The following is a 72,089-nucleotide window of genomic DNA, read 5'->3' on the forward strand; positions in this document are numbered from 1 at the left end:
ACAAAAACAGACTTTAAAGTTGCTGCAATAGATTCAGACCCTTGCAAACACAAAAAAATATACATGTATCTTCTCTGATCTTATGTAATAGTTCTAGCAAGTGCAAGCTCACAAAAAATCCCTCAACGTTATATTACTGGTGATCGAAATGGCTTTATTAGGCACATTTATACAACCCACCGTAATATTGTACTATGTACTAAACACTGCTGCAATAGTTTCAACACCAGAGGGTAAATTTACTTAAATATTCTAGGAAACTTCCAGGCATTGTACTTAAAGCTGTGACAAAAACTTCTAACACGTTAATTTGCTAGCAGCTAAAATGGATTACATATGTACGGTAGGCTTTTGCAATAACTTTCAAAAGCTTTATGATATCTACCCAGGAAAGCATTTCCCCTTAAAACTGCTCCTGTAAGACGTTTAACTTATTTAAATAAAATGAATTAAGTAACCCACATGAAAAATAATCTAGATCTGCAGCATATACAAAATGTACTCGCTTTCGTCCACGTGTTTAAGCTTCAAAATTGGTACTGAGAAGTAGCATTCATTTTCAGTAGATATAGTCAAGGTAGCCCTAATGTTAAGAGATACATGTTTACACAATTGTAGCTCTAAGTTAAGTTAATTAAAGCATTATTTTTAAGCACGTGAAAGTAGTTGAGAATATATCCTTAATTTTTTTTATATACAGAAAAAAATCATTCATGATTCTGTACAAATAAAAAAAACATACCTTCAAGTTCAGGGAATTTTACATGACAAGTGGCGTCAAGTTAAATAAACATCTATATCTCCAAAATTAATTTCAAACAAAATAATCAAAAACTTGTTCTAGTAACGAATGTACATTGACTTGTGCATATATGTTTTCTATGATTTATTCCAACTAATGTATGCAAGAGTCCTGTTAATGTATGCCAGTTATATACGAATTCTCGTAACAACATAATCTGAAGACTGAGTGAAAAAGTATATGAAAAAAAAAATCAGAAAAATGATGTTAAACTGAAGAGAAAAGCACGATTATAATCAAACATCCAATCCCAAGAAAAACCGTCTGATCTAATTCGAAGAAAATTAATTGTGTAATTCGTTCAACTTTTTTTAAAATATTCAACCCGATAATTCAGAATTCAAGTTAAAATATTTCATGAGTAAATTTATGAGCAATGGGCAGATAGCATATTAATTCGTCTGACATTTTAAGTGTATAGTGAACATAAATACATTTTTACAACGTAGGCCCTTGTTCGAATCTATAAGTGTCCGTCATAACTAACTCATATTGAATACATAACGGTTATTTCAACTATTAATTTTTAAATAACATCAAAATATTCTTGTAAAATACAAAAGAAACTCGTCTAAATGCCGTTTTCAGGAACGGCTTTTGCAATTAACGGTACGCTACAGAATTTAGACAGTTACCGGTACATACTACAACAACAACAAACATGTCGGAAAGATACAGTTTTTCGCTGACTACTTTCAGGTTTATGCTTTTATTTATCATATGTTCAAATCCATCATAATTGTTCGATTGTTTAATTGCAGAGACATATGTTTTATTGACTCTGAGAGTAATTTCAGTATATATATTTACGTAGTCAGTCATTTTCCCATGGCAATTAGACTGCATACTCATGCCGCTTTGTTACAGATGTGGGTGGGGTATAATTTGTTTGTATCCATCGTTTAACAGTTTCGAGACGAATGAAGGAAAATAATGTGATTATTTACTATATATTCGGCCCATTCACAATTCAAAATTGCACTTTTTTCACAAAGTGGCGGAAAAAAATTCATAAGATTTCAGAAAATATCGGGACTTCGTCTTCGAAATTCATAATTTGTTTACCTTCCGGTAAAACTTGATTTTCACCAATTGCAAACACATAAAAAAGTTTTAAATGAGTTAAATAGTATTTGCGCATTTTATCGGGTTAAAGTAGAGACTTAAAGCAGATTTTACACAGGGCAGAAATTATAATTTAGTTCAAAATGTTGTGAAATGGCAAATATTATTTTTCACAATTTTATGACATACATGTATCAAGCTTTTTTTTCACAAAAGATCAGACCCTTCACAATTTTGACAAAAATGACTAGGTGTCCACAGTGTAACTGTAAGAAATTAGGATTTGAATCGACTAGGCTAGTCGGACAACCAGATTGGAATGTTCACTAGCCCAAAAGACATAAAATTTCACTAGCACGATTCATTTGTTCAAAACAGTTGTTTATACTGCCTCTGAAAATACAGTAGCCTGGGCGGGCTTATTACTGTGAAAAGTTGGTTGCCCGAGGAGAAATTTAGTAGTCAGGGGCTATCGGACTACTGCTAATTTCGAACACTATGTCCCATATTGGCTAATAAGTTATGATAGTCTACTGTCCCACTTACTGGATACCAAATTACTAATTGACAAAGTTATTAATTGCTTGGACCTTGGATGTAACAAGTTGATTCTCTTTGTTGTTTTGAGATAGTGAAATCTGAATAAACCAGGCAAATAATTTTGTTTTTATATCATTTCAGTCCATCAGGAAAGCTTGTACAGATTGAATATGCTTTAGCAGCAGTGGCAGCAGGTGCCCCATCTGTGGGCATTAAAGGTAAAACTAAATAATAAATTCTTACTAATTCTGTAAGAATGGTTTTACATGTATATTCCTATTGCTAAGAGAAGATCGTTTTCCAAATAATTGATTTTATTTACTTTTATAGGTTAAATTATAAGTACAAATTTGTAAGAAAATGTATAGTTTAAGGTATTTTATGTTTTGTTGAATGATACATACCAGTTTTATTCCTTTTCAAAATTTGATTTGAATGTTTAATGAATAAACTAGGTATACCATATATTGAAATAAACTTATAAAAATTGTCATTCAGTCCTGAATAAAAAGTAAATATTTCTAAGAACTTACAAATAGCATTTGAAATGGTTACAATGTTTCTCTCACAAATATACATTTGTTGATTTTAAAACAAACTAGAAAAAAAACAGTTTGAATCTTCTGATCATGGTCTACATTGTTTGCTATTTGTTTAATATATATTTTGAAATTTCTCTTAAGGCCATCCTTAAAAAAATGTTTGTTTGCAGTAACGCGACCGACTCACAAAATTTGCCCATACTCAAATTTTTTTTCGTGGTCGGGATAAAAAAAATTTTTTTGAATCAGAAAATTATGCCTTGTGCTTTAAGGTTAATAGAAGAAATAAAATGTAGTTCTTATTAAATTAGAATTCAGTTATAAATTTATTAATTGTTACCAGATTATCAAAGCATATATTGTCCAGCATTTTGAAATTCCATGTTTATTTGGGAGTACAGTTCAATAAAAAAAATAAATAAATCGACCTACCTACCCACCTTGAAAATTCTGGGTCGGGTTACTGCAAACAAACATTTTTTTAAGGACGGCCTAATAAAAATGAATGGTTTTATTTATTTAAAGATTGGCAAGTCCATTTAAGAATTTACATGTAGAGGGATAAGGGTAAAATACTTCACATGATTTTGCGCATTACAAAGTACAGTATTTTCCATATAAATTGTCTGATTACCCTGACAACTTGACAATATCTGGTTTTATATTACAGCCACAAATGGTGTTGTCCTGGCAACAGAGAAGAAACAGAAATCCATCTTATATGATGACAATAGTATACATAAAATTGAACTGATCACAAAAAATATTGGTATGGTATATAGTGGAATGGGACCAGATTACAGGTTAGCTACTTCCTCTTATTATTAAGATTACCACTGAAAGCAAAATTGCTGATTTTGAGCATATTGGAGATCATTGCATTCAATTTGATTTTGCTCAAATTCAATTTGTTTATCATGTGACTTAGTGATATCATACAGCTTATCAGCTAGCTTATAGGTTGAAGGTTCTACTCAGAATCAGATGTCAATTAAAATTTGAAAATACAGTTTACCTGAAGTTCATCTTTGCCATCTGTATACATGTACAGGTGTGAAATTGTCCTTTTTGTAAAACATTAATTTTATAGCGATGATCTGACTAAATAATCAGGATAAATTTACATAATTCTGATTGATAAATTATTTTAAAACAATTGGTATAATTATGTTATGAGACATATGTTTAGTGTCAAAGAGATACAGATTGATTTTTCCTTCTTTTAATGATTTTAAGTTTAATTTTTGTCTACAGATCTTTGTCTGTAAAGATTGTTACTATTTGTAAATCTTGTTTGTTTTCCATGACTGGTACAGTATTTTTCTTTTACCTATTTGCCTTCTTGCCATTGTAAACTGAAATTTGTACATGGCACAGGTCAGATTCCATGGTAAAAGAAAATTTGAATGAAAAATAAACACTGTTTAAAATTTAAATCTTAACTTTTTCAAGATTTAAAAACATTTTAAAACCAGACTTTCCTACTCTTTGTAATAGCTTGGTTTATGTCTACATTTCTCAAGATATTTTAACCAATACTTCACACAGGCTGATTTTTATCAAGTGTAATATGACCAATATTGGCTCAAATGTGGCCCTTTAGGGTCCCCCCCCCCAAGAAAGACTTGTTTTGTGACATTTTCCTTACACTTGTTGTATGTTTGTTGAATTATGTTTTGATACCATATAAAGCGATGATTTATTTACATATAATTTCAGAGTTTTAACAAAAAGTGCAAGAAAATTAGCGCAGCAATATTTCCTACAGTACCAGGAACAGATACCAACGTCACAACTTGTACAACGAGTGGCCAATGTCATGCAGGAATTTACACAGTCTGGGTATGTTATCATACAGGATTCATTTTTAAAGCTGCACACCTCCAGATGAGCCAAAATATTTCTAGAAATTCAGTCTTTAGAAAAATGTATAAAGATCTTAAGAAAAGTAAAAAGATTCAATATTTGATTAATTATTTACATGTTATGTGGGATTAATGACTGATTTTGCAGTATCAATCACTATAATTCTACTGTTACTAAGGAAGTAAGAGATATTTATGTATATTTTGACCTTTTTGGTAATTGACGTGGATTGTTAGTGCCGTCTTCAATGTGTAAATTACTTTCTTTGTTCACTTCACAATACATGTATTTTACTTTTAAATACATTTGTGTGTCGCCTCTACGGAGTAGTGGCGACATATAAGGATCACTTCTCCGTCGTCTGTCTGTCCGTCTGTCCGTCACAAAACTTGCCCGAATTCTCATAAACTACTGGTGCAATTTCATCCAAACTTTACAGGAATGATCAGTACCAAGTCTAGTTGTGCATATTGTCAGCATTTTTCGGTTCAATGATTTTTGTCAGAGTTATGGCCCTTTAATAATTTTTATTTTTAAAGTTTGTCCGGACTACTTCTCTTATACCACTAATGCAATTTCAATGAAACTTTACAGGATTGATCTGTAGCTCAAGTCCTTGTTGAGCATATTGCACGGGTTTTCCGGTTGAATGATTTTTGGCCGAGTTATGGCCCTTTGATAAAAAGGTGTTTTTTTCTGTGTGTTGCCAGATACACAAAAGCTTGTCCGGACTACTCCTCATAAACTACTGGTGCAATTTTATCCAAACTTTACAGGAATGATCAGTACCAAGTCTAGTTGTGCACTGTCCATCTGTTTGTCCGTCTGTCACAAAACTTGTCCCAACATAAAATTGGCCATCATGAGGCGACACATGTGATTACTGATTGCTCTTGTCAAATTTTTCATGAAAATTAGAATGAATCTGAGGGTATGCTGCTTTCAGTTTAAATTGGTTTTTGTAGTTGTATGATTTTAATATTTTAGTATAGTATGCCATCTAAAAGAAAGTGTCATTATGATTAATGTGTCTATAAACTCGTCAAAAAGATCAATAGAAAGGAGGCTAAGTAATTGAGGTTTCCCACTCCAAATTACTTGCCCTTCACAGTTGTAGGTTCAAATCTTACTATAGTCATGGGATATTTCCATTCTTTCCTGGAAGCTTTCATAGATAGGTGGTTCTACTCTACTCTGAGGAATACACAAACAAGATATCCAATGTGTTCTTGCACCTATTAAGCTCAGCATTGTTGCTGTAGTGGAAGCACAAAATGTTTTGCATTCTCGGGTCACGTTCTTAATGTAGTTTTATGTTTTGTTTCGATGATTTATGGGAGAAAAAGAACAAAAACAACTAGAATTACATTGATACTGTAACTGCTGAATTTATGCAGGAAGTTTTCTTTTTCACTTGTGTTTAGAAATTAAGATAGTACTTTGAAATTTGAACTTGTAACTTCTAGAAATTTGAAATTTCATGAACTATGAGAGAATTTTAAACAAACATATCTAAACTACACAAATGTACATTTAACTTTGTTATTTTTCCTCATTAGAGATAGATTTGTATATAATTATGTTGATCACTGTAAAGCCAAAATGTTTTTTATATTTATGAATAATTCATTCAAAATTCTTTCTCTAAAACTTTATTTTAAATGGGATTAGCAGTTTTGTGATTCAAATCTCTTTGATACAACAAATGTTTAATTTAAACAATTATGAGGTTCAAACAAAGATTTTTCTTGTAGCAGCAGTAATGTATAGAAAAAATCAGAATAGAACCAGTTATTAATTTGTATTATCTGAGAATTTATTAATTACAGGATATTTTTTTTTGTTTTTAGTGAAAATGGACAATATATTATACATTTGGATTTTATTTTTCACTTGTAAATAGTTCATTATCATATATTATTTGATAATACATTGATCAAAATGCATAAACAATACATTTTCAATGAATCATAACAAACTTTAAAGACAATGTCACATTACATATATAAGTCGTTTGTAATTATTCCAGAACATTATTTCAAAAACAATAATTAGAACAAGAAACAAAACTTTATATTTCACTCCAGATAAAACAGTCTGATATGTCTTATATTTTTCACTGTTGTACATTTAGTTTCTCATCGTAAAGTACAAGATAAAGTTTTATGCAAAAATGATTGTACATTTATTTTAGTGGTGTTAGACCTTTTGGAGTCTCATTATTGATGGCAGGCTGGGATGAAGCTGAAGAAAGACCATATCTATATCAGTGTGATCCTTCTGTAAGTATACAAGTTATACTGGGGAGTGATATGTTGTGAGTTTTGAATATTGAAAAACAAATTAAAACATTCAATTATATTTCATGCAATATTCAGGGTACTTTTATATCATATTCAGAATACAGGCAGATGCTTATTATACCCCCAAAAACGAAGTTTGGGGGGGTATATAGGAGTCACCCGGTGGCCGGTCGGGCGGTCGGTCCAGACGTCCGTTGCATTTTCCTTGTCCGGAGCATTACTTGAAGACTAATGGTTGGAATTCAATATAACTACATACAATGGTCAAGTGCACAAGAACCATAACTCTATCTTGACTAATTACAGAGTTATTGCCCTTTGTTACTTTTCCTTGTCTGGGGCATAACTTGAAAACTACTGGTTGGAATTCAAAACAACTTCATACAATTGTCAAACACAATAAGGGGAAGTGAATTGCACAAGAACCATAACTCTATCTAAAGTAATTACAGAGTTATTGCCCTTTGTTACTTTTCCATTGCCTTTTTTGTCCGGACCATAACTTGAAGACTAATGGTTTGAATTCAATATAACTTCATACAATGGTCAAGCACATTGAGAGAAAGTGCAGTGCACAAAAGCCATAACTCCATCTTTACTAATTACAGAGTTATTGCCCTTTGTTACTTTTCCTTGTCCAGAGCATAACTTGAAAAGTACTGTTTAGAATTCAATGCAACTTCATACAGTTGTCAAGGACATTAAAAGGAAGTGCAGTGCACAAGAACCATAACTCCATTTGGACAAAATACAGAGTTACTGCCCTTTGATACTTTTCCTTGTCAGGAGCATAACTTAAAACGTACTGGTTGGAATTCAAAACAACTTCATACAATGGTCAAGCACAATAAGAGGAAGTGCAGTGCACAAGAACTATAACTCTATCTTCAGTATTTATAGAGTTATTGCCCTTTGTTCCCTTTCTTTGTCTTTCTGGACTTATTACAGAGTAATTCAATTAAACTTCATCAATGGCCAACCACATTGAAAGGAAATGCAACATATAAGAACCACAACTATCTTTAATTGCCCACAACCATAACTCTATAGTTCAATTCTTTTACAAGGTATTCTGTTAATAGTAACAACCTCATTTCAGAAGCAGTCTTGTGGGGGTATTAATCACATTTAGTGATAGTTTTAGTTTAAATATTAATTCTTGATGCAGTCATGTTTCGAAAGAGGAGAAAGATTTTTGAGTAAAATATACTGGAGTTAATTGAATTAATTGCCAATAATTGACACAATTGTTCGATGATACAGCTGTATGGTCACTAAAAGGTATAAAGCTATATCGAATCAAATATTTTTATCAGATTTAAAAGTGGTAAAATTATGTTGTTTCCATACCCTTATGGTCAAATCTTGAAAGAGATGTATCAAAGTCTTTGAATGACCTAACTGTGTCAGTGTGACTTAAAACCCAACCAAAAAAACAAACAAACAAACAAAAAATTAAAAGATACCTATATAATCATGTGTTCCTTTCATTTCTTGTATACTTAAGTAAAATATTTTATTTCTTTTCTAATTGAAATTTTGCACATACAGTATTTGCAAAATGTCTTATTAGCTCGACTATTCGAAGAATATGAGAGCTATTGTAGTCGCCCCGGCGTCGGCGTCAGCGTCCGCGTCTGCGTTGGTTAAAGTTTTTTGTAAAGTCAAATATCTCAATCATTACTCGAGATATTCAATTGAAACTTACAATACTTATTTATAGTAACAAGGTACATCAGATTGACAAGTTTGATAACTCTGCCTACAATATTGACAGAATTATGCCCCTTTTTAACTTAGAAATTTTGGTTAAAGTTTTTTGTCAAGTCAAATATCTCAATTATTGCTTGAGATATTCAATTGAAACTTACAATAATTATTTATAGTAACAAGGTACATCAGATTGACAAGTTGGATAACTCTGCCTACAATATTGACAGAATTATGCCCCTTTTTAACTTAGAAATTTTGGTTTAAGTTTTTTGTAAAGTCAAATATCTCAATTATTGCTTGAGATATTCAATTGAAACTTACAATACTTATTTATAGTAACAAGGTACATCAGATTGACAAGTTAGATAACTCTGCCTACAATATTGACAGAATTATGCCCCTTTGGAACTTAAAATTTTGGTTAAAGTTTTTTTTTGTAAAGTCAAATATCTCCAATTATTGCTTGAGATATTCAATTGAATTTAAAATACTTTTTTATAGTAAAAATGTACATCAGTTGCAAAAATTGCATAACTTTGCCTGCAATATTTGCAGAATTATTTGCCCCCTTTGAAAACTTAGAAATTTTGGTTAAAGGTTAAAGGTCTTCAAAGATATTTACTTGAAACTTTACACATGCACTTAGGGTCATAATTGGAGGGTCATAATTGTATGTCACTGACCAAGTTCCATAACTCTATTTTGCATTAAGGCTGATTCATATCCCCTTTTCTACTTATTCTCTTGGTTAATGTTTTACAATGCAAGTTTTACATATCTCAATAACTGTTAAAGATATTTATTGAAGCTTCACATATGCATTTAGGGGTCATAATTTGTAGGTCACTGACAAAGATCCATAATTCTATCTTGCATTTAGGCTGATTTTTCTCCCCTTTTTCAACGTAGAAATTCATGGTAAAGTTTTGCTTGTAAGCTGTTATCTCAATTACTACTGAAAGGGTTTTGTGCCTTTTTGGGAGCAATTTTATGCATTCATAATAATAAAGCAGTGATTTACTTGATAAAACATCTTAATTAGAAGCCTTAGTACCTTTTCTGTCAAATTTATGTATTCATAGGTAATTAGTATTATTATACTCAATAAAACACCCTTGTGACATTACCTTCAGAATAGTCAAGCCAATACTGTATAATTAGACTCTCTCTAAGGCCTATAACATGAATTTATAAAAAAAATTAGCCCTTTTTACTATCAAGCACTTAGAATAGTCGAGCGTGCTGTCCTACCGACAGCTCTTGTTTTTTACTAAAAATCAGATGTGCTCTTGTTTGAATAGCATTAACATAAATGAAGAGTTTCTATCTCTTATAAGAAGTATGATGTTTTATTTTTGTATTTTCAGGGAGCATATTTTGCTTGGAAAGCTACAGCTATGGGGAAAAATTTTGTAAATGGTAAAACATTCTTAGAAAAAAGGTATGTGTAAAAAATATTGTCAAACATTATAATCTACTAGCAGAAACACATGCTTTTATGAGGTATTTTTTATGCCTCCACCCAACACTTACAGACTTTCACTTTACACCTTTGCATTATTCAATACAGTGGAAGTCAGTGCTAGCACTTGTGTTTAGCCAAGTCTTGATCAATTACCTTTTATGCATTTAACGTGGTTGAAAAATTTAAGTGGTCACAAAATGGCCAACTTTTCCAGATCTTAAAATTCTTGCCATTTACATCTGTGAGTGTGAGCTGTGAAGTTAAAATTTTAAGGACAATTTTTGAATTATTATTCAAATGGGGTGTTAACCTGGAAAAAAGGTCAATGAATCCTAATAAACAATAGTGAAAACACATTAACTGTGAAAATAGTAGGCAGAGTTATGAATTCCACTTTGACAGATGTTTACTTTGGGTTTTAAAAAAATCTCCAAAAATCTTTTATGTTTACCATAACAACCATATATGAATGGCATGGAAATTACATAATCTGTATAAGGAAATTGTCTGTTTTTTAGAAGAAGAAAAAATAAAAAGAATATGTGAACAACAGTTGTTCCTTTACATATGCAAGGGAAGTAATTTGGTGAAAATTAAGACAGAAGTAGTAGCAATTGTCTATCATGACTTGGCAAGTTTGTAAGTGCTTTGGAGAGAGGGGGTGAAGGAGTACATAAAGATTTATTTTTGTCCGTCCAACATGCTGTCATGTTTTCTGTCCCTAGCCTTACAAAACATTAAAATATTTGGGCATCCGTGTCCAAGTTTGTAACTAAAAGGCTTGAATGCCTGAATATGCTTGAAATCTGGAAACCAATTTTTGAAGAAATGTTGGAAAATAATAATCTTAATGTGTTTTGTTTCCTCCATAATGAAAGATATAGGGAAATCTGTGTTTCTGTCCAGTCTGTGTTTTTTTGACAACTTGGTTATCACATCTTTACCCTGTAGACTAGAAATTTCATGATAAATATCAATATATATTACAGATACAGTGAAAGTCTCGAGTTAGAAGATGCAGTACACACTGCCATTCTCACGTTAAAGGAGAGCTTTGAAGGTCAGATGACGGAGGACAACATTGAGATCGGCATCTGTAATCAGGACGGCTTCAAAAGACTGAGTACAGCCGAAGTGAAAGATTATCTTGCATCTGTTCAATGATCGGTGTATAGACTTAATGTTATCATTAATTATCATTCATTCTTACTACTGAGATCTTAATAAATGAACACGAGATCTTTATAAATAAATAAGATCTTTATAAATAAACAAGATCTTTATAAATAAATAAGATCTTTATAAATGAGCGCTGTGTTTAGTTGGCAAATGTTAATGAGACCCGAAAAAAAAGTAGATTTTGATCAATACATTCAATTTATTTTGACAAGTGTTACATATATTTCTTATGATTTTCTTCTTTTTTTTTTTCATAGGAGATTTTTTATTTAGTTTGGAGCTTGTCACGAACTTTAAAGTATCAAAATGTATTTAATGTTTTAAGAATTGAAGAGAATTAAAATCACAGGATAACAAGTTTTTTTTTCCTAAAATTTACTGACAGAAGTGTTTTTAAATTTATAGATGAAAAATAGTGTTCAAATGAGAAACTTCTTAAATATTTGATTGAGTATTTTATACAGTAGTTTTGTTTGATTATCAATATTTCGTTTAAAACTAAATGTATTTTTATTTATCTCTAAAATTTCCTGTAACAAAAAGAGCTGTTATTTCAAAGGCAAAGAATCAAATTGATATGAAGGAAATTACAATTGATGTGCAACAAGTGCTATGTTCCATGTTTCTCAATAAAGAATGTAAAATGCAATATTATGTGTCACTGTTTTATATAGCATTTTTACAATTAAGTAGATACACCACCACTTTCCACTATCCTTGGGAATATCTCACATATGCTGAAAATATACAAGAAAAACAATTCAGTGTTTGTCAATTCCGGACCATAACCTGTACAGACCCATCACCTGTTCATTAAAACGTTGTTATGAATGCTCTCTTTCATAATGAAAATTAACTCAAATTTTGATAATAATAACATGCTTGTTTGATTACATTGTACATGTATAACCTTTAAAACTTTACATTACAGAATAAACCCTTGTAGCAGGTTTCTGTTGTATGTCTGAAGTAGTTTAAGTAGGATTTCTGAAATTGAATAGCCAATATGGTGTTTTTAGACCGCTGGCTTGTATTGATAATGAATCGTATAGCCAGGTATTTTTTTGTAGATAGCTCATATATATATATCATTGAAACAACTTTATTCTTAACACACGTGAACGCAATGCTTGATATTTTTAGAAAGCATATCATTTGATTTGAAACCATTTGTTTTTTATGTCTCATTTACCCTGTCACGTTTTGTGATAAATGGTGACTAAATATTTGTCGCATGTCTCTAAAACACACGTGACACTTTAATTTGATAAAGATCAAAAATGATAAATAAGCTATGATTTGACTCCACTGCGAACTTTTTCAGTTAAGCAGCACTGGTATTGAAATAAGTGATTAATTAGACACCGTTGACTTGATGATTGAAAAAAATGAAAGGTTCATTGAGACGTTGTCAATCACGTGCTCACTGGCATTGTCACAAAGTGAATTAAGAACTTGATAACTATACCTACATGTTTCACAGACACATTTCCTGCAGTGTGGCGTTTCATACTTTATACAAGATGGCTGACAGTCTGGCGGCAAAGGTGCGCAATCGCTCGATCCTGAAAATGAACCGAAGGTTTATAATATAGATGTGTAATGTGGTGTATAATACAAAGCTTTTGATAACAACTCTGTGTTTACTTCTACACTACGTCGTTTCATTGCCACTGATTGCGCGATTTTTGCTTTTGTCTCAAAAGGGCAGATAACAGGGTTCACACTTTAGTCGATTTAACTAGCCTACTAAGAACAGGGTCATACGAGACGATGTAGCTGACTTTTGGCAGACCTTGAAAATAGTCTTTTAATGATAAATTTTTAGTAAGCTTCAGAGCACTTTTGTGTATAGAATTGATATCATTGTGTGTTAAAGATACCGTTGCCTTGCACAAAGTCAGACGTTTCTATATTTAAAAAGACTAGTTAGAAGTATTTGTCAATGGCATGCGAAGATAAATTAGCCTCAATAGAGTAAAATCCTAGTTGAATCTCCTATTAGGTGGATAATGAAAAACGATTTAAGCTAAAACGTACCATACATGGCTATACCAGCCGTACTGGATCTATAGCCGGGGCTAATCCCTCCGACTCCTCGGTCACTTGATAAAATGTATCCCGAACTCTCCCCTCTACCGCTTGATAAAACGTAATTCGAGCCTCCCCCACCACCACCACTTGATATAACGTATCCCGTGCTGGTCATTCCACTGATACCTGTACCAGTGACGTAACTGACGCCACTTCCACTACTGATATGCGTGCTGACGTCACCGTAATATGTCTTCTCACAATTATCGCAAGATTTACTTGGCTTCATGACGTAATATAAAGGCCCTGAAGTAAATGTTTGATATAAATTATCATGTATGAATGAACTATGATTATATTCTTGATTGTGAAATAAAAATTAATTCAGGAGAAAATTTATATCACAAGAGCACTAGGTAGTCTTATTTCTAAGAATCTGAAGGGAAAACAAACAACAAACAACAACATAAAACAACCAACAACAACGATCTTAAGTTTAGATTTCTGCATGTATTTAGTTTCAGTTTTAATAGGCCGTATATAGATATAGATAACAATATTTTGTTAAAAGAAAATCCAAAAAACAAAGACTCGGAAGTATGGTGGCTAATTTGTGCAATTCGAGTTTTCGCCCGGCGACCCGCCAGGCGAAAAGTCGAGCATTAACGGGGCGCGGAGCGAAAACGCTATTTAGCGAAGTTTAATAAATAAAGCGTTGCCTCGTGTGCAAATATTCCGTGAATAGACTATTTCTAAAAATAATATTTTTTATGTAAAATGTCCCCTTTATATCTTATTTAAATAAGACATGTGCATATAACACTTATGTATTATGTATTATGTCTAAAGCTAGTGTAATATAAGCATTGCATAAAAAGTATGCACAGCTAAAGCACGTTTAAATCATGAACATTATAATTGTATCTTTTAAATGTGCATTGTTCAATTTTCAAATAACCTGGACTTTGGATATTTTTAAAGGGACTCGACTGGTGATTTTTGAATTGAGGGCACTGGAAATATTTTTTTGAGATATATGTTACATTTGTAGATCTAGACCAACATCTTGTGCAACATTTCAGATCATTCGCCAGACTTTTCGTAAATAATAACATTAATTTTATAACGTTATATGCAGTATTCAAATTTTTGCAAACTAATATAGTGCAACATTTTCAGTGATTCGCAGGTCAAAACGCATTGTAAATGTGATTATTTTTAAAGTCGATTGTAACATCTTTCGATATATCATTTGTAAATTGAGGATCTTGGAGAAATTTTATATCTATTTTTTTGTCGATTTACCCATTCTAAGAAAAGTAAACGCTTGGGCATCACGCGTAGTCCCTGTACATTAATTAAGTGGACCATTTTGGAGTTTATGAATGTACATACATGTACTGAAAAAGTGGTTGACTTGTGGAATGAAAACACATAAGATATTTCTTGAAATTTGCGTGTACGTTGCAGAAGCTGAAGATAATCGCGCAAATCCACGACGAAATCGCGAAACAAAAGGTTTCGTAAATGCAATATCAAAATGTAGCTTTCTTGCAATGCCCCATATGTTATAAAAGCCTTGAAGTAATTGAACTAAACCATAGAACGAAAGTAAATTTCCAAAGTATATGTAAATTGTGAGAATTTTCGTGATTTCATAAAAATATATGTTTCACAATCAACGAACATACATAAATATATATTTTATACAATTGCAAAGTTTTTCTAAGCAAATCTTGAAAATAAGAATAAAAAAACCACAAACAAACGTAATAACTCAAATCATTGCAATTCCTATGTCTTGCACATATACATACATATTATTTTTATAATATATTTTCATAAATCGCGGTACACTGTAAGTACACTAACTGAAATATGAATGCTTGGTTGTTTATTCCAAAATAAAGCTAAATTGAGTTTTGTATATATTATATGTAGCTAGTTTTCATTTTTCTTATGTTCAGTATACATCGCATTATTCAAACAAAAGTGATTATCGAGAGCATTTTATACATGTTAATATACAGATGTAGGCAAGTACATGAGTCATATGTTTTGTTGATCGAGACAGCCGCTAGTCGTTCATATTATAAAAACTATTTTAATTATATCTCATGTTTTCCCTCTTTTCTCAGCGCGGCCTTCAGTTTGCTTCGTGTGGTTATAAGTTTATAAGGCCATGCCAAAATTTGTTTCTTGTACACCTGCAAAATACCGTGATACATTTGTACAAAATATTCCATATACTGTATGTATTTTACATTTATTTAATACATCAAATAATTAGGCCCACTTCCTAGATTATTGATGATGTTCAATCGAGCAATAATCACTTAATTACAATAAAGTCTAAATATGTTCAATTTGTAATTTTTATACATACTTTTGCAATATAGTTCTGCCACATAACATGGGTCTTTTGCAACCCTTTATGCAACACAGTTCCACCATTTTTATTTATTCAAATAAATTTCTGATGGTTATAACTATTGTATTGGTTGGCCAGATTAACGCCACCTTAACACAAGAGATTCTCTTTTGTTTGTTTGTTTCATTTTACGCCTTTTCCCAACAGTATTTCAGTTATAAAGGCGGGTAGTTTCCTAACCATCGTTCCTGGAGAGTAACACCAGTACTAGACTACCTTCCCCCGCGCTAAACTACCAAAGCATCTCCCAGGGATCGAGCCCACGCCAGAGAGGTAACTGGATTAGAAGTCATCGACTCAAACGCCTCGACCACGGAGATATGAACAGTTGGAACACTTAGAAACCTTGTTTCGGCATGGCCATCCAAAAAGTACACATTATCGGAGATGTTATTACACATAGTCGATCAGTTTTAACAAAGGTAGATGGAAATGTGTACGCTTATTTGATTATAGTCCTTTTATAATCCAAAAAGGTTAAGTTAGCCTAAATCCCAGTTCTGAACTTTTTTTCATTTGCTATACATGAAAGATCACTGTCACGGCTTAAGGATCGTTTACACCAAAATAACAAGATGTTTCATGATAATAATTGATAAGGAATGTCTCTAAAATAAAATTCATGTTAATTTTATAAAAAATGTTTATCAATGACATCAATGTTTTAGAAACAAAACATTTTTTTTTATCAAAGTTTAATAAAATGATATGTTAAAAGTGTAATAAAGATTGTAATAAACGATACAGTTTTACAACATCTTTAAAGGTCTGATACACACTACTCCAAGAACCTGAGAATTGCAGAGTGCAGACTTCTCAGTTTTTTGTGCACTTAATGCACAATTATATAGCTTCACTACAATGCGGTTTACAACATGTGTTCCACTTTTCTTTTTGAAAAGACTATTGTTTTTCTTCTCTTTAATTATAAATAGATAAGAATGTTTTGTTTATTTTTCAAGTACAGATGCTTCTGCCTATGAGCTATGTCCTCTGCAAATCAAGCTGTCAAGAAAACAAAATGTTTGTCAGAAGAGCTGCAGCTCAGTATGGTGTGCATAGAAATACTTTATCTGACAGTTAAAAACAAAAAGTCCTGAAATGTTTTCTTCGGGTCGTTAGCCTTTGTTCTCTTTACAAGGTGAGACAAAAGAGAAAGAACTTTTCAACCATTTAACAAAATGGCTAAGCTAGGTCACGGCTACCCATGCCCAGAAGTTCTTGAAAAGGGTTCTAAATGTATACCAACTATAAAATGAAACCAACCTGATACAAAGAAATGATTTATGAGACTAAAGTCTAGTTAATTAAATTGTTAATTTAATTGTTAACGTACATTCTCAATGAAGAGCTAAATGTTCAGAAAAGGAGGCTGTGAATAAATACTTCATTAACTTCCTAAAGTTCTGAAGAACATCTGGGAAAATGAGCAAAACAGGCTGGTCGAATTCTAGTATAATCCTGGTGTATTTTCAGGAACATTTCATAAGGTATATTCATCGAGAAAGTTCTGGCCATCAGACCATCCAGCTCTTATTCTGTTTGATAGGCACAAATCTCATATAAATGTCCCTGTTATCAAGTGAGCTGAAGAAAATAATATCTTTTCATTTGTTTTTCTTGCACACACGCGCCATATTCACCATTCTCTTTATGAAGCATGCTTCGGCTCATTTTAGCGCATTTATAGCTGCAAATGTCATACATTCATCAGTGACTATCTTATTTCAAAAATTACCAGATACAATGAGAATGTGAACTTGCATGTTCTACGTGTACTGCTGGATTGACACACTGCTTTCCGAAAAACTGGTAGTTTTTCTTGCGTTTCTTTTGTCATCACTATCCAGCAAATTTCACCGTCCAAGGTCTATCATCAGATTAAATGCATAGTTAATGACAGTAATAGTAGTGTTTCCAAGTCATCTCTATTTCGTAATCAGAGAGGAAACATACTTGCATAGATGCCAATGATCAGTTCACTAACAGTATTATTGCCAAATGCTTCTGTCTCAGTCATTACAGAACCTGCTTTTAAACATGAAATCATTTCTGTTTTAACACACCGACTTGCAAAAAAGATCTAAAAGAAATGTAAAAGTCTTCAAAATCTAAGGTTTCGAAACCATCCTCATCTGCATCTATTAATAATTGTCCTGAATAATCTAGAATCAATGAATAAATCTGTGAAGGCGAGTCTGATAAATTCCAACCTGATAAATGTCATTATTGTCCTTCTTATTTTGAAATCACTAAGTTGGCTCAGCGTGATTTGTGTAATCAAAGAGTGCATTTTAAGTTTTGTGTCTAAGAAGACATAAACAGCTCCATTTCCCATGTCATGTTGAAGACCAAATAAGAATAATCAACATTCAATACTTTTTAACATGACTGTTACAGATAACTGGACTTCTGATATAGAACTTTTGAACTATGATTAGTTTTATAAACATGACACATCCAAAGACACAGTTTCAAAATGGATGCCGGAACTGTCTAGTTGTTTACATTGGTAATGCAGATTTTCTTCTTTAATTAAAACATGCCATAGTAAAACGTCAAAAAGGATCAGTATTACGGTAAATAAATTTTTCACATAAACTGAAATCATGATTTTTGTCTGTTTAAACCCATATTATGAAGGCAACTGGCCGGATCATGCTAGGTGTTTTGGCATTGAACAGGACCGCTTGCAAATTTAACATTAACAAAACTCGGATAAACATGTGTATATGAGCATCTTAGTTCATGGACTGGAGTTTCAAATATGAAGCCGTCACAATGTTGTTGTCGGCCTTTGTCTAGCAAATAATTCCTTCAATGCCGCCACCCTTTGTCTCTTCTCGATCGCTCTGTAAAGTTACTTCTGAAGGCATGGTGTCTCTCTTGAAAATTTTTATTATTGTATGGAGTGAAACAGCTTTGAATTTATTCATGTTATTAGGAAAATATACAGACAGTTTATGTAATGTCGATGATTCTACGCAGGTGCTCGATCGTGCTTGAAATGATTGGCTGTTGTGATGCACTAACTATCAAGGAGATTGCTCCTGATGGCAATGCTCAAACTTGGCCAAAATTTATATTAAAAATTTGCTCATTTAGCTCAGAGCTACTGTCCTTCCCCTCTGTGATAATAAAATCATCACTATCTTCATGGACATCCCGCTCCGGTGTGACTCAAAACTTTGTGGCCACCGATCCATCTCGTTCTTTCATTAATACAAATGACCATGTTATAGTGGTCTATTCTCTCGTTCGCCATCTGGTAATTCTGTTTTAAATAATAGCTAAAGTTACACCTACCTATAAGTTAATTGCAACAGTTGTCACATTAGCAATCATTGAAATGTTAAGCCCGTAATTATGAAAAGTAAACAATTCACATTATCATGAAAGAGTAGCGGCCACAAATTGCTTAAACGTTTGATATTTGACACTTACTTGTGAATAAAGTTATAACACGAAACTAGAATCATTATTCATGTTTATCTTTAAAAAGGATACCTTGGGAAAAAGCCCGCACCAAATTAGATTTATTTAAATTATCAACAGCGTTCCTGACTCTAATTTGTGTGAATCCCATTTCATACTCTCTGCCTAACTCCTACCGGGGTTCGCTGGGGATGATTTTTTTACTTGAGCCAATTTTTTCACATTTTTTTATTCCCAGAGGAACCAGGTCAGTGCTGTGGTTGTCTTCAGTGTTATGCTTAAAAAAACAGCCTTAATCGCCCCCTAGCTTGGTTAAAATATTTGCTGTGTTTACAATTTAGGTCTAGTCAAAACTACATTTTATTTAACGATTGCATTAATAAATGCATAATCTGGAAATAGTTAGACAATTTCAATGCAAATGATAATGAATTAACTTAAGTTTAAACAACTCTGGTTTTAATTTAAACTATATACTAATGCAATCACATCATACTGATTTGTAAAGGGAATTATATATTGTTCAAAAATGATGCTTGTTGATAGGACACACACATAACACGCATCATTTCTGATTATGTTTATTTTCAGAATAGAAACATACTAAGCCACTGAGTATACTTGTTTTCTGAAATATCTGCATTAAATTCACGGGGCTTGACACAGCCAGCATTTTCAGTGCTTGAATATAATACTTTGCAGCCACCGAGGTGTCAATTTCTCAATCAGGTATTGCGCGCGAAAATCCTAGATGGAACTTGGAGTAAGAGAGATTACAGTTGAAATGATACAGGTCACACGCTTGCTAGCATTACCTGTCCTGTTACGACATCTTGTGGATCGGTTGTTTGAATGTTTTAAGTTAACCCTATTTGGAAACGTTGATAATTATGGGAACCGAAATGCACTAACGAAATTTTATCAGCAGGCAATCACGCTTGAGTAAAGTGCAATGAATAGTGTGTTTCAAATATTATACTATTTAGTGGTGGGACACTGAACAAGTTACCTCTCATTTGTTATTACAGCATTGGTACTATTGTTGAATGTAAGAACAGAGTGAATTAGATCTGGATGCTATTGACACTATAAGGAAATCAGGTTTTGTATATGTTCAAGATTCCAGACTGTTTATTTGTTGTAATGCATAGTTTAGTTAATTAAGATAAATGAAGTAAACTTCAAACGCATAAATATTATGCATTTGTTTGTCTAAACTCTAAGACAAATTTGAACAAGCAAATTCGTTGAATCCTCCGACAAATTATTCAAATCACTTAACTGAAGCCTCTTAGTATTATGTTCTTTATGAGTTTTACCCTTAACTAATATTTAGTGTCCATGAAAATATAGAAAGGGCAATTACTCCAAAATTTTGCAAAAAAGATTAACGACTTGACTACATTTTCCTTAGCTTATATGTTATCTATCAATAGCTTATATGTTATCTATCAAATCTAAAAAATTGCATAAACAAAGTATGAAAAATCGCAATGGACTTTTATAAAAGAGAGCTACAATTCGTAAGCACATATGATGGTAAAAGTTCCAAACTAGACAGTTTATTCTGATATCTTACTTTTCCTTTTTTTTAGAAAAAAAGTTAAACATGCCAGGACCAGGCGCCTTGGAATAATTTTAGCAATATATAACCTACCAAACAATATATTTATGAACATTTTCTGATATGCATCAATTTTAATAGCATCTGGCATACTCTATTTTCAACAATTAGTTTTCACGGTAAATCCATCCTGATCAGGTGATTTTTCTACATTTTTGTTTGGGAATTATTGAAGTGTGGAAGGTTTACTGACATTATTTTCAGTCAGTAACTGTGATTTTGATGATTTTGCAGATATTGGAATGTCATTAAACCAGGAATTTCTGCAAAGGTCGCAGTTTGTCCTGGTTTTGTGGAGATAAGCATGTTACGTCTGTAAACCGAGCAGTCCTTAGTTTTTGCACTGTATGAATTTTCAGCGTGTTTTACTGTGATCATCATTAGTGTCAATATTTTATCTGTGTGTACTCTTGAGTCAACTCAATTTAATTTAGAAAGAAAATTTGACCCTTGGTTGTAATAAGACTTTTGGGTTAGTTTACTATTTCTCATTATCTAAACTTCAGTATTGGGATATTTAAATTATTGAAAACATCATAAGAATGGAAAATGCATATAGATTTTTTAAGTTTGCTTTTTGTTTTCAAAATTAATATTTCAATATAACCAATTGATTGTCCTCCGGGAGATGTTACTTGTTGGAAATTCCAGTTTATTGCAAACAGTGTTGTTATATGTTTCTGGTACTTCGGTATCATTGAGACTAGCACTTTTAAGTGCTGATAATTGAGTACCGCTCATGCTGGTGCTAGAAGGCGTGGTGGATGTTGCACTTTTCATTTTCCTTCATGTACAGACCCCCAAAAAAATCGAGTCTGCAATTTTCATGTAATTTTGCTATTTTTAATGCTTCCGATGGATCACTTCCAGATATTTGGCAAATTTGAACAATCGAGATAAATGAACTTGTATTTTTCTGTATGACTGTATACTTCGTGTCTTATAAACTGTCTGCTTAAAAGTATTTACTGTACATGTCAGCCGTTTATTGTCTTGTGTATAATATCACAAGCGATATTTTAATACGGCTGTTTTGGTACCTCATGGATACAAGAGGCTATTTTACTTAAGAATGCCTATGTGTTAATTATAATCAGCTAGTTACCGGATTTTTTTTCTTCCTAGAAGGCCAAATTATGACCTACATTTTGCGCAACACTTCCATGTGGCATATATGTACAGCGCTTATCATCGATGTTCTACTGTCTTTGGGAATTACAATCGTTTGACATCTTAAGATTATATCTTTCACCTTAGTGTGATTCAAATATTCTGCCACAATTTTTGTACATTCTTAAATAAGGTCAGGCAATGCAATTTATAGTCCGTCTCATAGTTTAAAAACGAATAACATTTTGAGCAGCTAAACATTTAAATGTAAATAATAGACACACGTTTTATATGACAGTATATGTCTGTAAATCAAGACATTCTGTCAAGAACGTGTTACTGACAAAAATTCCATGACAATGTATCGGCTAATGAAATATTTTGCCCCTTTCAAGAATAACTTATGTACAAGTGAAATTGTGCGAGAATAACATGTTTGAAGAAGCAAATTCGTTGAATCTCCCGCTGGTTATTACTAATCACATCAAGTACACTACACTTCACTCTTAAATACTTCAACATGTTAGTTTTACTCATAGGTATTGTTTTGCCAAAGTTTCAATTAAATATTTCTATTAATAACAAATTTTGGCAGTTTTAGATAGATTCAATTATTTAAACTTGAACGACAAGGCCATTTCGAATCAAATTAATATGTGTTGGTTTGGTTGTTTTGTCCATATGAAGGTCAACTCTGTCATTTACAAATAAAGAGCCAATTCTGGCAATTTTCAAGAATAAGTTTAGTTTAGAAACTCATTAAAGTATATGCTTATTCTAAAAACGGTGATCTTATGTCTACATATGCATTGCATGACATCAATGAATATTTTCATGTCGACCATATTTCAAGTTTTAAAGTAGTTAATCCACATCTAAGGAAAAAGGTTTACAATAATGTGTCAATTATTTTTAAGTGTCATTTATATTTTACAATCTATTGCACAAATGATTCATTCTAAAACTTAAAGGTGTGTACAAAAAAATACATCGGCCTTTCGTCTTTGATTATGCAACTGCAAATTATAATTAGCCCCTATTAACCTTACGTTGGCAGCATGGTTGTTAGAAAAAAAGCCAAAGTCAGTTTATAGTATACATATATATATATATACACCAGGCTATCAATGTCCATTCCTAATAGTTCATGTGTAACTGTCATTCTAAATCAATTGTGTCTTTGACTCCATTCCATACATAGATGTTGTTATTATATAGTAGTACTAGACTCAGTATAACTGTCCGAGAATTATGCAATTGGAATGTGGTCAGAATGTAGCAGACGAAAATCTATTTTTCAACGAATCTGTCATTATTTAACGGAACACCTTCTAAGTTCAATCGGTTGTTTTAGCTAAATTTTTGTAGGTTTCAGAATGGTACAACAAGACGTCGAAAATAAAGTTGTATATTCTGGAACAAATGGGAGAGCAGATACGTTGGAACGTGACGTTGAAATAACCAATCACGATGCGTGTATTATAAATGAAGAACCAAAAATTACTGAATGCCAGGAAAGAAATGTTCCTGATAAAGGATGGGCGTGGTTTGTTTGTCTCGGAGGATTTTTGGCTCATTTTATAATGGGTGATTCAATATCGTTTGTTTTTATTATCATTATCGTTACTTCAAATATTTGAAAATCACGGTATTTACTCATTTAACTTTTCATTGACAAACATTTTATAATCGTAACGTGATAAAGTTTTGTATAAAGGCGCATTATGCCTCAAAAATGCTAATATTTTCTAAAAGCCTTTTATTTTAGTGTCAAATTAATAGTTGCCAAAATGTTACTTTTTAGCCAATTCCCTGAACCATCTTTTGATTCAGTTGCTTTTTTGGCAACTACAACTGGAATAGTGATTCAGTATTTTTTATACCTTTTTGACAAATTATTTCCCATTTAGCGCTACTTACTTCGGGTGAAAAGCATCAACATGCTCTAAAATCATTCTTTAAACGTTTTGAAAATCTGTTTTGTCTTTTCTAAAGAAGGAAATATGTATTCGTTTCTGGGGCATAATGTGCTTTTAATCTTAAATTTGATATTGTTCAGATCTACGTATCTTTTTAAACAGTTTTTGAATTTCAGTTGGTATATTTTTACTGTTGTTCTGTTTAAGAAAATATACAAAACCGTCTTATTTTACACATTACACATGAACATTATTATTCTTACTTTATATTGTATGGGTAAAAATTATTGCTTTGTATGTAATAAGAGTTGATCCATTATTTTTTATTTGATCCATTTTCAATATACATGTATTTGAATAGTGTCCGTCTCTAAGATTTCTAGTGTATGTATGTAAATGTTTCAGGCGGGTTTGAACGTTCTAATGGTGTCATTTATCTTCGATTATTGTCACGTTTTAATCGTAGCGCTACATCTACAGCGTGGGTTATGTCTATTTTCTCCGCACTTAGACTCTTGCTAGGTAAGTACATACTTATCAGTACATACTAATCAAGACTACTATTTTGGCATGCTCCTTTCTATTCTATCTGATCTATTGTGGCACAACACTCACAACGTTGATACAAAAATCTATTATAATACGAGTAATAGGTTACTTTACTATATGCTTATGATGTTCCTTTGGATATGCTTATACCCATCTCCTTAATGTTCGCGTCAATTTCATCCCGTCGCTGTCTTATCCACCCGAGACTTTGCGATTACTAAGACCTGTAGGTTTAGTATTGAAGGCTAATACAGCTTGATCCGACTGGGTGAAGTATGTCGGACTATGTATTTGCCAGTATCACCAGAATAAGTTTAATCGAATTTCGGGCATTCACTTTGAATCTCGCTTACAAAGAGTCTCGTTTTAATTTTTTAAGCTGGTCTCACATACGTATTTACACACCAGCTTTTTCCATCAAGTATGGTGTAATATTAAATGGTAGCCCTATCTATGGACATGCTCGTCAACAATATAGCAAGGATTTGCGACCTTTTAGGATTGAATGTTATCCATCTGAGATTAACAAGTGAGCGCAGTGCTCACCTAGAGAAGCCGTACAATATCCATTTACAAACATCAAAAGAAAAGGCACCAAGCGAGAAGACAGACACGGGTCCAACAAAAGATTTTTGAGAAGAACACTTAAACTGAAGAAGCTGCCAAACCAGAAAAAAATGTATTATATATTTTGTCGTAAACAAAATCCTGTATGCAGTTTTAAATCTTTTACACAAAAAATAAGCTGATGGACCAGAAAAAAATCTTTTTAGCTCGCAATATCACAACACTTTTTTGTTTTTATTATCACAGGTCCTGTTGCCAGTGCAGCGTGTAACAGATTTTCTTGTCGTTTCGTTGTTATGCTTGGCTCTGCTATTTGCCTTCTTGGAGTATTGTTATCTGGATTTGTGAAAGATATTTCTTTCATGTACATCACGTACGGACTTCTTGGTGGTACCTATTTTTTATAATACATGCAATACTTGATAAATATCATGTTCATCAAACTTTTAACTTAATCATTCTTAAAATGTTAAAAGTCTATATTTTTGTTGGACTGAATTAAATAACATGTTACGTTAAATTCTGTCTCCAAAATGAATTGGCAATATCTGACAATGATAACTGAGTATATATCAAATTCTTGTTTTCACATTGCTTGTAATATCAAAAGCAAAATGAAATAGGGAAATTTAAAACAATGCTACTTAGGGAACATCTTAAACCGTATTTTCATTTTGATAGGTCTTGGGAGAGCTTTAGTTTACACCCCTGGTGTTATAGCTGTCGGACACTACTTTAACAAACGCCGTGGTGTTGCTGTCGGTATTGCAACTTCTGGTGTTGGGTTTGGATGTTTCCTGTTCCCGCCTACTGTCGAGCTATTGTTCGACCACTTTGGTTTTTCAGGGGCATTTCTTATACTCTCGGCAGTTATCAGTAATTTCTTTGTATGCGGGGCTCTATATCGCCCGATGAAGTTACAGTGGAGAATTGTGGAATTTGAAAGGTTTGTCGTTCTTTAATTGCTACGTGTTTTTCTTCTGTGCCTCTTTGAAATAGAAAAACATTGTCGTTTTTACCTCCTTCACATATTCTCCTTTCGACTTCTATTCAAGATTTTTGTCACATTATTTCTCTAATGTATCTTCTGTAACTTCAATTTCACAAAAGTATTACACAGTAACCAGTAAAACAAAGACTTACTTCAAAGCTATTATGTCAAACTTTTCTTTTAAGTTGAATCTTATGTAAACGGAATGTATTCTTATACAAAACTTCTTGGCATACATAAACACGGTATATTTGGTTCTTTTACCAGATTTTGCAAAATGAAACTAATTAAGATAATTTAAATAGAAAACAGACACAACAATTTAAAAAATGAAAATGTAGTTAACTATTCAATATGACCATCAGTGAGTACAATGTGATTGAAATGACGTTTACTGGTTCGAGACCTATTCCAGTTTTGCAAGCATTTGCATTTGGTTTACATCCGACATCTAACACCCATTTTTGCTACTTTAGGAAAAAGATCAATGGAGATGTTGTCAGAGAGAAACTGATATTTTCAAACACAAATAAAAAAGAAGCCGACACTAAACACGTAGCAAACGACACTTATCCTTGTGATCAGGAAACTCAAGTAAACACAAATAAGGTAGTTGTCAAAGGACAAAACATTACAACGCCACAGATAGTATCAAAACGGAAACTATCGCGACCTTCAACCTCTACGTCATCACAGGAGAGAAAACCTTTGTTAGACTTTGGATTATTCAGAAACTTTGCATTCTGTGCACTGTGTATGCAGATGTTTTTGTTTACTTTGTCAATCAATATAAGTTCACTATTCCTACCTGCTCTTGCTCAGGAGAAAGGTGTGTCTAATATTGAAGCAGCATACATGGTTTCAATCCTCGGCATATGTGATGCTGTCTGCAGAATTGTTTTCTCTACACTTTTAGATCTTAAACGTGTAAAGCCATACAGATTGATAATATATAATTGTGTAATATTCTTCACGGCAATAATTTATTTTTTACTTCCGTCAATGATAAACTTTAGCCAGTTTGCCGTAGTTTGTGGACTGTACGGGATGTTGTCTGGAACATATATGTCACAAAAGTCAGTCGTTGTAGTGGATGTTTTAGGTGTAGAAAATCTGTCCAGCTCCTTTGGATTTCTAATGTTGGCTCAAGGTCTGAGTAATCTGATTGGATCACCAATTGGAGGTAAGGTGTATGGTTATTATTGTTACTTTTAAATAATAATGTGTTGCTATTATTGTTACTTTTAAGTAATGATATGTAACGTTTTTGTGTTTTCTTGTTGCTTTACATGAACATTGATGTGTTATGGTATTTGTTTTGCTTTTAAATTTCATCAGTCGTTTTGTTTTTTTAAATTATTGTTTATTCTTGGTATGTTTATTTGTTTCGTTGTTTTATTCTCTGTTTATTTTAAGTGGTTTTTTTTATTGTTATATTGTTTTATTTTCTTTCTGTTATTGTTTTAATATTGTTTTTGTTTATGTGTTTGTTTGATTGTTATTTGTTTTTATGATAAATGGACATTTTCGTTGATGCTCCTTTTGTTTTATTTTTACTTTATATATTAATCAATATATAAACTATTTTTTGTTAAATCAATATAAGAAATAAAGGTTAGTTCATTTGGAGTGGTAATTTAATGTAAATTTAAAGTATGGTTTGATTTGGTCTGGCTTAACGTCGCACCAACACTGTAATGGTCATACGGCGACTTTTCCCTCTCTACTGGCGGAGGAAGACATGTGACCCTCTTTAAATGATTTCAGTCACGAATGAGCGCCTCAATAGAATTACCGGCTCTGTAAGATAGTCAAAGTATAGATAGACGCTAAGTCTTACTATATTTATACTTCTGCGGAAATGAAAAATGACGGAAACAGAAATGCTAAGTATTTAACTGCAGTAAAAATATGTAATCTTTTGGTCCTGTCTTTAAACAATATATGATATTATTTAAATGTTTTGAACGTCAAATTATATTGTTGTGTACGGGTATCTTATTTCCGTATTACAAATGCTGATAATAGTATTTCTGTTTTATGTGATTCATTGTTTTAAATATTCGCTAATATATAACTTGGACTTTTCAATCTGGACCTAGCCATTAATCAATTTCAGGGAAAATTTAACATATAGCAAACAATGCGTAACTTGATCAGATGACACGGATGTGCCAACAGGTTTTGGTCTGAACTAGCTGCATGGGTAGCATCTGCTAAAGGTTAAACATGTTAAAATGTGAGCTAATTTGCTTTCCAGGTATATTCAAAGACGTTCTGGGTACCTATGACATAGCTTTCTATTTCGCTGCATTTGGTATTTTCCTAGGAGGATTGGCTATGGCAGCCGGAAATATTTGGTTGTACAAACAAAAAAACAAACGGGACAAGAGGAGAAACATAAAAGAATAAATATAGACAAAACTCCGATCAACAGATTCGATTTATTTAAATGTCTTACGTTTATAAAATAGTTTTTCCTTGACCAATAATAACTAATGATTTGAAACAAAATATTGCTCAGGGCGGGTGTTGTATTCATCTGATATTTGTTATCTGAAACTGTGTCACTGCTTGTGGCAGCTCCAATTATTTAAACGTTATGTTGCTACCTTCTCTTTATGTCCGTGAATATTTTGATAAATATTATAAGTTTTATACCCCTGGTAAATATTTGCCAATTCCAGTGGTACATACTTTCACAGTCTGGCTCTTGATATTTTGTACTTCTGGAAACGGAAATAATTTAATTGGCGATGACATATGAAATTGTAGCGAATATTACTTGATTAACGTCCATGAACATTTCTCGACGATATCAATTACCTTGCTGAAGCTTCTATCGTTTTAACTACAATCCGTGTTTGTTATATAACAGTTAAAAGATTGGCGTTCATAATTTTTGTTTTTGGATAAGCATGTTTTTACAAACCGGAAGTATGAAAGACATACATGTTGACGGTATTTAAGCTGAATCAAAATCATATAAAGGTTTTTTTTTTATTGAAACAGATCAATTATCCTTTTCAATCATGATTTCAACAAAAGCACATTTTAATACCCCTTATAACTTTTCTGTGGAGAATGTGGTATCATCGGCATGCCGGTAACCGTGGTAAATACTACCCGTAGTATTACACTGTGGTACCATCTATTTTTTACAAAATAATTCCTGTTGCTATCCAGCTGTTTGTGGGATCTCAAAGCTTCATACTACATTATACATTAATTATTATGATTCAGTTTTCAGATATTACGAGTGATGTCAGAGTGTGTGTCGGCATCTATCCTGATAGACTGCAATATTTTCAAGGCTTGCTACATATATTTACCGTCATGAAATACTTACAAAAGTATTCTATTTTGCTGCTCTATTCGAAAATATGAAAATTAATTATCAACAAGGAAGGTTGGCATTCAAATCAACATTTATTTTATAGTAAACTTTAATCTGTACGTATGATAAAACGATGGCATATCAAGTCAAAAGCATATCAACAGAAAAGACCTGATATTTCGTAAGCCGTTATGATAGCAAATAAAAATATTTAAAACAATGATATTTTTGCATATGGCGGGATTCATTACCGTATTTTCCCCAAATTGGAATGTGAATACAGTATGATCCATTTGAATATTTCTTACAAAAAGCTCCATTAGAATTGTCAAAAAGAAGTTGGAATGCTATTGTTTTAACATCAGTGACCATAAGGTGAAGTTTTAATAGACAACTTTGGACGTGATATTATAAAAATGGACATCAGTGTGTATTTCTTGATTCCACGTGAAAGTAAAGTAAAACAATAGACTCATGTGAATTGAAAATTAGGATATATTTAGGAAAAATAAAACGTAAAAGAATAAAGTGCTAGCTGTGTTTGCTATGTTTCACTCGATATAAATTTTGATGTAATCATTTTAACAAGACATTATTGAGGGCATTTGAGTATAGGTGTGGTTGCTTACGTGTGATTACAAAAGTAATCAGAAATGAATAACACCAAGAGCGGCGGCGATTTTGTCAAAAATTTAAACAAACTTATATCAATTTTCATAATGACCTTAGCTATGTGGAGGTAAGAAATCATCAGTGAGTTTGGGAGGAAAACGCACATGTATTTGTAAAGAATATTAACACGGGGATACATTACAGTTGTTGCAAATTGGGAATATGTGACGCGGATGAACTAAGAATTAATGATATGATCAAAAGGCTTTTCTCACGTATTAAGTTCTTGTAAATTTCAGCATCACGATTTTGCTTTACTTTAATGTAAATGTGGCACAATTTTAATATGAAAATTGGTAGCCACTGGCTGCTTCTTTTCTTGTTGATATTTTTTCCCATTTGGGAATTGTGAAAGATAGTTTTATGTAATTAAAATTCAGTGCCAGAGATCAATGCCATGAACGTATATTTTACAATTAACAAAAGCCAGGCTTGTTTTAAGAGGTTTTTTTTAATCCCTTTAAGAATTATCTATTTATTACAATAAAAAACTGACTTTTGCTCAAGGAACGAAAATAAAGTCCTCTGTGAAAATCAACGATTTTATTACTGTAAGATTATATTCTTGTCAACATTTATGCTATTTTAAATCATTAGAATTGGCGGGTCATAAGTATGGCGTAAAACTTTTTAGAGAATTAAAACACTTGTTTTCAACTTGGTTATAATTGGCGATTTACAAATGAAGTATAAAAAATACAAATAAAATAACAACGGATCAACAAAATGATTCTGTTTATTTTAACTGCATTAACGTATACCTAGCTTAGGTCCCTTTTCTTTAAATCTGCCAACTCTATTATTAATGGGACAGACAGTAAATAGTTCCTGTGGAAACTGGACCATGGAAAGAAAGGTACACATTGTCCTCCAGCTAGAGTACGTGCAAAATTGTTCAGCACACAACTGGGGTTTGTTGATAATTTCAGTTTCTCATGATGTTTATTTCAAAATATGAAACTAAAATGAAAACAAGGACAAATACTAGTTTACTTAAATTCGATAATAAATGACATTTAGATTTGTTTCTCGTCGTGTGATCATCTTCGTAATAAATACAGTATATAGATATATAATTAAATGAGTTTCGTACCAAGACTTAAAAATAAACAAATTCTTTTCAGCTTACTTGTAATGTTTATTTTTATTACAAATAATCAAGGGAGATTACTCGGACAACCAAAGCTATTTTACCATGAGTTGTCTACCTTTCAAAGAATAATGGCGATGATCTAAAATGGCGGTGCTTTAAATTGGCGGTGTTTTGAATTGGCGCTACTGACCCTGACCGCCAATATAGCCAAATATAAACCCCCGCCAAAATAAGTACTTATATAGTATATGAAAATAAAATATTTATCATTGCAACATTTTACAATAAAGAAACGTATATCTTAGACATAGGATTGATAACGCGTATTGTTAGCGAAGAACTTTTCAAGAAGTTGGAAAATTGAATCATTTTTTCAAATTTGTATCAAGTATCCTTTTTCAAATGAATTTATTTAAAAATATTTCATAAGAGTAATAAAATTCAAACATTGGAGATACATTCAAAACGGCAATAGTTTCCATTCATTAAAAATCCTAGTTTTTATAGAACTAGTAACCGATTGAAGATACCTTATTCGTTCATATTAGAAATTAAGCAAACCATTATCACATTTATAATCAAACAAACCAACAACTAGACTTCTGTGGCGAAAACAACACATAAATAGAAAGATACAAGAACTTGTATCGAACACGCTGGAGTAGCATTTGCAGAATCATGCGTCAGCTAACCATGATCTGCGTAATTGCGCACATTAGGGTCGTGAGCATGTTGCTGTACTGAGTCGGTTAAAAGGACTACAATCGTACATCAAGTGTACCAGACATCTTGAAACTTTGGAATGGAGGAGCCTAGATCAAAAAACGCATAGATCAGCGTTGTATTATGTTTCATAACATAATGTATAATAAGGTTGCCATTTCCCTTTCAGACTACCTCAAACATGTGACAAGACCAACTCGAATTCCCGTTTCTTCTAAATAAAATCAAACAAAACAACTACCGACTACTTATAATATTCATACTTCACCCAGAATCATCTCTGAAATGCCAGATGTTGTCAACTTGTCTGGGCCAATGTTCAGTATGGCTGTAAGCAAATTTGCAAATTCTACATTTCCATTTATATCAATCAAATATACTTACCTTGTTTACACTGGCACTTTGGGCAACCTCCGTCAGTTTTTATCACTTCATACCCGTAAGGACATTCACCTGAGCACGAATCAGTGCTCGGACACTGGACTATCTGGTATTGTGGTCCTGGTCGCTCAACAGTATATTGTGGTTTCGTAGCATAAACAGCTAAAATAACGCAATTTAAAGATGTTAAAGGGGAATAGCCAGACGGATCGTATATGAAAAAAAAGGAACAAACATAAACATATGAGGTATTAAATAACTATGTAATAGAATGAAGCGCTTTTCAAAAACCGAGAAATGTAAATGAAATATTGATTTAAATATGCCTATCTACGAGTAAAATGTTTTCAATCGCAGAAGTTTATTAAAATCAAGGAAATACTTACTGCATATATCTTATTTAACTAAAAGAATGTACAAGTCATGCATAGGAAGCTGCATTTCTTATAACGGTCAATTACAGTTGGTCCTTTCTTTAACAAACTGCCAGTTTTTGTTTTAATGACACTATACACGCGTATTGATATTGTATCCACCTATATTCAGTTTCAGTGTATTCAGTGTATTCAGTTTAAAGCATACCATTATCTACTTTATGTGAAGTCAAAACATGTTTATTTTACACATACAAAGAGACTGTTTAGTATTTAACAATATTTTCAACAATCAAATTTGAGCAAAGTATATCTTTAAAGTTAGTTATTTAAACAGTTACCTTGTTTGCACGCGCATTTAGAGCAGGAACTCATGCCGTCAGTGAACAGCTCATATCCGTGCGTACACGTTGCGGCACATGTAAGTGTATGTGTGCATGTTTGGGCAGTGTATTGAGGTCGAGCTGTAAATATGAGAATATCGATACATCATTCTTTAAAACATCTTAAAGACAAATAATTCCATCAAACATAAAGTAGAACATATATTTTATTTCATAAAATGCTATACAAATCATGTGAATATATTTATATAAATTTTAAACATGTAAATCTTGCTCTAGCGCACGAAAATTAAAGCGATAACTTATTAAAATTGATATCATTTATAAATGTTTGAGAAATAGCTACAAATTTTCTTATTAATAAAGAAAATAGCTGACCTATCTATTTTTGCAATCAAAAAAAATGAAAATCTTCATTTACTAGTTTGATTGTTAAACTTCTTCACGTTTAAATATTCAATTAATTACGCGTTGTCTCATTTTGCGCCTGATACTCACTTTGTATGTAATTGGTTGTCGTAGCAACGAGGCATTCACACGTTGGACAACCGTCAATACCACACTTGTACCCTAGACTACAGCTTGATGGACATGCCAGCGTATTTCTGCACCGGACGGGCTTCTCAATATAAACCTGATGAACCGTTGAGAGTCCGACAACTAAAATAGTAATATAGATTATTGTGATGCTATATACTTTTAAGCTGCGGTCTCACGTACTCCCGGCAAAGCCCAGGACCACCCCGGTAAGTTACTGGGATGATCCGGGACGATCTGGGGTGAAATTATTGTTGCGGTCACACTAACCCCGGCAGCACTACTAAGGATGAAGCCGGCAAAGCTATACCTTCCCGGATTATCCCTGACCACCCCGGTGATATTAAATTTTTTATTCCATCCGGGGTCGAATGCCGGATGTTCCCGGATCATCCCGGACGTTGCCGGCAGAGTTACGGATGTACTCTGATATTTATGAAAATACAATGTATATTTGTATTGATTTATATATTCAAACATGTGATTGTAAACTGTTTATTTTAAATACACATAACAAATGATTGTTATTTGATTGTTAAGAAAAACGTACCAGCTGGGTGGATGCATTCGCAAGATGGACATCCGTCTCTGCCACATTTATAGCCAACTGTGCAGCCACTGTTACACGAGTGGGCGGCGCAAGTTAGAGTCAATGTTTGAACCTGTTGCGTATATTGTGGAGGTTCAACGGCGATTTCAACAGGATATTGATATTTCTCTGGCGGTGGCTCTACAGCTATTTCGATGGGTGGAACATAAGGCTTTTCAACTGAAGTATAAATCTTTACTGAACAAGGTGAAAACCAGAAAGGGTCAAATATTTATTCGCCGGAGAGGCTGCAATGATAATATTGGATACAAATCCAATGATCTCGAATTCATCTCCGCGACTCCAACGTCAATTACTCATAACTTGGTCTGGACTAAGTAAACGGGATTTAAATTAAAATATACAGAGAGATGGTAATATAAAAGAAAGGTTGAGAGAAAAGTACAATGCGAAAGTACTGAAATAATAGAATCGATGGAGCGTACGTTCATCCCTAGTTAGTCTCGATCCTATGGTTGAAAGCCACTGGTCACCGGCTGTTATATGTTTGACTGAAAGGTCAACACATAGAAAGAGAACATAATATAATAAGTATTCAATAAGTGTATCACATGTTCTTATCGCTTAAAAATCATCGAGGAGAAAGCTTAGGGTTGATGTGGTTACATATTACCTTTTAGACAAGAGCATTCCGGACATCCGTATCCATCAGTTTTAGACATGACATAACCTCCGCTACACGACCTCATGCAATATGCTGTCACACTACACTCCTTTTTGGCAGGTTGTACTGTCTGGACTATATAGTTTACAGTTGCTGGAGTTAAAGAACTGTGCACAGTCACAATTTGTGATTTTAAAGTCACGGGGGAGGAACTGTTATACGAGGGATGGAGTTCTAATGATAACTTGTCAGGAGTTTTTATGATAACTGTTACGGAGTTCGTCGGAAAACTTAAATTAGTATTTGACACATAATACAAGCTGAAAGGCCAGCTTAATCATTAAAGTTTAATTTAGCACCTAAAACACATTTTTAAAGATGAAAATGACCATATCTGATGAGTCTTTCTGTAGTATATACAAAAGTTTGCCAACAACTCCGTGACAGTTATCACAAGAACTCCTGACAAGTGATCATAAGAACTCCATCCCTCGTGTAACAGTTCCTACCCCGTGAACGTATCATTTCGTAACAGGCAATGTAGATATAGATGCTTATATTCATTGAAGTACTAGTACGTATATACATGTATGTATGACCCTATAAAAATATTTGAGGTTTACAAATAATAGGTATTTAAAAGTGTATAGAAAATGATATACTTGTTGACACGTGGTGACTTGACGGACATGAGCATGATCGACATCCGCTAGAGCTCGTGCTGCCAAGAACATATTCTTTGCACGTGGACGAGCATAAAAGTGTCGCCGCACACTCTTTCACTGGTTTAGTTGTAACAAAGGTTTGTGTTGAAGTTGAACTGACTGACCCGCCTCCAACATAAGACCCGCCTCCAACACTTCCAACACCATTTCCAGTGACAGTTCCACTATTTCCGCTTCCACTGGTACCACTTCCTATTTCAAAATATAAACTAGGTATCACTATTGCAGTGGTTTTAAAGTGTACAGCTCAAGCCGGTGCTAGGGGGCGTGACGGATGTTGCAATTTTCATTATCCCTTATGTACAGACACAATCAAGCCGCCGAGTCTGCAATTTTCATGTTATTTTGTTATGATAAATGCTTCCGAGGGATCACACTGTATCCAGATTTTTAAAGGTTTTTATTAAAAAAGTATTTCAGTACATAAAACGCAGCCAGATCTATTTGTCTAATTTGTGTAGATAAAATATCGTATTGCATACCGAAACTACTGCCATGACTACCTCCATTTTGTATAGCTCCGCCCGTTGGCACAGCTCCACCCATTGGACTGCCTGACATTGGTCCACCCATCGGAATACCAGGCAAAGCTCCGCCCATTGGACCACCGGCACCAGCGTTCATTCCTCCACCTAAAATTAAACAGTAATTTAAAGTTATTTGATTTCCACTGAGCAGAGGAAGACGACGATTTAGCGACAAATTGCAGATATGTAATTTGTTGCTTTCCAAAAAACAACATCAATGAGAATCTTGTTTAATTTATACCTCTCTAGAAAAGTGTAGTTCTACATTTGTGTTTTCAAATCTTTACTGAAATTGTACACTGATAAAAGTCATTGTTGAGTGCTTATTTTATTCGTAGAACACGACATTCGTTAAAACAAATTGCTTTTAGAGCAACATATGATGAATGGGTAAAAAACATTGTTATACATAATGTAAATGTTCATTTTTTAAAAATCATTTATTGAACTTTAACCGCACTTCCGTCTTTGGTTAAAGGGAGGAAATTCGTTGAACACTTAAATATGAATGATCTAAGAGTTCACTACCTTTGATACCTTTCATACGAACACAACATAATTAACCATATTTTATTGCCTATATACATGAAGATAAACACACAAAATAGAGCAATATAACGCTTCAGCAAATGGGTCGGGCAACATTACAGATACATGTATTGGGTAGTGATGAAATATGATTTTTTTTCTTTTTCCGGTAGTTTCATAAATAACAAACGAGCCGTTTCAAAATTTGTGCGCAATATTGCAGAAAACATCTCTTAATATGTACAATTTATTTAATGTACAATTTGTTACATTTATGCCCTAAATCATTACAGAGGCTCAGAAGGAAGACTGGGCTTTCCTAACTATGTTATATTGAAATAAAATCTTTATCTTTATTATCATTTCTATGACGGGAGTGGAAAAAGCTTCTCCGAAATGTAAAGAAGTTGCTTTGAAGCATGTTTATTCTACCTGGTCCACAAGGACATGACTTGCAACCATTAGAATCAACGGCAAGGCACCACTTTGGACATACAATATTATGGCGAACACATCCTAGGCCTACTGACGTCCTGAACATAGAGCTCGAACTTCCATGACTCTGACCACCCATCGTCGGCCCTCCCATAGATGGTCCCATGTGACCCATTCCACCCATGGGTCCAGACATCGGTCCACCACTGTGCCCGGAATGGAATGGGCTCGCTCCCATTCCGCCCCCGAAAGGACTTTGTCTAGGCTTCCTTTCGGATGGTGCGCATTCTTGAAAAGGTAAACGAATGAAATTTTATGTTTGCTGATATAATTAATAAGTAAAGCATCATTGTTAAAAAAAGCATCACATAATTTCTATTATGCTGAATAGCTTTTTTTAATGAATCAGGAATTTGGAAATGCCACTGCATTAAAGCAGCACGCCTCCAGATTAATGCTAATTTTCATGAAAACTTTGAAAATGTATTTGAATGTGTGATTTTGTGAAGTAACCAAAAGGGAGCAATTTACACATTATCAATGGCACTTACAAACCACGTAAATTACTAAAAAGTGGTCAAAATGTGCATAAATAGTTTTACCGTGTTAGTAACGCAGTAGAACTTTAATAATTGTAAATACTTAAAAATCAGTTGTTAATCAAACATAATATGTAAAATATTACTTGAATTTTGAAACTTTTTACTTTTTCATTCATCTTTAAATTAGTACATTATTTTTTAAGTTTGATTTTATTGAAATATTTTGACTCATCTGGAAGCATGTAGCTTTAAGTAGAAATTGAAAAAAAATGTACTCAGTGAACTGTAAAACAACAAAACTTATATTTATAAAACTTGGGATGTTCATTTAACAAATCTGTCTGTATGTAATATTTATTAAAAGAAGCTTTTCTGAGAAACAGCATAATTATTTAAGAACTTAATTTATTGCCAATTAATTTATCATCTGGAAGCATACGATAATAGCAAACTTTTAAAGTACAGATTTTGGTTTAAATCAATCAAATCTTAATATTCTATCTAGAGATTTAAAATTTTCATGAGCCTGCACATTTGTGAAAAGTATGCTTTTCTGACGGAATAAATACAGGGAAACTCAATTATTTTTGAATAATGAGACAGTTTGTACAAACTAATAGATAATATTATATTCTATGGCAAGTTATCTTATTAAATTAAAAGAAACTATTTTCTGTATATAAAGACGACACATGATGATGAAAGTATGAATTGATCTTGTGCCGGATGCTTCGCTGGAAGATTTAGAATCAGGCATCTTAACTTGATTTAATTGGATAGTTAACTATGTATTAAAACAATTTGTAGATAAATCAAATGGTTTATGTGAGAACCCATGGATACGCCTACGGTATCTTCCCCTTACATCTCATTTAGAAAAGTTAATGTTGCCTTCTGACGTCATATTGACTTTGTTATATACTTATAATTACAATATTGACAAATAATGATGAAATAAAATGCGTATTTTTATTTTCCGTATTTTCACTGTAAAAAAAATAATTTTACACTGCAGTGAAACATATTTTCCGTATTTTCATTGGTGCTTTACCGGACTACTATCTTCTTATTTCAGTTGGTTTTTTTAAATCTTTCTATTTGTAATGTCAAAAAAGAGAAAGAATTGTATAATAAATGGAAAATTCAAGTTTTTTTTCTCAAGAAATACAGGACTTATCTTTATCTTGCAGTATGAAAAATATCATATTTCACTCATGGCTACCTCCACTCATGAAAATAAATCCTGTGTTTATAGAAAAAAAACTATTTATTATATAATTTATTATGTGAATTATACACGTGCAAAAGTGACATACGCCTCGTGAATTCATAACACTATAATTATGACTACGTTATACAATTAAATGCGAAAAAATGGCAAAAAAACAACAAAACATGAAGACAAAATAAGAGCTTAACAATTAGACAAATAATTTACATTTACTTCCCATGGTTTTATGACAAATCAGAAAAAAAATGTCAGAACAATTCCATTAATTTCTTAGTGACATAACGGAATCTGACAATTTTTGTCATTTCACATTAGTTTTACTTATGATAATTTGTCGGAGAAAAAAAGTTATATCTAACTAGCCAGACGCAGAGGTAATTAATATATATATTTTTTTTTCTGTACTTGCTTTAGTATGAGACAACTCAGACCAGATTCTATATATGCATAATAACATAAAATTTAAAGAAACTCCACTGAGGTCTGAAAAAACATTAATTTCTTACATAGATCAGCTGGGGAAGTTAAAGTAGACAGATATGCAAAAAGATTATAAAGAAATATACTCAGAAAGAAATAGAAAACAGTATTTTTATGCTTTTCTTTTGGATAATTTTTCACAGTTAGAATACTTAGAATCTATGCACACAATTTATTGGTCTAGACCTGCATCATGTGGAACAATAATTTCGAAAAAATAATTCCAGTATCGTCATGTCAAAAAACGTCAGTGGAGTCGCTTTAAATGTGTGATGCTACAAAACACGACACGTTTTCCATTGTGTTAAAGCAGTCATTAAAGGGAATTACAAATATTCTAACTTATGTAAAAACATTGAAAAAAGAGAGCGCTCTTAAAACCTACCTGTTTGAAGTATTGCGATCAAAAACAATAATCCAAATTGTTGATAGGTTGGCATGTTCATTATGATTTAGATAAAGAATAATATGTTAAGTAAAATGTTAATTTCCGGTTTTGAAAATAAAAATTAAATTGAATATCGCAGAAATATAATTTTTGAAGCATATACACATGTTAGTGAAAATTTACAAATTGTCAGATTATGTTTTTGTTAATTTATGATAATAATAAGAGACGTGTTACTTCTAAAGGGTGATAAAATAAAAAGGGCACCTGTTCTTGGCGATAACGGCGACAATGACGTAAAGGGAGATAACTCTGTTTAGTAAGCTGGAAAGATACGTTACAAGGAGATACTATTACAGATAAATTCGTGGTAGATATTACACTTTCTTGTATGATGATAAATTAGAAATTTGTCCATATGTAAATACATACTAATGCACCAGTCTTTAAAATTTAAAGTAATATCTAGGAAACAAGTTAAAATAATTTTGTGTTCGTATTTTTTTTTTATTTGATACATGTTTATAACGTTCTTAGACGTCGGTTAAATAACTTAAATATCATATTAAAATTTATAAAACAAGACTTAGAAATTAAGTGAATATCTTTTTGACAGTTTAGATCAGGCCAAACTGAATAAACACATTTTAAGGTAAATTCCATTTACGTAAACCCTAACATACATAAAAAAAATCATACAGACTATTAAAACCTTGTCAGAAGATAAGTTCGAGCAACATCCAAATTGTGTGTAGTCTCAGACAAATATTTTGCATCACAGTTATCACAAAAGTGATCAGTGATCTGATGATAGCCCATTAAGCAGGTGTATCGAGTAGTAATTGGACAGTTTGTTGGAAATGTAAATTGACTGTATCTAGAGATGATGTTACCTATCTGAAGATGCTAACAGGCTAACATTTTGTTCCATCGGTGGGCACAGTAAGAGGCACATGTAGTTTAGTGGTAGCTGAAGTATGTTTCAAGTATACCGAAATTGGTTTCTTGAATATAAGTGAAGACTAAATCCAATGTTGTGTTGCTGATTGTTGTAAGCCTGTGTTTTTTTTTATTTTGCTGCAGTCTATATGTTTCCATGTACGTTTTTTAGCTTTAACTGTTGTTTCCTCTGCCCTTCACAGTTGAAATCTCTCACTCAGGAATACCTTCACTTCAGAAATAATGCTATTGTATCTGTTTTCAGCTTTGTATATATACACACAAACTGACGTTTTGTGTAAAGTTTGGATGAAATTGAACGGACGGCCAGGCGGACGCACAGACAGACAGACAGACGACGGAGAAGCTATTCCTATATGGCAGACGGAACAAAAATCTATAACTGGCCAAAATATATTTTTTATTCAAGGGAAATAACTCTGAAATGGAAAATTCCGACTATGCGCAACTAGTTTTTATACTGATCATTCCTGTAAGTTTGGACGTAATTGCACCAGTTATGTTTGTGGAGTAGTCCGCACAGATTTTGTTATGAACGGACAGACAAAACGAGGGAGAAGCTTTAGGGAAATGACCGGGGAAATTATGATAGGAAAAAAAAAACGAAATAAATCGCCAGTTCAAACTCCGTGAACAAAACCATCATAAAAAGTCATTTCATGGTGAACTTGTGACTCGTGCAAAAAAGTTGTTATAAGCCTTATTCAATTATACGGATACAGATAGTAGCGTCATAGTGAAGCCTTGTGCTACAGATTAAATACGAAGCCATAATATATATCCTTGTCTGCTTTAATCACATTACTATGCTGCCATTTTTGAAGGAGGGGGAAACAGAAAGAAAGAGAAAAAGATGGATAGTTTACGGTTGTAGGAATTCTAATCAAATTGGATTAAAATTGTGATACATGTACCAACTCATCATCAAACTTCAAAAAACACAGCCATCTTCCTCCTCTCCGACAAAATAAGTTAAAAAAGGAATAGATGAACGACCGAGTGAATACAAAAAAATGTAAAACAATAAAAAATCGTGTAAAACCTTCGGTACAAAATTCTACAAGTGCCTGACTTCCATGACTATAGTAATGTAAAAGAACTTAAAGTACTAACTCTTTCTATTTGTACAGTATTATAACTATAATAAAAACATACAGGTTTAAAACGCTTTGTCAGTAAAAGTTGGTAAACTAATTAAAATTATTGAGGAATTTATACAGTCAAAGTGACTTAAACACATTACTACAAGTTTAACAGATTATGTGACATTGTAGAAAATGATACAATGGTAGAATAGTTAAACAGAAAGTCGATACATTCTATCAGATTACAGAAATGTAATAAATGTTTACAAACTTTATACAATCATTTTGTATAATCTATTACCAGCTGTCAATTCTCCAATGTTTTAATCATATCGTTCGTCTCCGATCACATTCTTTTCAAAAATGGCATGAACAATGTAAATAATAACACTTTAAGTTGATACGTTTTTAATAGATAGATACATGTAGATTGATGGGGGGTTTTAATAGATAGATGCATGTAGATTGATGGACGGACGGACACAGTCCTTGCTAAAATATCTTTCATAAATGTTTTTCAGCGGGGTATTATGAAGTTTGATATATCATAGTGACCTTATGTTATACTCTTGACAAAAGCTAAGTTTGAACAATTACAAAGGTTAACAACTTCAAATCTTGTGAGAGAGTTACGATTCATCGGGAAGCTCTATGGCTTTGTTGTTTATTTTTTATGAACATGTTATGGAGTGATTAACAAATGGATTTGTAATATGCATGAAGATTTCCATAGATTTTGTCCATTTTTTGTAGATTAGATGCACATAGTACCATTCCTTAAATAATAAAAAACAACAACATAGTTTTGTTCTATAAATTTATTCCATTTTAGAATACCAAACATTACGACATTCCATGGGAATATACAGTGTTGTTTTATGAAATAAAAAAAAGACGATGGACGGTAAAAATCTGAGACAGTATGTGTAAAATGTACATGTATACTGACACATTAAAAGGGACAATTATGTCTACAACATAGAATAACACAATCAATATTCTCCTCTTGAAAAAAATAGAATGTAAGAAAAGTTTACTACAAAACAATAGCAAATTCCTATGGTTAAAATTATTCAAATCTATGGTTATTGTTTATTTATTATTAGACAAGAAAAAAAGTTAATTCCATAACGTCCCTTTCAAGATAATAGCAAGTCACAAATGAGCACACCTTTAAAATATCACAGAAAAACACAGACATTTTCATCAGGACGGAGTTGTTACAAAAGTATCAAAAGTATGTGTTATCAACATCAGTATGTAAACTTCAAACATGCATTCAATGTGTATTTAAACATGACTGAATAGTGAACAAGTTTTTGGTACCTAAGTGTTTACCAAATTAACATATATATATGTCAATGAACATGGAAGAAATTTTTACTTTACATGAAAAATATTAAAATGCGTATTTTTATCTCTCAAACAATTTAGCAATTATGTTCAAAAGTTGCCTATCAGTTTGTCCCAAACTCTATCAGCCTTGTAATATCAAAACTCTAGTATTAGTATGTACTATAAGTGATAATGTTAATTCAACACCTCGCTTTTACTGTATACAAAGTCTCAGATGTTAAATATATAAAATATTGTACATATAAAGTATTAACAAAATAACAAACAAGGCACAATCTATATAATACGGACGGATAATGTTAGTATACTATAGAACTACTTTTCCACTAATCCTGTAGAACCAAATAATGAGGTACAAGTAGCAACGAAAATAAAACAAATCCTGTTAAATTATAAACACGTAAAATAAATAAAACAAAACAAAAAATTCATAAAATCTTTTAAAAGCATAACATGAAGTAAAATGGCTCTTTGAAAAATATACAAATAACCTGAAATAAGTAAATCTGTGAATGTCCTTTAAAGCAACGTTTCTTACCTAATCAAATGATTTACTAATTTTGCTGACTATAATGATTATCATATGAGCCATGTCATGACAAAACCAACATAATGGCTTTGCGACCAGCATGGATCCAGACCAGCCTGCGCATCCACGCAGTCTGATCAGGATCCATGCTGTTCGCTTACAGACCCTATAACAAGTAAAGAAACTGATAGCGAACAGCATGGATCCTGATCAGACTGCGCGGATGCGCAGGCTGGTCTGGATCCATGCTGGTCGCAAACCCATTATGTTGGTTTTGTCATGACACGGCTCATATATTACTACATTGACCTTTTTACCATTAATAATTTTATCATTTCATTCTAGTCTATGGAAAAAAACTAACAAATCCCCAAGCTCACATCCTGCTTTTGTTCCTTAATGGATATAACTAGAGTTAAAGCCCTTTATTTAAGATTTCTTCACGTCTAGTGAAATGATTTTCAATGCAAAATATTCAGTATTTCTCAGTGCTTAAACCACTGATTATACTATAGGTGAATCAAACATGCATATCTCTGTTGGTTAATTCAACAAACTGAAAACAGGATGAATATTTTAAAAAAAATGTCAGAAAAATCAGCTATAGCATAATAACTTAAAAGCAAAAATTGCCATGGAATATAATAGAAATGACTTAAAACATTTCCCACTTGAGTATCACAGATAATGCTCACAACAGAAAAAAACATTAAAAGTTTGTAATGTTACTTTTCTATACATATCACATAGTTTGGACAAGTTGACAAATACAATGTATATATAAAACATGGGATGTGTCTAATCCAAATCTGAAAATCGCTATCTATACATATTTACATACAGGGGCTATACAGTATACAATAAAGCACGGAAAAGGTGACAGATTAATAAATGATTGATCAATCTTTAAGCTTTAAATTAACAGCACACACAATAAATAATAAGAAAAAATTTAGAAATGGATAATGAAAGAATTGCTGGTTTTCTTTAAGCGAAATTCTGATTAAGTTATATATGAATGATTAATTTAGTCCTTTATAACTGTATGATGAATTACAAAAATAAAACAATATGGATTTCTTATTTGTTATGAGCATAAAATGTTTAAACATTCAGCCTTATTCCATTTATTTTCAATATTATTGAGAGAAAAATGCATTTCATATGAGATTTGCAGGTAAAGTGATATTCTATGCAACTTAAAATTTCGTTTCATAAAAAGCATTGATGAATATTTCAGAGTGCTCTTCCTCAATGGAAAATAGATTAAGCAGTAAAGAGAACCCAATAACAAAAACAGCAAAGAAAAGTCTTAAAAGAAAAGAGAAAATATATTATATATACATTATAAGTAAGGTGCAACATTATTTTTTCCATTTATTAAAAAGATATTAATTTGCTTGTTTTGTATACACAACCCTGACTTCTGTCCTAGTGTATAACCACCACAACAAACAAATCTCAATTCAGAATGAAAATATAACCTCTGAAAACATCAATTCTTTTATATATCTATAAATCTTTATATCTATTTATCTGCTACAACCCATTTCCCAATAATATATTCTTTACACTTCAAATTACAACTGATTTCATCAATAAATTAAAAACATTATTTGGCAACAAGATAATTCATTACAACACTTAACATAAATGAACTGACTTTGATTCCGCATAGGTTATCAAAATACACTAAATACATCTGAACATCACATACATCTTGTTCTCTCTGCTTTATAACACCAAAGCAGATTAGCCCCTAACATTGGAACCAAACCAAACATAAACAAAATGTCTGCACTTCCAACTCTATACAGTTAATAACATTTTCAATTCAAAATTTTAAAAAGACCTAACTTTTTCACATAACTGTTTTTGTTGGTGAATATTTCATCTATTCAATTTGGATATAAATTTTCAATAGATTTATGTATATAACATGAAATTTCTAAAAGAATTTCTTTCAATTCATCCCAAAACAAAAACAAACTCGAACTAAATCTCATAAAAATATCTATTCATAGAAATAATAACATATCCTTATAGTGCAAAATAATTTACTGTAACTTGAAACTTCAATTCAAATTTATTCCTTTTTCTTAAAATGAAAAGAGTCAGAAACAATGTCCTTTTCTTCAAAAGCAAATACATAAATAAAGAAAACCTGCATCTTTTGCTCCAATGCCATATGAAAATCAATCAATGAAATAAATAATTGAAATGAAACTATTTTAACAGTCCAGGTGACTGAACAATAATAAACTGAATACACATTATATTCTAACATAAAATATAATGATATTTCTACCTCAATAATCTGAAAATAAACATAATTTTTTATTTACTTTACTCTGCTTATATAGCAATGCTTTTCTTCTTCATAAATAAGATTCCTTTAACAAGAAATAACAGCCATTCAAATCAGTGTAAAGTTGTTCAAATGAAATATAATGATGAAATAAACTCTTTTAAAAGATCTATAACAGAAAAGAAAAGTCTTTATATAAATCTGTCTGAAATAACACACAAATATGACTAAATCAAATCATCATTTATCCTTTCTCTAAACTAAGGTTATATCAGTAACAATTCTGTCTACACAACATAAGTCCCCTGTAATATTTTAAAATTTAAAATCTCATATTAACATCAATTTTGACATTTGTATATGGCAGCTGTCTGTCATTCATTTGCTCAAAGTAGCTAACTGTCTCAAAATCAAACCAATAAATTCAAAAATGGTTAATTTGCTCCTTCTGCAAGTAGATCCTATCAAGCACCTTGTTAGATAACTACATAAAAGCTGCATCTAAAACATTTCAATCAAATGCTCCTAATTGTAATAGATAAAAGAATCTCTATCAAACAACTAAACAAATTTTGGCAGCAAAACATAACCACTACATGGACCAGGAAAAAATTTGACAGACTGAAGATAAAGGATTAGCATATTTTACGTGCAGATCTGATGCTGAGGTTCATTTCCCATGCAGGAGTGATGTCAAGGACCATTTCCCCTTAAGAGTGATGCAGAGGTTCATTTTCCTTTCAGGCATAATGATGATGTTCATTTCCTCAGCAGGTGTGATGCCAAGATTACAACTGACTGGAACATTAGTTTCCCATTTTGTTCACAATACTGTACAAGTAAATTTAAAGTTACGAATAAATATGTGCAAGATGTCCCCATCTTCTTTCCATATTTTTGTTTTGCTTTCCTTTCAAATGCTGTGATCATCAAAAAATAAATCCCCACACTTGACAGGATTGTCTTAATCATTATTAAACAAAATATTTTGAAAACACTCTGAATAATTTTATCTTCTGAATCCAATTATAACTACATGCCGACTGATATTACCCATTACAAAAATATATTGAGTCATATATAAAAAAATGTGGACTTAAAAATAGTTCCCAGAACAAAACCTTTTTAAACTGAAAAACTAATGAACTATCAAATTCTCTGAAATCCTTAAGAATTAGGAATATAAATTGCAATGTACAACACTGTAAATAATGATACAAAATTTAATATCTAAAGTAAAGCTATTTGCCATTTTTAAAAAAAAATATGAAAAAAAAAAAAAAAATATCTGTGGTTGTCACCAATATTAATCAGGCAAAATAATACCTAAACTTCAAATAAATGATTGCTTTGAAATATCATTGAAGTTATGGGTTTGTGTAGTCTTTAAAGTTTAATTTAAGAAATTAATACGGTCAAATTTATCAAGTTGATACAAATTATTACTTCAAATCGACTAAATAATTGAATCAAGTTGGTCCCTGTTGTATGGCAAACAGTTGGCATTTTGTTCAAACAAATTTTAATATTCTTTAAATCAACACTTTATTTACATAGTTTCAGCAGTTTTTTTAAACTGATTAGGAAAAAACTGTCTATTTCTACCTAATGAGCTTTCTGCTGCGATAACACACTGTTCATATTTTGTCTTATTTTATCTGTTTTTTGTCTCTCTTGTAAATGTCTTTGCTCTAGAGTCCGAATATCAATAACATCCATTGTCTGAGTGGGTGGGGGAGTAGCTTTTGTTCTAGTTGGGGATCGGGCCTTATTGCCACTGGGTCCTGGAGTAATCTGAGCAGCCACCTCATAGGAGTTGTACTGGTTTGGCCGCTGTTTTACTGGTGGTTTGGGTACATTTTTAGCATACTCTAAAGCCTGGAAAAAATCAATCATAATGTTCATAATTTGATGAAAAATACAAACTTTAAACAACAACTAAAACAAGAGCACTGCATGCCATTTTAACGTTCAGCTGTCAAAAATTCTTAGTTAAAAAGGGGCATAACTCTTAAAATATAGCTTTCAGAATTACACCTCTTGTCCAACAACTGTACCTTGTCATCATGACAAGCAAGTACATGTATTCCAAATTTCATGTTGATAATTTCTTTAATGTTTGAATGGGCTACTTGATAATTTATAAATGTTTGAAAGGGCTACATTAAAGTCTTTGCATGACCACAACAATGATGCTGATACCAAGAGATCATAATAGCTCAGTTTTTCATCACATTAGCACAATAACTGGTTAACTCCTACGGTATTAAATTTAGAAGCACTGAACCCATTAATGCAGTAAGATGAGTTTTGTTTTCTTTGAAACTGACAAGTTCAAATGGACTTTATCAATCAAATGGCAAAATAATGTAGAAAATTTTGTATAGATGGTTGAAGTTTTATGGCAGTGAAACATTTTTTTTTCTGATTTTAACGCTTCATTACAACAGCATGATGGGTTGTGCTTTTGGAAGCATGTAATTGTTCAGTACATGTAGTACAACCTTAAAGGTGGATAGTGCATTTGACTGTCCTTGGTGCTTTGTTGTAAAAGAAGACAATAGTTATGACATAACAGGAATGTTCACCAAGTTCAAAAAGATTAATAATTCAAAGAAAATCAATATGCTCAAATGATGGGTATTCAACATCGGTGAACTGCGACCATTGCCATGACGACATGTGACTGTGTGAGGTTTCAAATGAATATCTCCAGCGGGTGTGAAAATGGAAATTGGATGATAAATATTACATAAACAAGTTCACATAAAAGAGGATTATTAATTCAGAAAAAAAAGCTTGCCAGAATTACGGGCATGCATATCTTATAAATATGACATACATAAAATTCCAGGCAAAAAGTCTTCAGGAGTTGAGGAAATAGAACATAAGAAATTTTCACCAATGCCATGCATGGTTGAATAAGGTTCGGTATTCTTTAGTTAAAGCTGCATGCCTCCAGATATACGAAAATAGATCAATAAAATCTACCTTGAGAAAAATGTACTAAGATTTTAGGAACAGTAAAAATATTCAAGATTCATGTAATAATTTACATTTTATGTGCGATTAATGACTGATTTATCAGTATTTATAACTATATTTCTACTGCGTTACTAACACAGTTAAAGGGCTATTTTTCAATATTTTGTCCTCTTTTTTTTGTTATATACGTAGGTTGTAACTGCCATTAATAATGCTTAAATTGCTTCATTTTGGTTATTTCACTGAATAATACTTTGAAACATATTTTCAAATTTTTCATGAAAATTAGCATGAATCTGGAGGCGTGCTGCTTTAAGCTAAATCAAGGCAAGAAATAGTAACAGGACCTGCCATGGCTATTTGCAATCAAAAGAAAACAAATAAATAACATGCCTCAATGGTCAAACTTACAGTTTTTCTTTTGACACCCTCTTCCCCTGGCTTTTCAGGTTGCCTTGGAAACTTGGGAGGCTTTTTATGTCCTAATTCCATTCTATTCTTCTCCATAACCATCCTTGCATATTCAAACTGCTTATGCCTCTTTTCCATCTGTCAACAAAATATTTACAAGTGATAATTTCATGACAACACATATTAAGAACATTATCTTAGAACAAAAAACACAGTGAAATTCTAACAACCAAAAACCCACGCTGGGAATTTATTGATACTTTCAAGTAAAGCTTTATCCCAAACATTTCGCTAGATGACAGTTGAGTAGCTTCAACATGGTAAAAAGGCCATGATGATTAATTACCTCAATGCATTTTTGCAAATTTTAAGTACTTTTAATAGCTTCGTTACAGACTTTAAATATTTTTTTTTTAAAATAACGTGCATAAATTTGTTTTAAATTTAAATGAATCACTGACATGTATTTTAAATATCCATGTCAATTTAGTTGTTAATCTTTCTTTGACAAAAATAAAAATTCTGAGCAAGAACTACAATTTCAATGACTCAATGCTGTACATTTTTATGAACTTCAACCACCCTATCATACATTATAAACTTGTATAAAAAAAACCCAAAAAATTGTTAATTAAAGGGACTCAATTAAGGTTTTTTGACATGACAGGACTGGAAATATTTTTTTCAGAGATTTTTGTACAAACTGACGTAGTTCTGGACCAGTTATTTGTGTGCACATTTTCAGCTCATTCCCTCTCTCTCCGTTTTTCCAGAATGATCATTTTTAATGTGCAAAAGGGCCCAAAAATAACAAGTGTTGCAGAGCTTTTTGTTCAAAACCCGATAAGAATTGTACACAAAATTTGATTTCAACTTTATAATTCTGAGTTTATTTATTGGTTATTCTTTGCAGAGTTTTCCATTTTAAGTGCTTCTCTTGATGCTTTTGAAATTCGTTAGATTTTGAAATTTTATGTTTTATGTTTGGACCTTAGTGGAGTTCCTTTAAAATTAAGTTAGTTAAACAATTAAAATTAATAGTTAAATTATTATCACTGTTAGCATTCAGAGATTTAACATTTGCCAAAATAAATATCTTAGTACTAAAATTGAGCTACAATTTTGCGTCTAGTCAGATTGTACAAAGTCACAGACACGTCTGGTTCTAAGATGATTGTTGACATTTGCTAGTTATTATTACTGGACGTATTTAGAGAATCAGCCCTTAACTTTGTCTATTTCCTTCCATAAAAGTATAAGTTATATTTATTTAATATTATTGAAGTGAAAAATAAGCATCAATCTGTTTTACAACAATGCAGTTCCTGAGATTCTGAGAAATGTCCCTGGTAAATAGATTGTAATTTGATAAAATAAAAGTCTGGCAGTGAAAAGTTGATATATATATTTATAAAAGGGCAATGACTCCACTAAGGAAAATTTTGAATTAAAATTTATAAGCAAGTAAGACTTGAAATTGAGCAATTTTCACTGTAAGTTAAGAGAAAATCTACTATTTTGTTGCCAGTCAGGCAATTTAGGACACTGCAACTCTGTAATCAAAAAAACTCTAAAACCTAAACTAGGGCTTAATGATGTAATGAAAAATAATTCAATAGAACGATTTTGTTTGGCCAAGTTCATTTACCTTTCTCATCATTTCTACTTTGTTACTTTATCTAACCCGTTCTGACAAACAACCCAACATAAATTTTACTTATCCTTGCATTATTTTCTACTCTGTACAGCCGTATTTGCTTGATGAACTGAATTTTAATTTAATAACCATGTTACATGATTCGTAAAAGTAAAATTTAGCAAAAAGTTGTGGTGATGTTTGAACTGATCATAAATCATTTGAGCCGTGCCATGACAAAATCAACATAATGGGTCATGATCATGATCCATGCTGTTCGCTTACCAACCCTATAACAAGTAGAGAAACTGATAGCGAACAGCATGGATCCTGATCAGACTACGCGGATGCGCAGACTGGTCTGGATCCATGCTGGTCACAAACCCACTATGTTGGTTTTGTTGTGACGCGGTTCAAATTTATTTTATTTTGCAGTTACTGTATGCCTTATAAGTTATTTCCGTTATCATTGCATAGTTTACAAGACTAGAATAGTTTTTCTATTTAAATACTTAAATAATGTCATTAAATAAATCACATTTCATTATTATTTCAAAATTTAAGACCTATTTTCATATCTAAAAATGTTTTCAAATTTGGCAGTCTCAAACCCTTTCAGAAAAGAGGTAAAAATAAATCTGTGTGAAAAATTTAAATTAGGACCATACCTTATCTTTGTAGGATTCTGTGTCAAGGTCTGGTCCGAGCGTGCCTCTATTGAGGCGGACCTCACGTTGCATTTTCTTGTAGTCATGTAGGTTATATATCTTATACCATGGATGCTCACTCGGGTCCTTGCTCTTCATCTTGTGGTAAAGGGAGGCATACCCTTCCTCCAATGATTTCTGTACAAACAATAAATTTCATTACTTTCTTGTCAAATGTTTTTGGTAGTCAGTCTATAGATGGACAGTGTTGAACTGATAAAGAAAAATCTTTACCATATGCCTCAACACCCTCCCCTGCCATAAGTAGGCCATAAAAGAATCTTCCCATGAACGTAACAAACATTTTCTCACTTTCTAAAAAGACACATTTCTTTAAAATCAAATTTGATCTTATCTGAAATTTCAGTAATTCTTTTAACATAAATAGCCTTCTCGAACAAAAAGCCTCAAACTGCCCTCTCTACTAAAGTGTAGGTAGCATATAGAAATCATCTTTAAACATATAAAGCTAGTGTAGTTCATACAAAAGTCAAATACATGTAAATATGATCATTGATCAAAATAGCAATACTTACCAAATCACTGTTGTTATCTAAATCATCCTTGAAGCTCACTGAGCCCGGCTGATATTTCTTCGAATAACTTGTCGGGTCAACGAGTGCTAGCTCCTCTGCCGTATACTGGTTCCCATCTATAACATGATCGGTTCCATAACCATTATTGTATTGCTGGCCCTGGTCCTGTAAATTGTAAACAATTACTTATTCACAATACCTGCACATCACTGAATTTGTTTCATCAAACGAAATTGAAATTTTACTGATATGTATATAATTTTTTTCATTTGAATTCTATTCCTTTTAAATAAGCACATGTATTCTACAGCTAGCAAGCCAACGCCCCGGCCTGCAAGCCATTGACATCCCTGTATAATGGTGGCATACATGATGGTTAGTATACATTTTTTTTCTATTTTTTATTATCAATTTCATTTGGTGCATACAATGTTTGACTAATAAGAGTAAATTATGTATAATTCAGGTCATCTTAATTACAAAATTGATTATACACACTTCAAATTACACTATGACGAGACCTTGAATATTTATGAAACTAAATATTTCTCAAAATTTATACAAAATTTGTGTTGTTCTGTTTCTATTTGACTACAATTAATATATTATTGGAGCAGTCTTGGCGATTAATAAACATTAACACTTATGTATTTGAATACTAGATTAGAACATAAACTTTATAAAACGTACTCACCTCTTGATAACCTGTGTTGTACCCATCATTGTAATTTCCATAACTATCTTGCATTTGGTATGGAACACCTGTTCCATACTGCCCTTGTGTTTCTTGAACTGGAAGTAATGCTAATTGCTGAGTTTGTTGTTGTAAGGGAGACCCTGCACCAGAATGTCCTGGAGGCGGACTTATTAATCGCAGGTTAATATCAACACTAATTCTTTGTCCGTCCTCTGTTGTGATTTCTTGTGATATAGGTTTTAATTCCATGTGTCGTCGAAACGGAGAAGAAGGGTTTATTGCTAAGGGAACCATTTCTGTCGAGGCTGGAGCTGCCGGCCTGTTTTCTAATGGCTGAAGCTGACGAGTTGGCGTGCTATACCCACCTTGTTGTTGGGAATAACCACTCGGTTGTTGGGAATAACCCCCTTGATCCTGAGCACTGCCAGGATTGTATGCACCAGTTGGTTTAAAAAACTGACCTTGATTTGGAAGTGGAGCTGGGGCCTCAAATTTATTTGCCTGTTTAACTTGTGGATTAGTGTTCCATCTCGGAACAGATTTACTTGCACTAGCTTTAGCTGGTTTACCGCTCTGTGCTGAGCCCTTCTTCTGTGAAAGCATTTGTGCTCTCTGTGCCCACATCTCCTCAGCTGATGATGGTTTGAAACCCATTGGGAAATTGTCTGGAGCTTGGTAACCCATATGTTCAGGCTGTGCTGATTGGGCTTTTTTATGTTTCTTTTTAGGTTTAGATGGTAGTTTAGGTGTTATAAATATATGATCTAATTTTTCTTCCTCCTCTTTTTTTTTATGAACAATATTGCGATATGTTTTTCTTTGATTTTTTCCATAATCATACTTATTTTGTTCAACATAGTCAACTTTAGGAGCTTTTGGATTAACAATATCCATTCTTTCAACATCATCAGGATCATAAAAGTCTGGTTTAGAATCCTGTTTACTAAATCCATCTGGGAAATAGGCAGGATTATCTTGGTACGGATTTTGAGGAGGATTTTCCCATTCTTGTTGTCGTTGACTATAATTAAAATCTAACGAATCCTGTACGTAACCTCCTTCACGATCATCTGATGGATATTCTAAAGAATCTCTAGGAAAGTCATTTTCTTTATCATAACTTTCCCTGTCAAATCTTTCCCTTTCTTTTTCATATTGTTCCCTTTCATACATTTCTCTTTCATATCTTTCCTTTTCATATCGTTCTTTTTCATCACCTTTCATTTTTATACTTTGCTTTTCAATTCTCCTTTTCAAATCCTTTTGATATTCAGCCTCTTTTTGTAAATCACGTTCATCCATTTCAGTGTTTTGCTTTTTATAACCTCGACGATACTCCATTTCATCTTCACGTCTTGGCTCCCTTTCATATTCCCCTCTTTCATCGCGTAATCTTTCATACCTATCTCCACGATCATAATTCATTTTTTCTCTATACCTGTCACTTTCTCTGTGTCTATCCCTACTATTTCTATCATTACTATATCCATTTCGCTCTTGTCGTCTGTCATCAAATCTATCTCTGTCAGATTCCTCCCCATTACGGTCTTGATTTCTTTTATCGTATCTGTCTTCATTCCTATCTTCATACCTATCTTTATCATAGCCCCTATTCTGGTTGTCATAATCACTTCCAGGTTTTCTATTATCTCTGTAACTATCACCCCGATTATTACTTTCCTTTGGTCGGCTCCTGCTTTCTGAATAACTATTACCAGGGTTATCATCCCCACCATAGCCTCTGCGTGAATTATCCATTTCTCTAAAAGTTTCTTTATTGTCGTTTTCTTCGAGTCTGCTACTAACAAATCTGTATTCTTCTTCTTCCTCCTTTGTGAATGATGGAGATTCTACATAAACACGTTTTATGGATTGATTATCGTCTTGCGTACGTTTTGTTCCTCTACTTCCTGGTTTAGAGTGAAGTGTGTCTAGAGGGGGGTGTTGAGGTGGTAAACTATGTTTTGAAGTATTTGATTGTTCCCGTGACTTTCTTTCCCTTCCGTTGTCCCAATCTGGAGGGGTTGTTGGTAAATCTTGTTCAGGAGATTTTGCATAAGGTGTTGGAGCTCTGTCTTTTACAGGGCTTCCACCATATGTCCTGTTACTTAAACTTGGAGGACGCTGACTATTTGAATCAAATTTTACACCACTTTGCACAGAATTTCTGGCATTTGAGTTAGAATGTTGTCTGTTAATATAGTTATTTTCTGACTGAGGTTCAATACCTTGTGCACGAAGAACCTCTGGGTTAGCTACAGCATACACACTACTATTGCTACGAAGACTTGTTGCAGGTTCTTTAACTGGTGGTGGTGTGGTTTGAACAGGGGGAGATGGGGGTTTAGGATCTCTTGCAGAGTCCTCACCTTGAAATGCCTGAGTGTCAAAAGGATAGGGAACTTTTAAATCATCTGCTAAGTCTGACCTATGTGGTTCTATACCTTCTGGTTCTTGTTGACGGTCACGATATGTATCTTGGTCATCGTCTAAATGTCTGAAATTGTCAGAAGATTTTACATGTGGTATTTGAGAAGACAACTTAGGACTTGCTACTTCGTAAGTCCTACGAGTAGAAGAATTATAATCACGAGAAGAGAAATGAACAATAGAACTCTTTGGATCAGAAGCATGCAATTTCTGATCCTTTAAAACATGCTGGGTGGCAGGAGTTGGAGGAGAAGAAAGGTTTACAGGTTCAGGTAAACTGACACCACTTAAGTCTAAAGGTGGAACAAGCTGATCTTGAGTATTAACTCTTAAAGGCGTTCTGTCTCTACTCAATCTTTCATAATGTGAACTTAAGCTCAAGTGAGTTTGCTGCTGAGATAATAAGCTGTGATCACGTGCCCGCTGCTTATCAAGCTGTGAATTCTGTCTTTTATGTGAAGTGTTTTCTCTAAAACTACTCTGATGTGCAAATTGTTTATCACTATTTTCATGTGCAAATTGTTTATCACTACTCTTTTGTGCAACAGATATATCACTTTGATTAACAGTATTGTTTCTTTCACTTTTAATTGCTTTAATCTGGGAGTTTTGCCTAGAATTTACACGAGAATTATTATTAGTGTTACCACTCCCAATCACATCATCCTTAACAAAACTCTTTGTTAAACTATCACCATGCTGTTGCAATTGTCCACTTTCAGATTTTTCACCAGTGAAACCAGAGTTTTGATTCTCTTTAGCTATTTCAGACCTTGATCTTTCAGAATATTTTTGACTCTTTAAGGACCTGTATGCATAAGCATTGCTATGGGGGCTATCAGGCTGTTCAAAAATTCCTTCACTTTTTTCCTGATTAAGTTCTGAAGTGTTTGCCTTTACAGACTCAGTTTTCTTTGATTCTAAATTATTAACAGTCTCTGATTCTACTGGTGATTTAGAATGATTATTATCATGAACAAGCGTGTGCTCTGGATTAGTCGCAGTTTTTAAGCTTTCAGAAGACTTGCTAGCATTAATATATTGCAAATCTTGCTTTTCTTGGTTAGTTTTATTATTAGATACATTTACAACATCAACATGAGATGGTACAACATCTAAAGCAGGAGAATAAACTGACGCAGTGCGCTGTGCATGTGCTAAATTCCCATTGGACTTTTCCCGTAATATTGCACTTAAAGCAGTGTTTTCTGTCTTAATCCTTCCCTGCGAAGCTGATGATCTAGGTGTAGTGCGTGACGAGTATGACATTGACATATTACCTCTGAGCCTCCATGGCTTAATTGGAAGAGCTTGTCTCTTCCCAGTAAAAAATGCATCAAAAAATATTCTTCAGATGACGACCTGAAAAATATCACAAAAATCTGTTGATATAATTCATAATACTGCTTCAGGATTTTCATGCTTACAGTAACAGAAGATTAGTTGATATTTACCAATCCATTTTGGTTTGTAATCATGTATGTGTGCGTGTGTGATTAATTAACTTATGACAGGCGTTAACTTCAGGATTTTACTTTCACTTGTCTTAAATCTATCCATCTTTCTCCCAGTGCAAAATAAAGAGACTAAGGCCTCTGCTAAATTAAATGAGAAAAACTGGTCCAGAAAAACCACTGCAGTGCAAACGGGTTGCATGTTCAATTGTTCATAAAACTGATGTTTGTTTATGTTGAAAGCAAAATATATGTAATATTTTTCTCTAATCTAAACATTAAGAAATGAAGAATTAATCAAAATTATCAAAAATTCTTTGTATTTTAGGTTTGAAGTCACAATAAGCACTATCAGTATCAAATAGCACCTTAATTCATGTTGATGCAGATAATGACAAGCCTTTCCATTACAGCATATATTACTTGAAATATCAGGGTGGGTGACCATGCGGCATATGTTTATTATATCATTGGATCACCGCTAATGACCAAGCAGGTCTGTGGTACATATTTTTCAAATGTAAATCTTGTGGTTTTCACAATATGCTTACAGAATTTTGTGACAATGTTGCTGTATATTTTCATCAAAATATGGCTACATAAAACAATTACTGCAAGAATAACAAATGCCATGTCAATTAATCTAATCCTCGCCTCCAGGCGTAGCTTAACCTGAAAGTGACGATACAGTTACTGCTTATAATTGACTGCAATTAACACATTTAAGTGACATGATATGCAGATCGATCCATTGGAGATAATAATTTGCCCTCTTTAAATTTGCAAATGTAAACAGCACAATAAATTGAGCATAATTTATAAAATACCTGCCACTTTTTAATCGGCAAGTTTGAAAAGTTTACACACGGAATAGGTCTTCCCAGATTTAACAGTAACTACACGCAACGCCACACCAAACATGTAAATTTACTTGCATATAAATTAATACACGACAGGAGCACAAGTAAATTAGCTCGATACAATTATGTTTCCATATCGAGAAAAAAGGTTGCATCTACATGATGCTGCTTAACAATCAATTCTGTAACAAGTTGTTTTAGTTTCATTGATGGTTTGATAGAACAATTATTACTATCCTAGCTATAATTATGCTGAACACCAGTCCTGTGCCCTGGTTATGTTGTGATTGTGATTTTAATATCAAATTTTTACCTTGCTTTAAATTTACCAGTGTAATGACCATTATTCATAAATGTTATTATCATATCTAAATCGAAGCAAACGGAGGAATTGTCTTATAATTAGTGGTTAAACCCACAGGCGCTAGTCACATAATCAAATATTTTACATAACCGGTCTATATATGTATATAAAGATATAAGGCCCCCAACGAAACAAAAGCATCATGCGGAACAAGCAAGAACACTGCTGCAAGAAACGACCAGATCACGGTTATCTCTTCCTGGTCGCCATCTGAAAGCATCAATCCAAGTGCCAACGCTTTTTGTTTCATTAAAATCCCTCAAATAGCAAAGAAATTGGGAAAAGTTTCGCAAAATGCCATTATTTTCAATTCATGCCGTTTTCGACGTCCATACCATTCATGTATACAAACACGATTTCTGGTCGATTTTTACGAAATAAACAAAAAACGGCTAGAATTTCCATGTACGTTCCATAAACAAACTCTTTTCCTATCGATCTGCGAAGTCTTAACTGATCAAAAGCCCTATTCATACGTAATTCATTAAAAAATACACAAGGATCCTGCTTGTGACAGTATTTTATCGCCATGTATAGCGCATGTATATACTTTTCCGCTCTGAATATTATATAAGGATTTGATTGGTTAAGATAATTATCGGAATACTATTGACCAATCGTATAATACTATTTCTTTGCTTCATTTACCTGTCACTTCAAAATCAAAATGGCGCACTTTACTTGACCTCCGCTTCTACAACCAATATTTTTTAAATATTTGCGTACAAAGAGGGCTCTAGTTCAATTTAGACTTCGCAGATTGATAGAAAAAGAGTTTGTTTATGAAATTTATGAGGAAATTTTAGATGTTTTCTATTTATTTCGTAGAAATGGACCAGAAAACGTGTTTGTATACATGAATAGATTGGACGTCGAAAACGACATGGATTGAAAATATTGGCATTTTGTGAAGCAGATTTCTGCACTGATTTGAAGATTTCGTTCGAAACAGACGAATATAGAGCGCTTCACGACTATTTGCGCAGGTAGGTAATAGAAACTATGTTGTGTTATTGTTTGCATGCGTTTATTTGTACCTCCCTCTTTTAAAATTGATATTTTACCCGTGGAATTTGGTGTTGCGACATCTCGTACGACTAAGCAATTTTGTGACAGAAGTGAACGGTTTTGAATAAATTTCTTAAAATGGGCTAAGGGAATCAGAATAGATTTAGTGTTTATCAATTGTGGATTATATAAGCTATGCAACGCAGTATAGTTTTTGGAATTTTTTTATTTAATTAGTGAAAAAATCTCGCATGAATTTGAGGGTGATCGAAAATTCTCTATTTAGCGAGTAATGCCCCTTGTCTATATTTATATACATATTATAAGGTTATGACTAAAATCTCATTTTTAGGTCACTATCAAGCAGTATATACCATCCAAACACTGTGTGGGCCCCCTGTGGTTTCTTGCAGCAGGGTTCTTGTTTGTTCAGTATGATGTTTGTGTTCTGTTGGAGACCTTATATCTTATTATAGTATATACCCCATATAAAACTTTAAAAAGTTTGTTTCAAGCACCTGTGGTTATACCGTTACCTCTGCTGCCAAGTCCTGGAGACTTCGCGAGTCGCTAGTCAGAGGGAAAAATACAGAGATTTAAAAGTGAGATCAAAGTTTAAAATAGACAGAAGCAAGACATGTGTGTATTTAAATATACGAAAAATAAAATAACATGTATTTATAACTGGAAACGAGTTCAATCGAAAATCTAGAAAAAGAACAATCAACAAATCAAAATTATGTCCATGATGTCGGTCAATCATGTTTACCTTTGCGATTTCATAAACGAAATAAAGAAAAACAAAGACAAATATCCGTTATTTCCTTACTTTCCCTTTATCCTTCCCTAACCGTGAATTATAATTAATTCACTTGACAGCTACACTCATTACACGTAAATAATCTTTTATTAAACATGTTTGTTCAATACACAGGAAGATGGCTGCCAAAATATATCCCACAATTCCTCAACTATTTACACGTTGCCATGGATGACTACGTGCGCTACAAAGCACTCCGCGTTTCAATTATCTTCCTCGACGTTAGGTAAACATACACTAAATTAAGGACGGAGTCAGACGACCAATATTGAATGACTTAGCAAAAAATATATGTTGTATTAGCCAAATATTTTACTTGCAAAACTTTCGCCAAAAGAAATAAAATTTTGCGAGTTGCTGTAGCTGAGAAATAAATATAGGCCATACTGAAGGTACAACGTAATAAATTTAACTAGTCCGCTTTTATGTCTAGATCTAGTTTTGTCGTTTTTCTTCTTCTTTAATTTAAATACGTTGTATTTTAAAGTTTATTAATCATCATCAACCGCAACAAAAACATTTTCTACATTATCATCATAACATCATTATATATCATCCTCATCATCAGCATCAACAGCAACGTTATCTAAACAACAACACCAATGCCGCCACAAACATCATCATCATTATTATCACCCTCATCATCAGCATCAACAACAACATTATAATCAACAGCACCAATGCCATCACCACCATCATCAACATAATAAAATATCATATCAACGGAACCACGTACCACTATATCATCACCAGCTTCATCTTCTTCCCACCGTCATCATCATAACAAATCCACCATCAAAATCATCATTATATTATATCAACATTATTATTTAACTCCCGCCGTGGGGCAATATTTTGATTTTTTCTAGCTGATCAGTTGACATTTAAAAAAAACCATATAGATCTTTTCAAAACAATGCCCCGTAGATATTTGATGCCTCGCGTGTATTGTGACTGTATATGTCCTTTAAAATATGAATTCTATACATTAGATTTTTTTATATCAAAATAACATAAATCTAAATTGTATTTTGTGAATACAAAATGTGCTGAATAATAATTAAACTTATTTTGTAATGACCAAAAAAAAATCTTATAAGGAATGAAAATGATACATTATACTGAAAATCGGGTCAAACCAAATCACCTAAATCATTTTGTGTTTGCATTTCTAGACACTATATATGGTATCAAAGCACTTATTAAAGCATATTAAAATATTTTGTGAGTGTCCACGCACTTTAAAATATACGATGGATGAACCTTATTCTTCAAAATGGCAACGTTTTCAACCAAGCTCTCTCTCTAAATGTATTTGAGAAGACTCTGGGTCAATTTTGGAAGTGATAACGTTGTTGTCTTTTTTTCAAATTTGAAATGAATTAAAAGCTTTCATTTCAATCTGTTTGATAAATATAGAAACAAAGGCTTATTTTCTGTTTCTTAGCATTATAAATGTATAGCTATTCCAATCAAATGTTAGGAGGAGTCTAAACAATTAGTTAAAAATAACATAACGCACACAATTAAATGCCTTGTTTCTAAGTATTAATTTGGAGAGACAATTTTAGTCTGAAATTCTCATTTTCGTTACTCAAAATAGCTTTGTGCTTTGATTTATTATTCGTGAACCATTTGGAAAGAATGGAGAAATATGTTTCTTTTTGAAGTCTTGAAACAAAACACACCAATTGCTTGAATTATAATTAAAACTTTTCATGGTTCTTCTCTCAAGGGTATCTTATTAAACTTAAAATGCCGAGACAGAAATCTTGCTTCCTGCAAATCTATTGCTAGATCTATGTAAAGCTACAAAATAACCTGAAAGATGAACGCATGTTGATCAGTGAAAAAAATATCTGGAAACAAAGTGATCCCTCGGAGGAATTAATTACACCAAAATTACATGAAAATTGCAGACTCGGTTTGGTTGAGTCTGTATATAAGGGATAATGAATAATTGCAACATCCCATCTGGACAATGATGTTTAAAATTTCCAAAGTTTGAAAAAAAGGACACCACGATCATGATTGTGCTCCAAAGGCATTCTAAATACTCTGGGAAAGTTTTATTGTAGTACGCTAATATGTTACTTTGTTTCGCTGGTTATTATTAAGATGTTTTGGTACGTAATTTAGACAAATTTATTTTAACTTCAAAAACCATAAAAGTGATTTTGTTCGCGAGAAATTAAATTTTATTGTATTAGCACATAACAACATAAGATGGAGATCAAACAAAGACCGCATTCAATTTATAAGCTTGTTTTCTCCTCACGTCACATAGAAATTTTCGCCTATCTGTAAAATAATATGACATAGCCAGGCATTAAATACATATTATTGTGATACTTTGTACTGCTTTAATTTATACCTAATATTATTTTTCGAACATCTAGTTCTTTACACCCCCTACCACCAGCCACTACTACACACACCGTCTCCTCCCCATAACATCTCCAATACCATTCATGGAAAGAACACTGTGGCAGATCAGGTGTTGCAATAAGATTATTTATTTTCACATAAAAAGTTCCCTTGACCAACTAAAGGCGAAAAATTCTAAAATGCTTATTAAACATTTAGCATTATATTGACCCAAATTAGCCATATTTTATCTTGTAACAGGCAATTCATCAGTTATTACCATCCACGATTTTAGTCACCTCTTTTTTCATATAATGATATATAGCATACATGATTTTAATTTTCTTTCGGTATAGATCAATAGCTAATGCATTACACTTTCTGGACCGAATACTGTATATTTTAATAAAACCGGTATTGACATAACGTAATTTACACTTCAATTTGATTAACATGACTTGAATTCGTTAAAAATTCACACGTAGATAAATATTGTTCGTCAATGACAAAGGCCATTTCTTTACTTTCTAATTAAACAAAATCAACTTAATGCTATTTTTTTTCTAATAATAGGTCAACTTGTTTGATTAAGTTCTGAATGGTTGCATAGAGAGCAAATATGTGATCGCTCCGTACGGTTTAAAGGCACATTATGCCCCGGAAATCGCATATTTATTAAATTCTTAAGAAACGTCAAATATGTGTTTAATAATGTTTTAATAATAGATTAAGAGCATGTAAGATGTTTAACAGCTGGTGAAAGTAGCGCTAAATGTACTGTGCTGTAAAACTAGCAAATTGTAAACAAAGTAGTATTTTGACTTCCATACAAAATACTTATTCACTATAATAATTATACTAATTACCAAGAGAGCAAAAGAAGCAAAGATAGTAAATCTATATGGCAAATGAGTACCTTTTTGAATATGTAACAAGATACCAACAATTTAAATTGTGAAATAAATTCAAATTCTTTATTTCTCTCAGTGCATCATACATGATACAAACATAAGGTATATAACAATTAACATTTGTAAAAACGGCAATACATACATGGCAAGTCATTTACAGAGAACAATCACAATACATAAAAAGATTAACCATCTATTGTTTATTTATTTTTTCTTCTTTCGTTCAGTAGGAAGTAAATTATTTAGTGTATTTAGTGTAATGATTCTGCAGCGTAATTAATATGTATAAACAGCTGATTTGACCACGTGTTGAAAATAACCTAAAATGATGTCTATTTCACATAATCATCTTTTGACACCTGTCATGCATAATATCGGGCAAACGACAGTATTTTGTTTTTATAAGAGATTTAAACTGATTGTAAAGTTTAATGTATCGAAATTGTGTCGACTGAATTTTAACACATTTTTTGCGGGGTTTATTTATTTCCTTATTTCACGGGCCTTAAGTTACGCGGTCTCACGTGGGGTTTTAGTTATTCTCAGAAAGTGTTTATGGATTTATTTCTACTGGAATTAAGCAGTGTTCTGAAGTTTGCAAGTGATTTTTTAAAAGTGATAACATTTCTTAGGCATAATTGGCCTTTAAGTTGTCAATCATTATTGATATTATATAATGACGTCAATTCACGCATTCTAATCCATTGTCTTAACTTCACAAGTCCTGTGAGTGCGGTGTTTTACCCTTGGGATTATTGCGCTTTCAAACTCGTATCAAAAGTTAAGTGTTGTGCAGCCGAAAAATGATAAAATTCATTTAAAAAAAAAAAAAAAGAATAAATATGCATGATGATTTTCTTTTAAACACAAATATTTATATATATAATCATTTTCTAAAAGGTCATATTTTTAAAACAAAATTTGTGAAATTTCAAATATGTTAAGTTACAAATTGTATATATGTTTCAATAACAGATGTCAAATTTAAAATTATGTAACTGGAAGATTAAAATGCGGCTTTTCCTCTTTGTCCAATCAACTGTGCTAAACGTTTTATAATATATAGGTGATAAGGTCAATTAAGCTGTCTGTTCTTATCATGTTGTTAAACCTTATGACTGATAAAATATCCGGGTGATGATTGTTGTTATAAATTCTATGTTGCTATGTTACATTATTTTGTATTGAAACCTGATTGGTCATTTTGTTATTTAAGACACAAAAATGTTAAAATTCTATTGGTCAGTTAAAACGAAATCAATTTTAGAATTATTGTAAAGATACATGTAGAAAATTTAGGGTGAGTTAGATTTTGGATTTCCAAGTGAAAACATTGTATTGTGGCTTTCCACTAGAAATAATTGTTACTGTTTTTAATATCAATTTGTTAACATCAGGATAACCTGTGTGTATATGTTATATATTATCTGTGGTATTCCACTAAGAGAGAAACATTAAAATATAAAACGGAACATTGTGTTGTGATTCAATCCACATTCAGTAGAACCTATAAAACAGCGCATAACACGTGGCGGGAATCAGTGTCTTTCCCAACCTCTCAATTTAGCAAGCGAGACTACGAATTCAAATTCCCCAAGAAGAACAACAATGACTTTCACATATGGAATACCATTCAGAAGTGAAAAATCATGTGGACAATGTGGACTTTATCATAATAACAGACGGGAGAAGTGTTGTGCAAAAATGGCAAGATGCAACAAATGTAATAGAATTGGACATTTTGCACGAGTTTGTCTACGTCCAGCAGTTAGGCAAAAGTCAAACCAATCAAAACTACGCGATCAGGAACGCATGACAACTTTCATCAGACGCAAGACAGCTGAATACACATTTCCATTTTATAATGAAGACGATGCCTACTTTAAGAAGAACCAAACAAACAATTCTGTAAGTAATGTTTCAACAGCAGAATTTCAGAAGTTGAAATCATTGACCGATTCAATGACTAAAACTATTAACGGTTTAAAAGCAGAAAATATGGCCCTTGTTTTAAAAAATCAAAGACTTAAGGATTTTAATGAAAAACTACAGGATGAAGTTTCCATAAAGAAATTAGAAATAAGTCAACTTAAAGAAACATTTTTTCAAAACAACAACTCGCTAAAGGAAAAAATTCGGACTGACTCTTCAAAACTAGAGATAATGGACAAACTTATATTAGAATTTAAGAAACTAAATGACGACTATGAACAACTGAGATTGAAGCACAACCAGAAAGCCTATGAAATTATGATGATGGAATCAAGAAAAAACGATCAAATAGATGACTTGAAAGATGAAAACCACACCTTGAAAGATGAAATTGCCCAGTTGAAAGACAAAACTAAATATCTATGTCGAAAAAGAGGAAACAGAAATCAAGATCTTTCAAGTACATGCGAAACCGGGTTCCCACATGAATGGAGAGGTCAATATCATCATGGAAGACAACAAGGACAGAGGGGACAATACAACAGAAATAGACGTCATTAAGACTGTGTTGTTTACAATAAGACAGTGATTAGGATATTTATTATTAGTGAATGGTACTTACGCTTTTCAGCAAAATCGGTGCTTTATATTCAAGTATATATTTCTGTAACTGAATATCTTATGTAAACAGTATTCTGATTTAATGATATTTATTTTTGTTAAATAGTATTTATGCTTCATTTCACAGGAGTGAAATAGTCTTAAAGGAGGGAGAAGTGTTGTGCAGCCGAAAAATGATAAAATTCATTTAAAAAAAAAAAAAAAAGAATAAATATGCATGATGATTTTCTTTTAAACACAAATATTTATATATATAATCATTTTCTAAAAGGTCATATTTTTAAAACAAAATTTGTGAAATTTCAAATATGTTAAGTTACAAATTGTATATATGTTTCAATAACAGATGTCAAATTTAAAATTATGTAACTGGAAGATTAAAATGCGGCTTTTCCTCTTTGTCCAATCAACTGTGCTAAACGTTTTATAATATATAGGTGATAAGGTCAATTAAGCTGTCTGTTCTTATCATGTTGTTAAACCTTATGACTGATAAAATATCCGGGTGATGATTGTTGTTATAAATTCTATGTTGCTATGTTACATTATTTTGTATTGAAACCTGATTGGTCATTTTGTTATTTAAGACACAAAAATGTTAAAATTCTATTGGTCAGTTAAAACGAAATCAATTTTAGAATTATTGTAAAGATACATGTAGAAAATTTAGGGTGAGTTAGATTTTGGATTTCCAAGTGAAAACATTGTATTGTGGCTTTCCACTAGAAATAATTGTTACTGTTTTTAATATCAATTTGTTAACATCAGGATAACCTGTGTGTATATGTTATATATTATCTGTGGTATTCCACTAAGAGAGAAACATTAAAATATAAAACGGAACATAGTGTTGTGATTCAATCCACATTCAGTAGAACCTATAAAACAGCGCATAACATAAGCATAAAATTGTTGGGATAGACTTACATATTTAAATGAAATTAAATTTGTAATATTTTGTGTACTGCTCTATGCATAACTGCATAGGAGCTGCAGCCGGATTTCTTATGTTTATAGCAATCTGAAGATTTTAAGATACAGCAAAAGAAAATAAAACTTGTTGTTTTTGTGATAAAAATGTGTTAGGTGATGAATTTCATTATCCTTTCAACAATATTAATTACTTATATTTACGATATTTCGAAGAAATAAGAAGTTATTTTGAACAGCCTTAAGTTATGGTATTCAACTGTCTATACCTAATCTATGAATTGTGACAACATATTAACTTAATTGAAGTAGACATACAATCGTTTGTAAAAAATGAAGATATGACATTTTCCGATTTTTCAAGACCGTATGAGGGATGGTAGTATGAAACATGTGCCACGCAGTAACAACTGCATTATGCTTGTCCATATGGTTATTATTCCATACAAACCTAAATACACACCGCACGCACGCACGAACACACATAGCTATTGCCCTGTCCTTATGAACCAGTCCGTTGTCATTGTGGAGGTAGCAGAAAAAATCCAGCCCAATTTTCCCGCTATCCCCTGCACCGTCCAGGATGCACGTGGGTTACAATTACTGTTACATTTAATGAAGGCATCTAATGAAGGCAAATAGCTGTAATCATAATCATGTTACAGTTGTTCATACATTTGACTGTTGCCGTTTAAGATAACAATCCATGTACAAGCCAATTCTTTTCGTTCAACCACACTTTATAGAGATTTCTACGGAGAATTCGTTTCAACGAAAACATCAATGATTAAAATATAACTCAATTCAGATACAGAATAAGCTATGGTAAGGACAGAAATTGATGATATATAACCAACACTACTTCGACCCCTTAAAGATCGATGGTAGCCCTACTCCCCCAACCCTCCCCCTTACACACAATGTCAAACAGTTACTTACGCTTTAAATAAACACTCGATTAAAATGTTTGATGTTATTATGGTAACTAAAGATAACACTATTCATAATTGTAAAAGCGCTTCATCTGTTTTCTTTATAAACCGTAATAATGATAATAATACTAAATTAGTACTTACTTTAAATGATAAATTTCCAAATTATAAGAAAAGAAAGCAAAATATAACAAAACACTTTAAATCTAGGAAACTAAGTAACTAGTCCTAAACGTTATGCACGCTTTAATTTTCGAGTGATACGATTATTTGATTGATTATAAAGTTTGCCATTAAATAGTGTATGGATATACATAGAGTAGCTTTAAAAGCATGGAAAATCGAATTCCGTTAGATAAGATATAGTGTAAACGGTTCGCAATATTTTGAAAAAGTTTGTTTAAAGGTCTCACATCGCCGAATATTCTTTCATGTAGATCTAAAACTTGAATTTATAAAATTTCGTTTTTATTGTATTATATTATTTTTATTATATGTAAAACTACATGCGTTGTTATGAGTACACAATAAGTTAAACCTGTTTAAAACAACCAGTATAACTCCTATTAAATAGGACGTACAGACTGTTTCTAAACAAGATTCTTTCCATAAACGAATCATAAATAGAAAAAAAAAACATTTTTAATTTGGTCTTGATGTAACTTCTATCAAATTTAAGAACCGTTTATGTAACTTAGAGACAAATATTTTCCGAAAAAGAAACATCGGTGCCTTTGCGACATTTCTAGCAGTAATATATACGAATATGTAACTTAATTCTCTTTTATCAACAACATTGAAATAGCCCAAATAGCTCAGTCTGTATTCGGATAGGTGAGTTTGTGTCTTCAGCATGAAACACCCGCATCAGTGACGCTTTAGGTGAGGACACTGATTATTTAAAGGCACATCATGCCTCAGAAACAATTTTTCTCTTCCTTAGGAAGATCAAACATGCGTTTTATTACGTTTAAATAATGGTTTTAGAGCATGGAAGATGCTTATTACCTGAAGAATGTAGCGATTGTCATAAGATAAGCAAAATGTAAACAAACTAGTACTTTGGCTTGCATACAAAATAAAATACTAATTACAATAATTGTACTAATTGCCATGAGCAACAGCTGCAAAAAAAGGTTGAGGTAACTGGTCAAAAATAAATCTGGAGACTATGACAGAACACTAAAAATAAGATATTTTTGATAAATTAAAATAAAACCATTTTTTTTTTGGGGGGGGGGGGATAATGAGCCTTTAAAGTGGTTTATGGTCTTTCCAGCTTAACAGTTTCTTGCTAAAACAGGTTTTGGTTGTACTGTCATAATATTTAAGAGAACATACGTTTTGTAACTGTCCACCTGCTTATTACTGATTTCCAACAACACAAACAAACATTTACTTACAGTATCCCATTCCCTTTTATATTAATAAGTTAATCGTTTCAAAGATATAAAGATGGAAACTAGTTAAATACTGAGAAAGATAAAGAATCACCACAAGGTTTAGTTAAATAATATTTTATTGCTCTTTGAATACAAAAAATATTTTCACATAACAATTCTAACAAAGGGCACAATGGTTGAACACTATTTGAACACTATGAAAAATAGCAACTGCCCTTCCCTTAAGCATTATAAGATATAGAAACGAGAAAAATATCTAAACACAATACGAATTAGCAATATGCTGTTTGCAAGGTAGGTCGCGGGTTTAAAACCCAAACTTGTCGTTCCCAAGGTACGTACCCAATTTTGAAAACAGCAAACGCTGTTGATTTAATTTTCAAAAATTGAAATAATAATGAGTTAATGACCAATATTTAAATAAATACCACTTCAATCGATTGAGTACAATCAAACAACTTTATTTAATTAACATTCGATCAAATACACTGTAGACTTAAATACAAATATTACCGATAACGTCTGGTGTAAATTGTGTTTATCTTACGGTATGTGAGACATTATCAGCATTTAAAGTCACTAGTTACGTGCCACGGTTCCAAAACTTTAACATCATGTTGACTTTACGTCTTAATTTCAACCCCATAAATGACAGCCATAAATGTACATAGCCGCATGCTTACCCCTTACCGCACACTTGATATTACTTTATTCTTCTTTCATGATGATGAATGAGCAATACGAATCAATATTTGATTTTTAATAAATAATAACTGTAATTATATATGTCAATTAAACGACCTTAAATCCGTAAGATTCAATAGCGACCCGTATATTATTAAAGTCAATACAGACTGCGTATCGATAACAATACGTCGGATATATGTTTGATTAATTTGGGACGAATCATAAGGTAACCCAATAATCAATGTGAAAATAATTTGGTGGACACATTTAGATGATCAAAAATTGAATAAACTGAAGTTTTTTTTTTCATTCTCAGTTATGATAGAAAATATCAAGTGTAAAATGTTGTTTAGAATGAAAGAAAGTGATGAATCGATGTTAATAGAATTATTCTTTAAATTAATAGAACTATCCCTTGTATACACCTACGACACAGAGTCAATTTACATGGTATAAAGTTGAAGGTTACACCATTCATATATCAAATAATGCCGGTAAAATGATTAAAAAAACGGAAGTGAATTAGGAACATAATGACAGAATAAATTCACACCCAGTAACCTTTAGTTAAATATGTTCATTCATATAATAATAGAAAATAAATGATAGTGTACTTTGCGAACTTAGCTTAATATTTTGACTATAAAACAAAGCTCACATTATACGAATTTGTCGGGTATGAATTTTTTTTTAAAACAACACAAAAGCAACAACAAATAATATAACATTCAACAATTAACAATCCCCACATCCACTGCCAAGAAGAGGCAATGGCCGACTTACACTCAGATTACTCATATTTATCGAATACCGAGGTAAGTTATAAATAAATGCTAATGATATGACTCATCGATTAGGTAAATGATGATCAAATGCATTTTCATTTTCAAAAGTTTAAATTTACAATACTACCATTGTCGTATCATTTATAATACTATTATTGAATGTCTTACAATACCCATATTTATTTGCATTTATTTAATGTTGAGGTAATATAGATGAAAATGACTTTTTTACATTTCGATAATTAGACTTATTATATTTTTAAATTTTAGTATACGGTGACAGACAAAATATTTACCGTGACAACTTGTGTACCGCTCAAGCCGGTGCTAGGGGGCGTGAGGCATGTTGCACTTATTCATTATCCCTCATGTACAGACTCAATCAAACCGAGTCTGCAATTCTTATGTTATTTTGTTGTGATTAATGCTTCCGAGGGATCACTTTGTTTCCAGAATTTTGTACTTCACAACAGCAGGTGTCAAGTGCCGTGTGGCAGCCGTAAAAAGTTGCCCCGTACTTCACTTCAGTGTTGTTATATTTTCTGGTCCTTCGGGATCATTGATGCCAGCACTATAAAGTGTTGAGAATTGAGTACCGCTCAAGCCGGTGCTAGGGGGCGTGAGGCATGTTGCACTTATTCATTATCCCTCATGTACAGACTCAATCAAACCGAGTCTGCAATTCTTATGTTATTTTGTTGTGATTAATGCTTCCGAGGGATCACTTTGTTTCCAGAATTTTGTACTTCACAACAGCAGGTGTCAAGTGCCGTGTGGCAGCCGTAAAAAGTTGCCCCGTACTTCACTTCAGTGTTGTTATATTTTCTGGTCCTTCGGGATCATTGATGCCAGCACTATAAAGTGTTGAGAATTGAGTACCGCTCAAGCCGGTGCTAGGGGGCGTGAGGGATGTTGCACTTATTCATTATCCCTCATGTACAGACTCAATCAAACCGAGTCTGCAATTCTTATGTTATTTTGTTGTGATTAATGCTTCCGAGGGATCACTTTGTTTCCAGAATTTTGTACTTCACAACAGCAGGTGTCAAGTGCCGTGTGGCAGCCGTAAAAAGTTGCCCCGTACTTCACTTCAGTGTTGTTATATTTTCTGGTCCTTCGGGATCATTGATGCCAGCACTATAAAGTGTTGAGAATTGAGTACCGCTCAAGCCGGTGCTAGGGGGCGTGAGGGATGTTGCACTTATTCATTATCCCTCATGTACAGACTCAATCAAACCGAGTCTGCAATTCTTATGTTATTTTGTTGTGATTAATGCTTCCGAGGGATCACTTTGTTTCCAGAATTTTGTGATATCATTGGAAGAAATTTATTATGCCAGAGTTGTCTCTCCTGAAATATATATTGAGGTAATAAAACCATATTATTGTTATGCTTCTATACACATTATGAAAGAAATACTACTGTTACATGCTCTGCTTGGCTGGCCTTGTTTATGACAGAATACAACAGATTCAAAGATTAATAAACCTTGAAATGCAATCTGGAAACAATAAACAACAATTATCATTTTAAGATAACAAAGACATTGATAAAACACTAAATTTGCAACAAAGTCCCTTTGTGTTGACATTTCAATTGCAAATGATGTTTAAGCATTTTGATTTTGGGAAAATTGTCGCTAAAATTGCTTATTTGGAAGTACTCGTGTAAGTTCAGGTTTCTGGGAAAACTGCAAGTTTTTTTTTAA

General features: G+C 32.5%; 4 protein-coding genes across 6 annotated transcripts; 2 read left to right on the plus strand and 2 right to left on the minus strand.

Moving 5' to 3' along the window:
• The first annotated feature begins 1,373 nt into the window (after nucleotides 1–1,373).
• LOC132746325 (proteasome subunit alpha type-2) lies at nucleotides 1,374–11,639 on the plus strand. Its single transcript, XM_060735438.1, has 7 exons — nucleotides 1,374–1,501; nucleotides 2,549–2,625; nucleotides 3,620–3,752; nucleotides 4,669–4,791; nucleotides 7,010–7,097; nucleotides 10,199–10,272; nucleotides 11,286–11,639. The coding sequence occupies exons 1-7, from the start codon at nucleotides 1,464–1,466 to the stop codon at nucleotides 11,458–11,460; spliced, it is 708 nt and encodes a 235-aa protein (XP_060591421.1). The 5' UTR covers nucleotides 1,374–1,463; the 3' UTR covers nucleotides 11,461–11,639.
• A 212-nt stretch (nucleotides 11,640–11,851) lies between these two features.
• On the minus strand, nucleotides 11,852–39,864 carry LOC132746327 (uncharacterized). The gene is made up of 12 exons (XM_060735442.1): nucleotides 39,664–39,864; nucleotides 37,023–37,313; nucleotides 36,018–36,167; nucleotides 35,473–35,727; nucleotides 34,820–34,963; nucleotides 34,147–34,365; nucleotides 33,558–33,719; nucleotides 33,057–33,179; nucleotides 32,345–32,503; nucleotides 13,516–13,815; nucleotides 12,948–13,040; nucleotides 11,852–12,212 (listed from the first exon to the last, which is right to left on the minus strand). The coding sequence occupies exons 1-12, from the start codon at nucleotides 39,722–39,724 to the stop codon at nucleotides 12,187–12,189; spliced, it is 1,983 nt and encodes a 660-aa protein (XP_060591425.1). The 5' UTR covers nucleotides 39,725–39,864; the 3' UTR covers nucleotides 11,852–12,186.
• On the plus strand, nucleotides 23,482–28,696 carry LOC132746323 (monocarboxylate transporter 12-like). The gene is made up of 6 exons (XM_060735435.1): nucleotides 23,482–23,696; nucleotides 24,434–24,550; nucleotides 25,391–25,534; nucleotides 25,826–26,090; nucleotides 26,612–27,318; nucleotides 28,396–28,696. The coding sequence occupies exons 1-6, from the start codon at nucleotides 23,486–23,488 to the stop codon at nucleotides 28,545–28,547; spliced, it is 1,596 nt and encodes a 531-aa protein (XP_060591418.1). The 5' UTR covers nucleotides 23,482–23,485; the 3' UTR covers nucleotides 28,548–28,696.
• A 2,650-nt stretch (nucleotides 39,865–42,514) lies between the features above and the next one.
• Nucleotides 42,515–59,959, minus strand: LOC132746326 (zinc finger CCCH domain-containing protein 13-like). 3 transcript variants are annotated; one of them, XM_060735441.1, is made up of 7 exons: nucleotides 59,822–59,958; nucleotides 56,445–56,668; nucleotides 52,874–55,373; nucleotides 52,180–52,344; nucleotides 51,605–51,781; nucleotides 49,301–49,438; nucleotides 42,515–47,782 (listed from the first exon to the last, which is right to left on the minus strand). In XM_060735441.1, the coding sequence occupies exons 2-7, from the start codon at nucleotides 56,579–56,581 to the stop codon at nucleotides 47,510–47,512; spliced, it is 3,390 nt and encodes a 1,129-aa protein (XP_060591424.1). In that variant the 5' UTR covers nucleotides 56,582–56,668; nucleotides 59,822–59,958; the 3' UTR covers nucleotides 42,515–47,509. The 3 variants fall into 3 exon arrangements, with proteins under 3 accessions (XP_060591424.1, XP_060591422.1, XP_060591423.1); XM_060735439.1 differs by having other exon boundaries at nucleotides 52,874–56,668; nucleotides 59,822–59,959; XM_060735440.1 differs by lacking the exon at nucleotides 59,822–59,958 and adding an exon at nucleotides 59,511–59,579 and having other exon boundaries at nucleotides 52,874–56,668.
• Nucleotides 59,960–72,089: the final 12,130 nt, after the last annotated feature.

The sequence above is a fragment of the Ruditapes philippinarum genome, unplaced genomic scaffold (genome assembly GCF_026571515.1).
Source record: "Ruditapes philippinarum isolate M1 unplaced genomic scaffold, ASM2657151v2 ctg1104_1_1_1_1, whole genome shotgun sequence".
Lineage (NCBI taxonomy): Eukaryota > Metazoa > Mollusca > Bivalvia > Venerida > Veneridae > Ruditapes > Ruditapes philippinarum.

Bases quoted from the DNA above. Each gene is read 5' to 3' on its own strand.
- LOC132746325 (XM_060735438.1), top strand. From the start codon at position 1,464: ATGTCGGAAAGATACAGTTTTTCGCTGACTACTTTCAG. The intron at 1,502-2,548 runs GTTTATGCTTTT...ATATCATTTCAG, and splicing joins TTTTCGCTGACTACTTTCAG to TCCATCAGGAAAGCTTGTAC. The intron at 4,792-7,009 runs GTATGTTATCAT...CATTTATTTTAG, and splicing joins CAGGAATTTACACAGTCTGG to TGGTGTTAGACCTTTTGGAG.
- LOC132746323 (XM_060735435.1), top strand. From the start codon at position 23,486: ATGGTACAACAAGACGTCGAAAATAAAGTTGTATATTCTGGAACAAAT. The intron at 25,535-25,825 runs GTACCTATTTTT...TCATTTTGATAG, and splicing joins CACGTACGGACTTCTTGGTG to GTCTTGGGAGAGCTTTAGTT. The intron at 26,091-26,611 runs GTTTGTCGTTCT...TTGCTACTTTAG, and splicing joins AGAATTGTGGAATTTGAAAG to GAAAAAGATCAATGGAGATG.
- LOC132746327 (XM_060735442.1), bottom strand. From the start codon at position 39,724: ATGAACATGCCAACCTATCAACAATTTGGATTATTGTTTTTGATCGCA. The intron at 36,168-37,022 runs GTAGAATAAACA...GTTTAATTTTAG, and splicing joins GTCATGTCCTTGTGGACCAG to GTGGAGGAATGAACGCTGGT. The intron at 12,213-12,947 runs GTAGGTATAGTT...GTATATTTTCAG, and splicing joins GAAATGTGTCTGTGAAACAT to CATATGTGAGATATTCCCAA.
- LOC132746326 (XM_060735439.1), bottom strand. From the start codon at position 56,581: ATGTCAATGTCATACTCGTCACGCACTACACCTAGATCATCAGCTTCG. The intron at 49,439-51,604 runs GTATGGTCCTAA...TTTTGTTGACAG, and splicing joins CAGAATCCTACAAAGATAAG to ATGGAAAAGAGGCATAAGCA. The intron at 47,783-49,300 runs GTAAGTTTGACC...GATTTTTTCCAG, and splicing joins AGGGTGTCAAAAGAAAAACT to GCTTTAGAGTATGCTAAAAA.